At 33.0% G+C, this 72,089-nt stretch overlaps 4 protein-coding genes across 7 annotated transcripts in view; 3 read left to right on the plus strand and 1 right to left on the minus strand.

Moving 5' to 3' along the window:
• LOC106664143 overlaps nt 1-545 on the plus strand; it is a 94,270-nt gene extending 93,725 nt beyond the window's left edge. For both annotated transcript variants that reach the window (XM_014389593.2, XM_014389592.2), the window contains exon 6: nt 1-545. This exon is cut by the window's left edge and continues 464 nt beyond it. The gene's annotated coding sequence lies outside the window, so the exon portion shown is untranslated.
• A 23,586-nt stretch (nt 546-24,131) lies between these two features.
• LOC106664062 (copper transport protein ATOX1-like) lies at nt 24,132-27,522 on the plus strand. The gene is made up of 3 exons (XM_014389441.2): nt 24,132-24,299; nt 24,615-24,684; nt 27,231-27,522. Exons 1-3 carry the CDS (start codon nt 24,288-24,290, stop codon nt 27,371-27,373), a joined length of 225 nt encoding a protein of 74 aa, XP_014244927.1. The 5' UTR covers nt 24,132-24,287; the 3' UTR covers nt 27,374-27,522.
• A 4,161-nt stretch (nt 27,523-31,683) lies between these two features.
• Nucleotides 31,684-36,255, plus strand: LOC106664150 (neuroguidin-A). The gene is made up of 8 exons (XM_014389600.2): nt 31,684-31,836; nt 31,894-32,016; nt 35,103-35,217; nt 35,282-35,442; nt 35,520-35,616; nt 35,685-35,862; nt 35,932-36,125; nt 36,192-36,255. Exons 1-8 carry the CDS (start codon nt 31,804-31,806, stop codon nt 36,212-36,214), a joined length of 924 nt encoding a protein of 307 aa, XP_014245086.1. The 5' UTR covers nt 31,684-31,803; the 3' UTR covers nt 36,215-36,255.
• A 6,667-nt stretch (nt 36,256-42,922) lies between these two features.
• LOC106664119 (neuronal acetylcholine receptor subunit alpha-7-like) overlaps nt 42,923-72,089 on the minus strand; it is a 505,201-nt gene continuing 476,034 nt past the window's right edge. For 2 of the 3 annotated variants that reach the window (XM_024226018.1, XM_024226019.1), the window contains exons 6-11: nt 72,069-72,089; nt 71,370-71,564; nt 58,665-58,751; nt 48,495-48,604; nt 45,795-46,020; nt 42,923-43,630 (exon numbers count right to left, since the gene is read on the minus strand). The exon at nt 72,069-72,089 is cut by the window's right edge and continues 55 nt beyond it. In XM_024226018.1, the coding sequence (XP_024081786.1) occupies nt 43,365-43,630; nt 45,795-46,020; nt 48,495-48,604; nt 58,665-58,751; nt 71,370-71,564; nt 72,069-72,089 (905 nt within the window). In that variant the 3' untranslated portion in view covers nt 42,923-43,364. The remainder of the gene's footprint in view (nt 43,631-45,794; nt 46,021-48,494; nt 48,605-58,664; nt 58,752-71,369; nt 71,565-72,068) is intronic. The other variant, XM_024226020.1, reaches the window with a different exon arrangement.

The raw sequence follows: 72,089 nt of genomic DNA on the forward strand, positions 1-72,089 counted from the left end.
TCCACATCATCAAACACTTCAAAGATAAAACGTTTTGCTTTATTTATCTTTTCGTTTCGATATTAACCCCTAAAATACTGTTATTTTGTGAACGTTTATCGGTTTCTTTTGTTAACAGATTCCCTATACAAGATCGTATTAAACATATATAACACATATACACAACACAAAATCAAAAAATGGACAAAATATACACACATCAATAAATTAATTAACTTTAATCCATTTTTTTTTAAACAAATAGTATTCAACAAGCTGAAGTTTAATTTTCAGTCACAATCGTAGCTTTTAGATATAGATAGTTAGCGGACATTTTGGTCAGTAATGTAAATAATAGTTGATATAGAGAATTTGGGTAGTTTCAAAAGCTACTCCGTCCTTTACAGGTATCAGTCATCAGTGATCTAACTCTACCGATACCTGAAAAATTGAGCGTTATCATTTTCTCGAAACAGATATTTATAACCAGTTATTTTGATTGTTACTATTTTAGGGTATTTATTAATGAAAAGGAGTCATGTTTAATAAAAAAATTTAAAAAATTTGCTGGTTTTTTACTTGTATCCTTACTTCTTGTTTGTTTGTTGTTTTATTTCTGATTAGTTTATCAACTGCTGTTTTTTTTTTTTTTTACATAGGATATAGTAATATATAGTATATAGCACGATCGTATTAAATAATATGAACTTTGATAGCCAAAAAGCATATAAACTTGGGCTGAATTTTCAAGGAGCGATTTTTTCCTGTTTGTTCGTTTTTTTTTTCAAAAATACCGGCACCTTGAGGTTTTATATAACCTCTGCTGTTGCGAACACTCGTAAAAAAAATTAAGGAAAATAGTAAATTCTTTGCTCACGGTATTGAAAGAAAACGATCGTATTAAAGTTGTAAAAAGTTACAAATCAAAAAAGATTCTAGTAAACAAGAAATGTTTAGAAAAAAATCGGATTAGTTGTAAATACCAGTGCAAGCTTTTAAATACGAACTTTGATAACCAAAAAATATAAAATCTTGGGCTGAATTTTCAAGTAGCAATTTTTTTCCTGTTTTTTTTCCTATTTTTCAAAAACGCCGGCATCTTGAGGGTTTATATGAAATCTGCTGTTGCGAACCCTCGTAAAAAAATATAAGAAAAATAGTAAATTCCTTGCTCATGGTATTGAAAGAAAACGATCGTATTAAATATGTAAAAAGTTACAAATCAAAAAAGATTCTAGTAAACAAGATATATTTCTTGAGCTGAATTCTCAAGGAACGATTTTTTCCTATGTCCATTGTTCCATTTAAAAATTTATAACCCCTCTGAATTGTACTCAATGTCCACGATATTACAACTTTAGAAAGATTAATGTTTCTTCTTTTAGATAATATCAAAAATATTTAGATTTGATGTCAATATAAGTGAGAAAATAAGGTTGAAATAAAACAAAACCATTTATTTTTTGTAGTTTCTCATGAGCCAAAATGTATTCAACTAGCTCTCCTGAATAACGGGATACAAATAGAAATTTAACTATTTTAAATGACAAGATATTCTTCAAGGAACATTTTTAAAGGAATTTTGACATTAAGATCAATGGTGCAAACGGTTTTTAATTTGCAGGAACCGGTCTCAAGTTATTCGCAAAAAGCCTTTTCCAAACACAGTTTTTCCGATGAAAAAAACAACGAAATTTTCTACCGAACACCAATTAATTTATTTATAATTTTAATTAATAGTAAATTCCTGTTGTGGCGTCGGTGGCCGCAACGGTTTAGGCGGTGACACGGCGCTCATCACTGTAAGGTAAAGGTCCTGGGTTCGAATCCAGCGGCCCGGTAAACCTACATACTTACAAATGGGCTTTTATTCAAAAACACCGGCACCCCGAGGTAATATAACCTTAAATAACCTCTCCTGTTGCGAACCCTCGTAAAAACAAAAAAAATGGAATACTCTAGGGTAGTGTGAATGCAATAATTTATAATTACCCCGAGGAATAGAGAGTACTCTGGGATAGTGAGAATAGAATTTATAAGCGTGAATGGCAGGATTTCTAATTAATGAGAGGAATATCGAGTAGTACACTGGGATAGGGTGAATGTCATTTATTAGCGTGAATGGCAAGATTTATCCCCAATTACCTTGAGGAATATCGAGTTATATGACCTCTGCTGTTGCGGACCCTCGTTAAAAAAAATGTAAGAAAAATAGTCAATTCCTTGCTCATGGTATTGATAGAAAAATTTCGGAATAATTTCCTCAAATAAGATCGACTGGCAGGGCGTCCTGAATGTGCCACCGAGAAATTAAGCCTGGTGCGAATTTCAATCCACGTTTACCAACTGCAGACTATTTTTTGGGGATTGTTCAAAAGCCTCAACGGTTTATAAATAAATTTTTATTTGCGTTTTGTTTGACAAACGTTAATTTCTTAAAGTTTTTAATTGTGGACCGCCATCGCGCTTTAATGGACTACATCCCGTTAATTATTTGATGGCATTGTTTATTTGCCACCAGTTAAAATGTTGAAATAAATTTGTGATTGGTTTAAGGAGTTTGACGTGATTTCGTACAACCAAAAATAAATTGGCCGCAGAAATTTTTCCTCGGATGTCTGGTGTTCCGTTCGTTCAAAAATTCATAACAGCTTCAAAACTTAACCATCAACTAGTACTAGTACTGTGATCTTGCGTATGGGTCAACACTGTAAATAAGGTTTTTAAACGCCAGTTACTGATAATGACGTTGACTTCCATCAGGAAGTCAACGTCAATATCAGCATGCCATTTCAGTTATGGATATAGGTAATGATATTAGTTCAGGCCTTGCAAAGGCCTGTATTGCCGGTCGTGTTAATGGTGAGCTTGTTGATGCGGGTGATGTGATTAATCATGATGCTCAACTAGCAATTATTACTGGTAAAGATTTTGAAGGCTTAGAGATTATTCGTCACTCATGTGGGTATTTGCTTGGGCACGCAATTAAACTTACTAGTATCCATTAGTATACCTACTAAAAATTTTATAACAGACTAAAAATAGCCATGTTTAGGTTTGTTTAATCTGGAGGACATTTTTTTTCTCGCCGATGCTATGTCAAAAACGAATGTTAGTAGCCCAAAGCTGTATGTTTCTTGTTTTGTTAATAATTTTTATTTTTTATGTAATTATAAATTAAATAAATGATGAATTTAATAAAACCTTTCAAACCTGATGATCCTAATAAGCGAAGGAAACAAGATTTTAGAATGTATGTAATACACAAACTTTATTTTTCATGTCAAAACATAAGACATAGCGTTTCATTTACCTATAAAATACGTGCATACATAATCAATTCAAAATTTAAGATGATTAAAAGAAATTTGTTAGTTTTGTTTGTTTTTTGTTAGTTTCACTCATATCAATAATATACTTTTCATAATCGTAGTGGTTTTGAAAATTGGTCCCGTGGTGCTGCTGGCTTCGTTCATGGCACTGGCAGATTTGGTCCTTAGGATACGCTTTAGAGGTTTGATGATTCTGGTCGATATCCAACCAATCCTCGTAGTTCCTCACAGTAAGGTCTTCTGGCGTCTCAATCAATCAATTGATCAATTTTCTACCAAAACATTAAAAAAAATTTAATAAAAACTAATGAATTTTTGATCTCGGTTAATTTGGTTTATATTGAAATAAGTATGTTGTCATTAATATAACGATAATAATACATGTAGTTTGAATAAAAATACGAGTGTCCGGTTCTTTTGTCTTCGACTGTACTCGATGCGACCCTACGAAAATCTGGGCAGTGGGGATCGCAGAGCGTCGGGTAGCGTCGCATGGCGTAGCATCGGGTAAGTGTTTCTGGCTTTACCCGATGCGACGCTACCCGATGCTACCCGACGCCTTGCCACATTTTGGTGGGGTGTGCACATCTATGCGACATTCTTAATGCACTATTTTGAGCAAAACCATGTAATAAATTGTTTGTTAAATTTTATGAGCACAACCATCTAATAAATTGTTTGTTAAACTTAATTGTTTTAAATAAAGTTACTCCTAACCGTCATAATTAAACAATGTTTAATTTGGTTTACATTAAAATGACATGTAATTAATATAACGACAAAATTACATGTACTTAGTTTGAAATAAACTACAAACAATATAAGTGTCCTGTTCTGATGCTACCCGACATTACAAAATGGTGTAATTTTACGAGCAAAACTATGAAATAAATTGTTAATTAAATTTTATGAGCAAAACCGTGTAATAAATTGTTCCAATTTTAGTATATGTACCGCCGAAGCGAGTACAATAAATTGTTAGTTAAATTCATTATATCAAAAAATCGTATTCCGGTGTTTTGATTAATTTTCTACCAAACCATTAAAATTAATTTTTTAAATAAAAACTAATTAATTTTTAATCACAGTTAATTTGGTTAATATTAAAATAAGTATGTTGTAATTAATATAACGACAATAATACATGTAGTTTGAATAAAAATATGAGTGTCCGGTTCTGTTGTCTTTGACTGTACTCGATGCTTCTCGACGAAAATCTGGGCAGTGGGGATCGCAGAGCGTCGGGTAGTTAGCGTGGCATAGCATCGAGTAAGTGTGTTTCTGGATTAAGTGTGATCTTCATAGGCTTTATACGCGACTGAACCTTATATCCTTGAGTCTTATAAGCGACGTCCACTGTATTTCAATGCATATGAACCTCATACTACAGGTTGAATTTAATTTTGTTCTCTACTATATAATTTTTACATTTGTGCGTTTTTCAAAAACCCCCGAGCCATTAAAATTTTAATTTTTGCCGTTTCTCTTGTTATCAAAAACTTAGTGATTTAAAAAAAAACAGTCGGAACTGTTTGAATAGCAAAATATTTGAGAAAAAAGACAATAGTGTTTGGTTATCACAAACAGACATTTGTGCCCGATCAGCCAGGGGAATTATTTTCTTCAGATTTCCATTGTTCCATTTAAAAATTCATAATTCTACTGGATTTTATCCACATTCAAGGGTATTACAAACTTTGGAAAGCTGAATATTTCTTGTTTTAACCTACACTAATAATATTTAGACTTTATCCCTACATAATTGAGAGAAAAAAGATTGAAATCAACAAAAACTTCACAAACATTTATTATTATTAAATCTCCGGTTCTGATGTGTTTACATTAATCCAGGTTTATGGCATTACGAATTTTTAATAAAGTTCTAAACCCTTGTAAGTTTCATGTGGATCAATGGAGTTACTTCAATGTTATCACTAAATCCATTATATTGGGTTGTCCGGAAAATAATGCAGGATTTTAAGTTTTCATTAAAAAAAATCTATATAAAATATTCTGTTTACGTTTACAGGATTACTCATTNATTATTTTGATTAAAGAACATTGCTTTAAAGTAACTAGTTTCTTTTTTTTTGTTTAATACCAAAATCCTGCATTATTTTCCGGACAACCCAATATTTAGTGGACTATTGACCAATTTACTTCTTTCAATTAAATATTCTTTTTCATCTCAACCAAGACCTTACATAGAAATTGAAAATGAAAAAGTTAGTGACATGAGCAGGATTCGAACCCACGATCTTCGGCTTGATACGCCGCTGCTCTACCACTTGAGCTATCTTGACTTCGATCTACTCAGACACCAACTCCCCATCTCAACCTACAACCTTTGGAATTTTCCCTCCTATTTGCCATCAAATGTCGTGTAATAAGAAATCCCTCTCCATAGACCACTAAATATAATGGATTTAATAAGTAAAACGAAGTATAACTTTACTAACACTTCATATGTCGCCGAGAATCGAGTCCTAATTACACGACATTTGAAAAATGGCAAAAATGAGGGAAAATTCGAAAGGTGGGTTTCAGATGGAGAGTTGGTGTCCGAGAGGATCGAAGTAAAGATAGGTCAAGTGGTTAGAGCAGCAGATTATTGAGCCGAAGGCCGTGGGTTCGAATCCCGCTCGTGACACTGACTTTTTATCTCAACCAGAAACCTTACATAAAAACGAATAATTAATTGAAAGAAGTAACTTGGTCAATATACCACTAAATATAATGGGGTTACTAATTTCGTACAGGTTAAAATTTCGACGTAGGATAGTGGGTTAAAATATTATTTTAGAAAACACAGTTGATATTGGTTTATGCATCCTAAAATACTCATGAATACAAAATTTTAATAAGTTGAAAAAAATTCTCCTCGATTTTCATTGGAAGTCTTCGATTTTTTTAGGGGGAAATCACAAAAATAGCTATAAATTTGAAACAACTCTACCGCAGGAAACTTTACAACTGTTTAGATCAGTATAAACAGCTTTGGTTTATTACAAATAAATCATAAATTGAGATATCAAATATAAAATTTGAGGGTTTTTGTTCAGTTCAGCGTTATTTTTTTGATTTTTATTAGCATAATATCTAAATTTTGTTGACATAGGGCCATAGAAAAAACATCTAGCTTGTCAACTACTAAACTATTGTACAAAACACTAATCATACCGATTTCTATTTTCGGAATCAAGCAGAGAGGAAGGAGGTATGTAGAGGGTGAATAAATTTATTAGCGTGAAAAGTTCGGCCAAAATCTCAACGAGGCTGTTTAGTTAGTTGGATTCGTTGTGTGCTTGGCGATGGAGGAACATCGATCTCCAGTGATGAATGATATGGCACAACTTCCGTGCAAAATTAAATGACCTTTTTATAAGGTCAATCTTTGTAAAAATTAGAGTAAAACTGTACGGGGACAAAATTACACGGGGTATTCATTAATGCTCAGATTCATGAAAGATTTCCCCGTCTGACATTCAAGAACAAAACAAGTTCAAATCGGTGAGGTTTCGCCGCGGCAAAAAGGTCAAGGGAGAAAAAGGAAAAAATGCATTGTTGAAAACTTCGTGTTGACTGAACATAGATAAATAATCTGGGCACACGGAAGTCAAACATTGTTATGGAAATTTTGTGTAAAAAATATATTCAATTTTGATTCGATCCAATTAAAAACCATTCGTTCTGCTTTGAGAATACTTTTTTTAAATTTATTATTTATGCATTGTTATGCAGGTTCCTGCCAGATCTTTGTATTTAACATTCCTCATAAAGCCCAATTGTACATATTTTTTGTAAAAAACAAATATATAATTTAACTTCTAGACAAATATCCTTGTTCAAATAATACGTCCATTAATAATTATGTAATGTAACCAGTTAACCTCGTTAATTAAGGTAGAGTGATTTGAAATTTCCTTCTGTCTGTGGGTTGATATAATAAAGACTATTTATTTAAGCATGTACGTCTGTTTGATGGTTTAACACACATTTTTTAAAATAATTTTGTAAATCCCTTAAAAATATGCTAAAATTTATGGTTTAGACACTAACAAACAAAATATTCTAACAGAAGTTTAAATAAGAGAATTTAATTGAAAATTTTGAAGCAAACTAGTATAAACGGAAACTTAATCGTTATTGTTTCAAATTGGTCTGATGTAAGAGTCAAGAAATACCGTGGTAGAACGCCACGAACCTTGGGAGTATGTTACATATCACGGGATATCGGAGATATGATTCATATGTATTTAAATACAGTCGCCTCTAAAGCCTATAAAGATCACACTTACCCGACGCAAATCCAAAGTCCATTTTTCCATAAGATTGTGTTACTCCGTGCACTTTTGCCCGATACTATGCAACGCTACCCTACTCTACAGTCTGCGATCCCCACTGTCCAGATTTTCGTCGAGAAGCATCGAGTACAGTCGAAGACAAAAGAACAGGACACTCGTATTTTTATTCAAACTACATGTATTATTATCGTTATATTAATTACAACATACATATTTCAATATAAACTAAATTAACCGAGATCAAAAATTCATTAGTTTTTATTAAATTTTTTTAAAATGTTTTGGTAGAAAATTGATCAATTGATTGATTCAGACGCCAGAAGGCCTTACTGTGAGGGCCTACGAGGATATCGACCAGAATCTTCAAACCTCTAAAGCGTATCCTAAGGACCAAATCTGCCAGTCCGTCATGAACGAAGCCAGCAGCAGCACATCGGATGCTAGGAACGATGACGATGTAGACGTGGAGGAGACCGATGATGTCCGAGTTCCACCTTCAAACTCAGAGGTTCTAAGGGCTCAAGGAGTGTTGAGGAGAGCTGTCCAGCACCACGGGACCAATTTTCAGAAGCACTACGATTATGAAAAGTATATTATTGATATGAGTGGAAACTAACAAAAACAAACAAAACTAACAAATTTGTTGTATATCTTGTATCCAGCAGGTCGATAATCTATTTTCATCGTAACAAATTTCTTTAAATCATCTTAAATTTTGAATTGATTATGTATGCACGTATTTTAGAGGTGGATGAAACGCTATGTCTTATGTTTTGACATGAAAAATAAAGTTTGTGTATTACATACATTCTAAAATCTTGTTTCCTTCGCTTATAAGGTTCATCAAGTTTGAAAGGTTTTTATTAAATTCATCATTTATCTTATTTATAATTACATAAAAAATAAAAATTATTAGGCTATAGCTTTGGGCTACTAACATTCGTTTTTTTATGACATAACATCGGCGAGAAAAACAATGCTCTCCAGATTAAAGAAACCTAAAAATGGCTATTTTTAGTCTGTTATAAAATTTTTAGTAGGTAGACTAATGGATACTAGTAAGTAAGTTTAATTGCGTGCCCAAGCAAATACCCACATGAGTGACGAATAATCTCTAAGCCTTCAGTAATAATTGCTAGTTGAGCATCATGATTAATCACATCACCCGCATCAACAAATTAACTGTGATTAAAAATTAATTACGTTTTATTTAAAAAATTAATTTTAATGGTTTGGTAGAAAATTAATCAAAACACCGGAATACGGTTTTTTGATATAATGAATTTAACTAACAATTTATTGGCGTAATATACTAAAATTGGAACAATTTATTACACGGTTTTGCTCATAAAATTTAATTAACAATTTATTTCATAGTTTTGCTCGTAAAATTACACCATTTTGTAATGTCGGGTAGCATCAGAACAGGACACTCATATTTTTTGTAGTTTATTTCAAACTAAGTACATGTAATTTTGTCGTTATATTAATTACAACATGTTATTTTAATGTAAACCAAATTAAACGAGATCAAAAATGCATAAGTTTTTATAAACATTGTTTAATTATGATGGTTAGGAGTAACTTTATTTAAAACAATTAAGTTTAACAAACAATTTATTAGATGGTTGTGCTCATAAAATTTAACTAACAATTTATTACAAGGTTTTGCTCAAAATAGTGCATTAAGAACAAAAGATGCGTTGCGATTGTGATAGTGATTATTGTGATAAACGCTGTGGACTGTACGCGACGTGTGCTTACGTCGGATAGATGTGCACACCCCACCAAAACATGGCAAGGCGTCGGGTAGCGTCGCATGGCGAAGCATCGGATAAGTGTGTTCCTGGCTTTAGCCTATTTTGCTCTATGGAAATCTTCCTCTCACAATTAATGACCAGTTATGCTTCTTGTCTTATATTTCCTCCACTTGTTTTATTAACTTTTTATTAGGTTTAGTGGTCCGCTTGACCAAATGAATTCTTTTCAATTAATTAAGGTTCTGGTTGAGATAAAAAAGTCAGTGTCACGAGCGGGATTCGAACCCACGACCTTCGGCTTGATACGCCGCTACTCTACCACTTGAGCTATCGTGACTTCGATCCTCACGGACACTAACTTCCCATCTCAACCCCTCCTTTTGAATTTTCCCTACTTTTTGCCATGTTTTATTAACATTCGTCCAACTGTAAATGATTTTTTTTCAAATTAGGATTTTGAGATATTCTTCTTGCTAACACTTACGATCATGGTTATCAGATATTTATACGAATGTGTTGTGATTAGTGACCGTTAGTCGATAATTATTCAGATATCGTGAGATGCGTGTGATGTAGGTTTCAGAAAAACATTTTCTTTATCGTGCCAACGTTTCGATCTTATTGAAATCATCTTCAGGGCCTGGGATTTACAAACATTGTTTAAATTTAACAAATACATGTAGGATGTGGAAAAAAGTGAATTTATACAATGCAAAAATATATATTTTATATTCAACCGAATTGTTTCTACTCACTCAAAGTGTTTGTTTTCTGCGTACGTAAATATATTTTTTTGATGTAAACTACAAATTATTTTATTTTTATATCTGACAATATAAAAAAAAGTTATTGACTATATACACATATGAAGCAGTTGGCAACAAAAATTATTTGTTAAAATGTTTTAATTCGGACCGATTTTTTGCTGTCAAAGAGGTGGATTTTTATATCTTATAATCCTGTTATGATTGGGGGTTGTATAGAGGTGTTTTATTTCGAATCGAACTGCTTTGAGTTGAAAATTGCCGAGTTGTAAAAAAAGTCTTTCTGATTAGTGACATGGAAATAATGCCCATCAGATATCACATGATCACGGATGGTTGGACCTAATAGGCTGGTTTACCCTGTACAGGGCTCCAGGCTTTCCTTTGTATAGTGACCCGTGATAACACTTCCACGTTGAGAGGGTTGGTTCTTCTTCCAAGACATTTCAATCGGTGGTGATTGCTTCTTACCACACAAATATCTTCCCTTTTAATAATAATAAATAATACAGATGGCCAAACCTTGTTGACAATTACACAGTAAAAATATCAAAACCAGAATCTTGTTTATAAATTATATCCAATTATTCAAGACGATATTTAAACGAACCAATCAATAAATCAACTGCGTGTTTTTCTTCTCTGGTGTGAATACCGTTAATAACATCGATGCAAGTTTAAACAAGTTGAAATGTTAGAAACCGATTTTGTAAAAATTTGCGACTTACATAAAGTTTTTAACATGTTACAATTAATTAAGGTTTTTAGTTGAGATAAAAAAGTCAATGGCACGAGCGGGATTCGAACCCACGATCTTCGGCTTGATACGCCGCTGCTCTACCACTTGAGCTATCGTGACCTCGATCCACTCGGACACGAACTTCCCATCTGAACCGCACCTTTTGAATTTTCCCTCCTTTTTGCCAAAATTCAAAAGGTGCTCTACGATAGCTCAGGTGGTAGAGCAGCGGCGTATCAAGCCGAAGGTCGTGGGTTCGAATCCCGCTCGTGCCACTGACTTTTTTATCTCAACTAAAAACCTTAATTAATTGTAATATATTAATTGGTCAAGCGAACCACGAAATCAGTGAATTTTTAAACATGGTTTCTACATTTGTTGTCCATGTATTTCATAGTTTATATATATCATTCAATTTGTTTGTTGTTTTTTTTTTCCCGTAGGATCAGAAAATAATATTTTAAGTGAAATTGTGGAATTCGTTTTAAGCACCCATTAAAGTTTTTAAATACAAATATGTATAACAAACAAAAAATGGACTTTTTGGACTTGATTAACCAGGGGGAGTTTGTCTCAAGTTCGTCGTTCCACTTAAAAATTCTTAGCTCACCTGCACTTCATCCAAATTCGACAGTAGTACAATCATTGGAATGCTGAATATTTCGGTGTGCACCCCGTTACCCACCCCTTCAGAAGGGGCCTGTTGTGTCCGTTTGATTTGTCTGGGGATTTGCGGGCCTCTACACCGAACCTCACAGTCTTACAGCCAACTGTGCGCGGAGGTGAGTCCTAACTTGAGAATCTAAACGTGTGATAAGGCCTATGTGAAAGGTGCACACGCTAAAGAACCTCAATGTTATAGACATTGCGACCCCCAATGAGAAACATAAATTTGCGAAGGATTTTGAATTGGTGGGATTGAATTTGGAGATTGGAACGCTTGACTGTCCCGTATAGTTCAAGTCCGTAAGTCCAAGCTGGAACGATTAGGGTAGTGTATAATAGTTTTTTGTTAAGTAACGCCAGTTTAGATATTTTGTCAAGTGGCCTCTTCAGCAATTTAAATCTACAGTTACATTCAATTCGTTCTAGTCGGGTGAGTGGATTCTACGTAAGTCTTTTGTCCAAGTTATCATATACTACTCGCTGGAGGAATTTGGGTGCCGTTTAAACAGACCGGTGGGAGAGTTTTACGATTAAGATTGAAACCATGTTTTTTCATTGTTTACCTTGATTCTCCACTCGCCTAGGATTGGAGGTTGCGGATAGAAGTAATAAGATTGATATTTTGCGAGAGGATTGTCGTGTCATATGTGAAGGTTAAGGCGTCGGAATGGAACGAGATCAGCTATAAAGAAGGAGTAAAGCAAGGGAGCAAGTGTGCTTCCCTGAGGGACGCCGGCTAAAATGGGAAAAATACAAGAGCTTTGTTTACTTGGAAGTACGCCACGTACAGTCACACAGCTTGTATCACAAATCACTATCACAATCGCAACGCCTCTTTTATTAAGAACACTTAATGCACTATTTTGAGCAAAACCTGATAATAAATTGTTAATTAAATTTTATGAGTACAACCATGTAATAAATTGTTAGTTAAATTTAATTGTTTTAAATAAAGTTATTCTGGTGTTTTGATAAATTTTCTGCCTAACCATTATAATTAAATAATTTTTATAAAAACTCATGAATTTTTGATCTCGTTTAATTGGGTTTGTATTAAAATAAGAATGTTGAACAAAATCATGAAATAAATTGATAGTTAAATTTTATGAGCACAACCATGTAATAAATTGTTTGTTAAATTCATTATATCAAAAAATGTTATTCCGGTGTTTTGATCAATTTTCTACCAAACCATCATAATTAAATAATTTTTATAAAAACTCATTAATTTTTGTTCTCGTTTAATTTGGTTTGTATTAAAATAAGAATGTTGTAATTAACATAACAACAAAATTACATATACAAAGTTTAAAATAATCTACAAAAAAAGAGTGTTTCTTTCTGACGCTTGTCGACGAAAATGGTGTAATTTTATGGGCAAAACCATGAAATAAATTGTAAGTCAATTTTATAAGTAAAACCGTGTAATAAATTGTTAGTTAAATTCATTATATCATCCGGTGTTTTGTTCAATTTTCTACCAAACCATTAAAATTAAAAAATTTTAACTAAAAACTAATTTAATGGTTTATGTAAAAATAAGTTTTTTGTAATTAATATAAGGTCAATAATGCACGTAGTTTGCATAAAAATATGAGTGTCCGGTTCTTTTGTCTTCGGCTGTACTCGATGCTACCCGACGAAAATCTGAACATTGGGGATCGCAGAACGTAGAGTAAGGGTAGCGTAGCGTGGCATCGAAAAATGGATTTTGCATTTGAGTCGGGGAGCGTTACATGGCGTTGCATCGGGTAAGTGTGTTCCCGGCTTAAGGAATGTCAATGAGAGGACACCTTTTAGCTAGACACAACCAAAGCCCGGGGATATGTCAAGGAAAACACCACGACTGTATTGTTTAAGGTCGAGGGAGGTGGCAACGGTGACGACATCTCGGTGAGCTTGCTTAATTAATTACAAATTGATTCAAACACCCAAATTAAATTAATTCCAAATAAAGTAAAATAACGTTATAAAATGGCACTGCCAATGTACTATAATATGTATTAAATATTCAATAAATTAAATAAATCAATTGCAACTGTGTTGTCTACAGAAAATAGAAAATAAGTTGTTGACTTGCTAGGATGAAAATTCATATCATTCAAACGATATTAATTTATTGATTTTTACACCATTCTTATTATAATAAAAAAATTACATTTTAATATGCATACGGTTTTTTTTTTTTTTCAATTTATGTCAAAACCTGTGAGTAAGAACTATCTATTACGTCCTAAAAAGCAATTGATATTGTGCTTCTTCTTATTAAAACATTGTCAATTATATGGAAATCGTGTAAATCGCCAACAGAAACCCGATATTTTTCCATATGCGCTCTTTTTTTGTAGGCAGATGCATTTGGCCCAAAACCCGTGGGGCGTCGGGTTCACTACTGCAATATTTATGAGAGCTACAGTCGTACAACATTCCTATACAAGGCCCTTCGTTCATTCTAATTAGTATAAATTGATTAATGTATTGGGCTTGGGCTGTTTCATAAATTCAGCCAATTTTTTTCCCCCCAGTGCAACAAGAATGATTTGTCGGTACATGGTTTGGACGGATTTAGAAAAGAGACGTTTGACCTTTTAATAAACTAGAATAAAGATGAAAAAATACGTCCTGAACGTTTGATTGTGTGTGGTGTTTAGTGACCGTTAGTTAATGATCGTTTGGAGATCGTGAGATGAGGTCTGGTGTGACGGTTTAGAAAAATATTTTCTTTATCGTGCTACGTTTCGAGCTTTATTGAGATCATCTTCAGAGCTTGCGAATAATAAACATTGTTTAAATTATACAAATACATGCAGGATCTGAAAAAAGTGAATTTATACAATGATAGAAATGTTATACTCAATCAAACTATTTGTACTCACTCAAAGTGTTTGTTTTTGTGTAGATGTGACATTCATTCTTTGTTGTCGTGTTGAGAGTGGCAGTGAGATTTTGCTGTTTTATGTTTATATATGTTGTATTTTAAAGGGTGGGGAAGGAAGTCGGGATAGAAAGACATTTTTATATGAGGAGTCGGCTTGTTTGAATTTTCAATATCGATAACATATTACATATATCATCATAATATCACACAAAACAGGTAATACAACATATAAAACAATCATCACATTCCACACATGAAACATTTCTACATAGTCTAATTCTTCAACAATTTGCCTTTCCTTTCCCTAATTATCCCCGTTTATATAATCCTGAAAGGATAATCAGGCCGAATCATTACCCATGTTTTTTTCCCATTGTCGACTCCTTTCACCTCATAGAAGCCGACTCCTCATATAAAAATGTCTTTCTATCCCGACTTCCTTCCCCACCCCTTCAAAATGGTGGGTAGCCAGTGCTGTAGAATTTTTTGGGGTTTTTTTTTGCAATCATAGATATGTTGTTTTATCCTGTTATCCAGATATTGGGATGTATGTTGTAATTATTGGGTGTCGTGTTGAGAATGTCGATGAGATATATAAACATACGTATATAAACATAAAACATCAATATCTCACTGGCACTCTCAACACGTCACATCGTAATGACACATCTACCGCATCTCACGATCTCCAAATAATCGTTTGATTTATCGTTCGATTTTGTCGAAAATTAAATTTTCTATGTGTTTTACGATTTCAAACCTAAATTGAGCCGTTTTAGAACAGTGTAAGATCCGTTAGGATGACATTTGGCTAAAATATTTCTTTCTCCATTGATCCACAAGAAACTTACAAGAGTTTAGAACTTTATTAACAATTCGTAATGCCATAAACCTGGATTAATGTAAACACATCAGAACCGGAGATTTAAAAACTGTTTGTGAAGTTTTTGTTGATTTCATTCTTCTTTCTCTCAATTATATAGGGATAAAGTCGTAAGTAAATATTATTAGTGTATGTTAAAACAAGAAATATTCAGCTTTCCAAAGTTTGTAATACGCTTAAATGTGGATAAAATCCAGTAGAGTTACGAATTTTTAAATGGAACAATGGAAATCTGAAGAAAATAATTCCCCTGGCTGATCGGGCACAAATGTCTGTTTGTGATAACCAAACACTATTGTCTTTCTTCTCAAATATTTCGCCATTCAAATAGTTCCGATTTTTTTTTAAATCACAAAGCTTGTGATAACAAGAGAAACGACAAAAATTAAAATTTTACATGGCTCGCGGTTTTCGAAAAACGCACAAATGTAAAAAATATATAGTAGAGACAAAAATTAAATTCAATCTGTAGTATGAGGTTCAGATGTATTGAATACAGTCGCCTCTAAAGCCTATAAAGATCACACTTACCCGATGCAACGCCATGCGACGCTACCCGACGCAAATCCAAAGTACATTTTTCCCTAAGATTGTGTTACCCCGTGCACTTCTGCCCGATGCTATGCAACGCTACCCTACTCTACCCTCTGCGATCCCCACTGTCCAGATTTTCGTCGAGAAGCATCGAGTACAGTCAAAGACAACAGAACCGGACACTCATATTTTTATTCAAACTACATTTATTATTGTCGTTATATTAATTATAACATACTTATTTTAATATAAGCCAAATTAACCGAGATCAAAAATTCATTAGTTTTTATTTTAAAAAATTAATTTTAATGGTTTGGTAGAAAATTGATCAAAACACCGGAATACCATTTTTTGATATAATGAATTTAACTACTAACTTTTACTAACAATTTATTACACGGTTTTGCTCATAAAATTTAAGTCACTATTTATTTCATGGTTTTGCTTATAAAATTGCGCCGTTTTTTGCCGCCGCGTCGAGTAGCGTCAGAACAGGACACTCATATTTTTGTAGTTTATTTCAAACTGTGTATATGAAATTTTGTCGTTATATTAATTACAACTTTCTTATTTTAAAGAAAACCAAATTAAACGAGATCAAAAATTCATGAGTTTTTATAAAAATTATTTAATTATGATGGTTTGGTAGAAAATTGATCAAAACACCGGAATAACATTTTTTGATATAATTAATTTAACAAACAATTTATTACATGGTTGTGCTCATAAAATTTAACTATCAATTTATTTCATGATTTTGTTCATAAAATTACGCCATTTTCGTCGAGTAGCTTCAGAACAGGACACCCATATTTTTTGTAGTTTATTTCAAACTATGTGTATTTAATTTTGTCGTTATATTAATTACAACATTCTTATTTTAATACAAACCAAATTAAACGAGATCAAAAATTCATGAGTTTTTATAAAAATTATTTAATTATAATGGTTAGGCAGAAAGTTAATTATGATGGTTAGGAAGAGAATGTATCAAAACACAGGAATAACTTTATTTAAAACAATTAAGTTTAACAAACGATTTATTACATAGTTGTACTCATAAAATTTAACTAACAATTTATTACATGGATTTGCTCAAAATAATGCATTAAGAACAAAAGAGGCGTTGCGATTGTGATAGTGATTATTGTGACACACGCTGTGTGATTGTACGTGGTGTAAATAATTATAACAAACTTATTTTAATATCAACCAAATTAACGGAGATCAAAAATTCGTTATTTTTTATTTTAAATTTTTTTTAATGGTTTGGTAGAAAATTGATCAAAACATAGGAATACCATTTTTTGATATAATGAATTTAACAAACGATTTATTACACGGTTTTGCTCATAAAATTTAACTAACAATTTATTTCATTGCTTTGCTCATAATATTACACCATTTTCGTCGAGTAGCGTCAGAACAGAACACTCATTTTTTTTTTGTATTTTATTGCAAATTAAGTACATGTAATTTTGTCGTTATATTAATTACAACATGTTATTTTAATGTGATGACCAAATTAAACGAGATCAAAAATTCATGAGTTTTTATAAAAATTAATTATGATGGTTAGGAAGAAAATTTATCAGAACACCGGAATAACTTTATTTAAAACAATTAAGTTTAATAAACAATTTGTTACATGGTTTTGCTCAAAATAGTGCATTAAGAACAAAAGAGGCGTTGCGATTGTGATACTGATTTGTGATACACGCAGTTTGACTGTACTTGGCGTGCGCTTGGCGTCGCATAGATGTGCACACCCTACCAAAACGTGACAAGGCGTCGGGTAGCATCGCGTAGCGTAGCATAGCGTTGCATCGGGTGTGTTCCCCGCTTTACGGAGCTTTAGGTCCTTATAATCTCTACGTAATGGCACAAATGGTGTCCGTGCTTAAATCAAAAGCGGAGATTGAAAAAAATAAAATAAAAGGTTTGAAGGGTTTGAAGGGTTACAATAATATAAAATCTAAATTTAATTAATATAGCCAAAAACAGGAATATTCAGCTTTCCGAAGATTATATAATGTAGAATTTGGATGGAATCCAATGAGAGGAATTTTTACGTGGAACGACTGACACATATGAAAAAAATCCCCTACTCGAAAAATTTATATTTTTTGTTTGCTAGAAAATTTGTATTTAAGATCTTTAAAAAGGGCTTAAAATGAATCGGAATTGTTTTCGTCTCCGTACATAAACCATAACCTGAGATAAACACAATAATACTTTTGAAGTTTTTTTATATTTTTGTTTTCATCCTTATTTTTCTCACTTATAACAACATAATCTAAACCGTCTCGAGTTGATAGACTGCTAAAGGAAAAATTCTTTTTTTTTAATTGTTATAATAGCATTAAATCTACATAAAATCCAGAAGAGTTTTGAATTTTTATGTGGAACACTGGACATCTGAGAAAAGAAAACCATTTTCATTAACCAAAACAAAAAAAAAATATTTTATTGCTTAGTTTGGTGGAAGAATCTTTCGGACTTTTCCAAGCACCTAATCTGACAATACAATCTTATGTGCAATTCGTATTACAAATGTTGTAATATCATAAAATTCAAACCTTTTTTTACTTACTCTCTCTCTCTCTTTCTCTCTCCCTATCTATCTATCTATCTAGCTCTATCTCTATCTCTTTCTTTCTTTCCCTATATCTTATTCTTTTTTTGTAATTTATTTTCGTGTATTCTTTTTCTCTCTATATTTCTGTATCTTTATTTCACTGATTTCCGTCCTCCCTCTCTCATACACACTTTCTCTTCTTTCTATCACTCACCCCTCTCTTTATATCTATCTCTATCTCTGTCTGTGTGTGTCTGATTTTATTTCTCTCTCTCTCTCTCTCTCTCTCTCTCTCTCTCTCTCTCCCTCCCACCGAAGAAGCGAAAGGAAACGACTGCAATATGTTAGAACTTTTTTCATTTATTATTAAATTCAGTTGGAGAGATTTGCATAATCTTATTTCCTCTGATTAATGTTGCACAATTTTTCCATTTGCCACTTCCTCAGCTTAAATCTAAAGGTGAAAATGTTTTAACGGCGGATTACACCCGTCTGCGTCTATTAATAATTACACCACCAGAAAGTTATCGATTTTTTTTAATGGTTCAAACCGGGATGTGTAAAGACTTCAAGCATTTTACAACAGTAGGATTTTTTTCAAATGAATATCCGTTGTGTGAATTAAATGTAAAAAAAAATAAATAAATAAATAATCGGCGGTCTATTATACCCTAAATTTTGTGCCGTCATTAATAAATAATTTAAATATACTTTTGAATTGTAACTTTTTCTATATGTTTGTATAATATGATCTCATGAGATAGAGTGAACCGGCCCTGATATGATAGGACCGAATCACGCGAGCGTAGACGGACCCCACTAAGTGACCCTATGAGGTCAATCTTTCATTGTGCAAAATCCCAAAATCTGATACAGACGAGAAATTACAGAGAGGGGAAGAATTTTGACTTTTAAGTGTCGAGAAACGTACGGAAACTCTGAAAGTTCTGAAAAGGGAAATATCAATCAAAAGACTTTCCATGTATGAATATTTAGGTCATCTACAAATAAGAGAAGTGAGACCTTAAAGTGAGAGTTCGATATCATTAATAGAAAAAATAAAAAAAATGGTCCTAAACGAGATCCTTGCAGAACTCCCTAGTCACCAAAATTTTCTCTATTTGAGATCTACCATAAGATGTTCAACCGTTTTTGTAGTTTACGATGAGCACCATACGATTCAAATTTGGCTGACTAGAGACTATCAACGCCTTGGAAATGAATAGATGCAATTGAGGTCCTTAGCTTTTTTTTTTTTTTTTGCTTTGCCTTAAGACATACAGCAATCGTTTGAGTAAAAATATTAACCTTATAACTTATAAACGCAATTCAGAAATATCACAGATAAATTGCTTGAATATTGAATAAATATTCATATCAAATAAATATATAAACAAATAAACTTTTTTTATTATTAGTAGTAGTAACATCGCAGTCCTGGAAGAATGCATAAATCAATTTGTAGGCCTCGACCCTTTCTGACACAAGTAAACTCTCCCAGCTGAGAGGTTTGGTAACCTATCAGCCAAATTTGAATCGTATGGTGCTCAACGTAAACTACAAAACAGTTGAACATCTTATGGTAGATCTCAAATAGAGAAAATTTTGGTGACTAGGGAGTTCTGCAAGGATCTCGTTTAGGACCATTTTTTTTATTTTTTCTATTAATGATATCGAACTCTCACTTTAAGGTCTCACTTCTCTTATTTGTAGATGACCTAAATATTCATACATGGAAAGTCTTTTGATTGATATTTCCCTTTTCAGAACTTTCAGAGTTTCCGTACGTTTCTCGACACTTAAAAGTCAAAATTCTTCCCCTCTCTGTAATTTCTCGTCTGTATCAGATTTTGGGATTTTGCACAATGAAAGATTGACCTCATAGGGTCACTTAGTGGGGTCCGTCTACGCTCGCGTGATTCGGTCCTATCATATCAGGGCCGGTTCACTCTATCTCATGAGATCATATTATACAAACATAAAGAAAAAGTTACAATTCAAAAGTATATTGCAGCCCCAGCTCTCGCTTCGACACATATCCATCTTCGAACCTCTAAACCAGGCTGAGGGTTCTTTTGTGTAGCACCTCTGGAATTTGTATTTTTTGGATCCATTCTGAGATGGAGGGTTCTATGTTTGTTTTTGTCATCCAAAGAATAAGTTCAGGACCTTATGGACTTGCAGATCTTCCCATGGCCGGTATGTCTGTCTTTTCATAATCTAAAATTCCTTTGTATCTTGTTACGCGAAATATCATCAGGTTGTTGCGATTCCCCAGGTTTTGGAGATTTTTAATGCATTCAGTGATTGTTAAAGTGATTTTTTTTTTTTTTTACGTGCTTAGATATATAATTTTATGAGGATTATTTTGTCAGTGTAATCAATTTTAAGGTTTTTGTAAAGCATGTAGTTCAGGTTTAAAGACCGAAGTGTACTATTTTCCTAATGAGTTGAATTACTCATATTTTGGGCTTGTACAGAAAATTCTTGGTCTAGTTCCTTCATATGCTTTGTAGCCATGTGTATACATATAATTGTATTTTATTTGAGAAATATTGTAAAATTGTATTTATTTTTGAGATGTTGTAACCTACATGTATACATCAAACTAATTAATCAGCCATTTAGATAAGAAATTAGTTGTTTATATGAAATTTGAAGCAAAAATAAGAAGAAAATTTAAAGTTAAGGATTAATTCTAAATCAGGACACACGGTCATAAACAGGACTGAAAATTATTTGGGCTGAATCTTTAACTTTCTCTGTAGTCCATTTAAGTCCTTGCATTGACTTGAAATGCTTCCAGGTTTCCAGCTTACTTATTTTCTTTTGATGTTTGTTGTTCATTTTTGTAATTCCAATGAGAACTAGCAGTCTTTCGGTCTGCCTATCCTTGCTGGGTTGATCTGTCAGAACGAGTATCTATTTATTTCTTTGAAATAATCTTTTAGAAATTTGAACAAAAAAATCCTAAGACATTCTAGTGCTTTGTGAGGAAAGCTGAAGCTTTAGAATTAATCTGTAGCAATGTCAATAAGTCAATATTACAGTATTACTGACCAGTACCACATCAGAAAAGGTTTAAAAAAATCATACATCGCTTATGTAACCGCTATTAAGAATAAAATATTGTGTATGTGCATATCATGAATGTTCCAAAATTGATTGTTTCCATTTTTTTAAAGAAATAAAAATGACAGTTAAATTATATTGAAAAGATCAAGAAGGCAAATTAAAAAAAAAAAAAAAATGAAAAACACTCAGTTCAAGCTTTTGAGGAATATATCCTCTTCATCAGAACATTAAAACTTTTCTAATGATTTACACAATTAACAAATATAAATATTTATTATTTGAAATTGTGGCTTATTATAGAAATTATTGCAATCGTAATGTAGAATAGGCGGGTGATTAATCAACCCTATAAAGCACAGAGAATTGTTTTATGGTTGAAATCATAATTTCAAATAGTCTATATAGTTGTTTATATTTTTTAACTGTTTGATTCATTATAAAATAGTTTTAAAGTTCTGATGAATGGGTTCTTTGAAAGCTCGGCAAAGGAACTGTTGTTAGTGTTTCTTTGTTTCAGATTCACCTTACCTTGATCTTTTATGTACAATTATATCATTCAGTCTAATCTCATATCAAGATGGTGACAAATTGAAAGATATTTTTCGATTATACTGAGTAAAGCAATTTCAACGATAACAGATAGAAGTTCAATTATATTAAGCCCAAGATTTTTAAATTGTTATGAGTGTTCTTATGTGTATTATAGCTTGTTCAACGTGGAAAATTAAATTTGTTCCTGCTTCTGCATAAGTTTATGTTAATAAAATATACGTAATTTTAAAAAAAATATAGATGAAATTTGTTTTAAGTGGCCTAAAAGAAATGTGTCCATCAAAAAAGGATTGTGCTCCTTCTCATGTACGTTATAATTGTAAGCTATAACTCACTATCTACCTTCAGATAAGTTATTAGCATTGATAGCAGTTCAACCGTTCTATTTGCTGTAGCTTATCTTGAATCATAAGTAGAAACATTTTCCTTTTTAGGCCTTCACAGTTACAGATAATATATACTGTGGCTTCTTTTTCTTGGAAGAAACTAGTCAGGCTGTTTTCTGAGCTGACAGACCTGCAATTATTATGAGTTTTGTTCAGCTTTTATGCAGCCTCACGTAATGTTTGATTGGAGCAAAACTCACTTCTTTCCAATTTTATTTAGCTTCCGAAAAATAAAGTTAGTTCCACAACAGTTTTGTACCTACAATGTATTATCACAAAACAAAACTATGAAACTCATAAAACATAATCCTACAATTCATGTTGAGAAATGTGTTTAAATACTTCAGTCTGACGATGAGTATTTAACACCTGAAATCCAGATATTGTTTACGAGTAGAACTTTCTTTTCCAGAAACTTATGAAAAATATTAAAAAAATTTAAAAAATGGTGTGGCTGTCTGTTAAATAAATAAAAACCCTTTTTTCCTCCAAAAATTGGAACAGGGGATCCGGATATTTGATGCTCTATTATTGGATGGCATTCATATGTGGCATGTGGATAGCAGTCTATATAGAGCCAAGGAGTTGCACCCTTCCATTAGGTGGGACACATCGAGCAACCTTTTTGGCGTTGACCCAAAAAGTCCATGTGTCAACCTCGCATGGCTTATTCTTAGTCGAGAGGGGATGATTCCTCTCCTGCAAGTCAGATCCTTGGAGGGCCACCTATCAACATTGCTTTTGAAACGTGAGAGCTTTTTAGTTCATAGGGCTGACCTGGCCCTAAAGTATATTTTTTCTTCTTTTTTTTGACAGGGGCATCCGACAGCTTTGTCATTTTAGCACCGAAGCACTAACAAAATACTGCTATACACAATGACACCAATAACGAATAAATACATTCACACCAACATACATTGATCGCACTCATTCTGTTTGGTAGATGGAGTACTCGATATTCCTCCATCTATCTGTTCCCTGTAACAAGCTAGTCTAATTTGGGGTCGATGGGGTACTTTAAAAGTTTTCCGCCGTAGACCCAAGTCACGCACGCAACATGAGGGGCGATGGAGATGCTACTTCACCATCAGCCCCTCTCCATTCACACCAACATACATTGATCGCACTCATTCTGTTTGGTAGATGGTGTACTCAATATTCCTCCATATACCTGTTCCTTGTAATAAGCTAATCTAATTTGGGGTCGATGGGGTACTTTAAAAGTTTTCTGCCGTAGACCCAAGTCACACTCGTAAGATGAGGGGTGATGGAGATGCTACTTCGCCATCAGCCCCTCCCCATTCACACCAATAAATACATTCACACCAACATACATTGATCGCACTCATTATGTTTGGTAGATGGTGTACTCGATATTCCTCCATCTTACCTGTTCCCTGTAATAATCTAATCTAAATTGGGGTCGATGGGGTATTTTTATAAAATTTCCGCCATCAGCCCAAGTCCTATAGTTTATTATCATTATTATTAGTAAAAATGCTAATGGTTGTTGTTGCCGTGGTTCTTTTTATTTTATCAATTTTGTTTATCTCCTACTTAAATTGTTTACAATCTCGTGATTTATATTCTTTACAAAAGGATCTTTGATCCGTACGTATAAATAAATAGATAAATAGATAAGTTTGTAAAATGAATTTAACCATGGGATTAGTCATGCTGTGACGTTTATTCGAGATAGCCTGACAGCACATTTTCAGTCCCCACTCCTTGTCTGAAATTTGTTTATCGGCGGCGCATTCTATCAGTTTCAGTTCATTCAGTTGTCACTTGTCAGTCGGTATAGCTCGTCTTTCGTCTCTTGTTAATCTCGCCACAATTTTACCAGAGCCGGTCGTCATGCACACTTTCGTAAGTATTTCTTTTAGTTTTCTTTATTTATCTTAAATCCTTTTCTTTTTCATGTTTGAGTGTGTATATCTCACTTTTCCCATCTCCTTTTTCATATCGTAAGATAAAATGAAACAGATTTTTTTATACAATTTTTTATTAGAAGTCTTTTCAGAGGATCTTCGGAAGATCCTACCTCTTCCGAAGATCCTCTGAAAAGACTTCTTGTATCCAGCAGGTCGATAATCTAGTTCATCGTTAAATTTTTTATTAATTAAGTACACTTTCAGTGTTTTTTTCTAATCATGTATGATTTAAAATTATGTTCCTTTTTAGGTATTCAAGGTTGATATGACTTGTTCCAGTTGTGAAACAGCTGTCAAAAAAGTTCTTCAAAAGAACATAGGTAATAAAGTTAATTATTATTATTATTTTTGCCTGCCAGCAGCTAGGGACATTGTGGGCTCTTCACATTTTGTCATTCTCGCATTTGATTTTTTTAAATTTTATTAACCCTATCTTTGATTTCCAATCTTTGACCTTTTCACTTGTGATTAAAAGTCTTAAGTCAATTTAAAAAAAATACACATTCATGCTATTTATTATTATATATTAACGTATTTCACTTTTTGTTGATGTCAAAACTTCATTAATTCAAGTGCCAGATTTGTAAACATTTTTGTTACATTATTATTATTCTGTATTGATAGGCTGTTTATTCAATTTAGTAAATTACATGAATGTTTCGGGCTCGTGGCCCATCATCAGAAACTAAACATGGAGAAATCTCATGGTATAATTCCCAATCTTGCCTTCAGAATGGGAATTACACCATGAGATTTCTCTATGTTTAGTTTCTGATGGCCAGGAGCCCTAAACGCCATGTAATTTACTAAATTGAATAAAGGTTTTCAACCACGGAGAACTTGGAATTTTTCAACCTATCAATAGAGAAGATACAATCCGTTGAGTTGGTAATATATAAAATAAGATTATTATTATTATTATTATTATTATTCTTAGGGGACTGTAGTCCTGGAATAAAGTACTTTCTCTTTCAATTTAAAGGATTATGTTGCACAAGTTTATAGTAGTAATGAAAACAAGTCAATTGCACTAGAAACTGCTAAACCGGCTTCCATTGGAAATATACACACAAGCAGACAAAAAATTCCACCCACTCGTAATATAACTTGATTTGTATATATTTTAACAAACTAATCAAAGTCACGTTTTTTAATGTTTAATAATTGAGTCTTTGTCTAAAAAAGTAAACTGCTAAGGAAAATTTAAAAAAGTCAGTCGTATAAAATTTGTTTTAGATTTTTAATTAACATTTCAGTAGCATGTTACTTAAATCCTCTTGCCTTAATTACATCTCGAAGTCGCCTCGGCATACTTTCTACTAGTCTGGAAATGTCTCTTTGCTGAAGGTTAGCCCATTCTTCACAGAGTCCTTTCAAGATCATGGAGTGTATCAGGATGTGATGGATGTGCTCTTATTTGTTTTTTGAGGTTATCCCGTAAATGTTCGATGGGTTCAAGTCTGGAGAACGGGTTGGCCAGGCTAAGACCCTCATGAAAAGGTTGACTCTGGGGAAAATTACAGGCTTCGAGCCTTTCATTTCACCTTCTTCACACTCTTTCACACCCATCTGCGTAGAGCTAATCTACACTCATCTGTAAAAAGTACAGGAGACCAATCATCCAAAGACCAATGGTTGTGTTCTCGAGCAAATGCGAACCATGCAATTCCATGTGTTCTGGTCAATTCTGGTCCTCTTACTGAAAAGCCATCAGTCCATACTGATTTGATCTTCTTCGATCAGTGCGTTCAGAAATTTGGACAGCTTGAACTTCCTGGAGCTGATGAATCGCTTGAACAACAGTAAGGAGCCGGTTTCGCAAAATTCTAAAAGTCAAAAAACGGTCACCCTGTGGTACTGTCATCCTTGGGCGTCCAGAACTGTGCCTTCTATGGTAGGAACCAGTTTTTCGAAAACGTCTAACGGCGTCTCGCAGACTTTAATAGGAACCCCCGATGGCAATAGCATACCTGATGGAACGTCCATCATCAATAATTGCCACACCTTGTGCAACATCCTCAGCACTAAATGGCATTTTACATTTAAAAATTGAAATGAAGAAAACAAAAATGAAAGCTAAACAGTTTATAGCTTCAGAATTCAAATGAGGCTGAATAAATATTTTAAATTCCGTAAAAAGTAAACATTGAAAAATCCTTTGCTTGTTGGAAACAGTGAATTTGGAGGGGGCACTGTCATGCTCTGGCGCCTTGAATGCCCTAAGATACGCTTAATTGATTTTACAAGATTATGTAGTATCTTTTATGCTTTTTCTAGGCTCGTAATTATTGCTTATACATAAGGCCACGTATGTTTCTGAGTACCTGAACAGAACAGGTGACCCTTGAGTGGCCGGCAACAAGTCAACCTAATCGAACACATTTGGGACAGTCTGAAAAGAAAGGTTTAGTCATCGTATTAACCCTTTACAACCTTGAAATGCTAAAGGCAGTATTGGACGAGGGAGACAACATATCTCAGGATTTTGTACAATTTTTTTTTTTTTTGTGTTTGCCATAAAGGAAAGGAAGCACTTATAAAAGCAAGAGGGGCCTTGTTCAGTTTGTACTTCTAAGCTGAGATCTCTCGTTATTTTTCTGGAGACTGATTTTAATTTGTTTTGAGAAAATTCAGCATGAATAACCAGAGAAATATGATAAAAAAAATAAATAAAAAATTCCGAAAAATTTTCTACAACTTGCAAACCTTTCAAAACAAAATACTAAAATGATATCACTTGTTTATTTCTGTGAAATATTTTTTCCCTATTTGTAAACAGTTTGGTCCCGGATGTTTATACTTTCAGCATAAAATTTACACTTGCTCAAAGATAAAAGTTTAAAAAATCTCTTTGTTTATCTTTCAGACAAGGGAATAGTGGCCTACGATGTTGATCTAGATTCGAAAACGGTGATCATTAGAGGATCGGTTTCTGAAGAAGAAGCCAAAAGCATCTTAGAAAAGACTGGAAAAAAGGTGGAAATGATAAATGACGTCGATTTTTCATAATGTTTCAAATTATACAATTGCAAACAAATTAAATTAAATTTAAAAAAGAATTATATATGGCTGTCTTATTGTATTCCATTTTGTATAATGTGGTTATGAATTGTAATATTATTTTGGGCTTAAATAAATAAATTTAAATGTATTTCTAATTTATTGTTAATTTATTAAATATTTAATACATCTCTTGAACTATATTGTCAGTTAGTTTTATTTTTTTTTTAATCATCAACAACCGTCAGAAACCATGGATGACACAGGAAACAAAGTCCTAGGAATAAATCCAAAGACTGAACTGACTGCAAATCCTGGACCAATGCAGGTTTTTAAATTAGACATTTCCTTCTACAGATAATAAAAAAAGGCTTCGAATCCACTCTAAGAAGATAGAAATACTCTCATCAGTCCGACTTTTCACATTATAAAAAGTAAAGTAAAATTGTCTGGAGTTGCATGGAATCCTTGGTGGAAGTCATTGTAAAAATAACTGACAGTCACATTGGCTCCTGGGCACAAGTATGGACGTGTCAGTAGCAGGCTCCAAGAGTGGAAATATATGGATATTTTTTGCTCTGTACATACAGGCTTATCAATTTTCAAAACAAAAGTGACTGTGAACTGATATAAAACCATGATTCTGGTAAAGCCTCTGACCGGACAGTCATGTACGAGGGTATACGTACCTGATAAAAGTACTGGCAGGACAGTGGGCAGTTTCTTTGAAAAAGAGGAAGAGACCATGGAACACATTATGTGACTAAGAAAACCAGCAAGCAGTCTTCTACAGAGAAGAACCACTTGCTAAGCTGAATGTGATCAATAGCCTAAAGCTGACTGGTGAGCTAAAATAGAAGTAGAAGGGGTTAGTATGAATACTTTCAGCGCAAAACCTAGTGGCATTTTTCCAAAAAAGGAACCATTAAACAATGGATCCTTGTTGAATCCTTTAGGGTCAACAACCAAGGGGTGAGTGAATAGGAGTACTGTCAGAAGAAACATAATTCGTAATTAAAGCATAATGGGCTATGCTAGGATTGAACCACCCAGAGCTGCCAGTATGGTAAATACAAAGGTTCCAAGAAACAGTGCACCGAGCATTGAGACTGATCTAAAGAACCGTTGTGCAGATTTAAGAAAAGAGACCACACAACACATTCCTAAAGCTGGCTAGTGAACTCTTAACAGAAGTAGAGGAGAACAACAGATATATTTAGTTCAAGGTGCAAAAGTGTGACCTCCCTATATAGCTATCCTTATTTTACAGCACATATGTGATAACTTGAGCTCTTTTTTCATAAATTTTATTTGTACAATGGTGGTAGCAGTTGTATTTGTTTATACTGCTCAATAAAGACTTTTTGTTGAGGAGCTAGCAAGGCATACATTTCTACAGCTAGTTGAAGAAAAATATAAAATAGTATTGTACTCAAAAGAAAACACTAGCCAGGTTGTGGAACTTGAGCTATAGTCTAAATTTTTTTTTTTTTTACGAGGGTTTGTAACAGCAGAGGTTATATAACCCTCGGGGTGTTGGTGTTTTTGAAAAAAAAAGCCCATTTGTAAGTATGTGGGGTTTGAATGCAGGGCCGCTGGATTCGAACCCGGGACCTTTACCTTACAGTGATGAGCGCCGTGTCAACGCCTAAACCATTGAGGCCACCGACGCCCCCACCCCTTTCTTTATTTCACAGGACAGATGTGATAACTTGAGTTCTTCATGCATAAATTTTATTATTGTACAGTGGTGGTAGCAGTTATGTTTGCCTATATTACTCAATAAAGACTTTTCGTTGAGGATCTATCAAAGCATAAGTTTCTGCAGCTAGGTGAGAAAAAATTGCAGACTAATAAAAATAGAACCACTGGCGTATGCAACTGGGTCAATAGTGTAAAGCTGGCCAGGGAACTCAGAATTAGAGATGCAATAGATCTATTTAGCTCATGGTGCAAGAGTGACTGACCACCTTATATCCTTATCCTTATTTCACAGTATAGATGTAATAACTTGAGTTTTTCATACATAAATTTCATTCTTGCACAATGGTGAACAGTTTAAGATTCATAAGAAAAGAGAAGGAGAGCTAACATGGAGCCTTGTATTGACCAACCCCATTGTCTATTTTTGTACTCGTTCTCAGGCTACTTCCAATACAAACACATTGATTGCATTCAGAAAGATAGGACTGGAATCACCTCAATGCACCTGTAATTCCTGTATCATCCAACTTTTGAATTAAATTTCATGAACTAGCTTTTGTAATATCTAGAAATAGTCCAGCAACCTTTGTACCATTGTTCAAATCATTATAGACCATGGTCAAAAAATTAACAAGTGCACCCTCTGTGCTTTTTGATTTTTGAAAGCCAAATTGGCTCCATTGCGACCATTGTACTCAGTGAAAAATTATGTGTTAAGAATGAGTGGATCGACTTTGTTAGGTAAATAGGAACATTCAATTTGAAGATTAGTGTTTTATATTTGATTGAATTGAGGTAAACGCAAAAAGTGTAAGGAATTGTATAGAAACCCTGGCACAAGTCAGTGACACCAATGACTTGACCGCAGAGTTGGGCAAAATCTAACTAATTCAATCATGATAAAGAATTTTGATTGAAGTTTAATCATGATTGAATTAGTCATGAGTAAATTAATCATTATATGATTTAATCATAATTAATTCAATCATGAGGTATGACTAAATCATATAATGATTAATTTACTCATGACTAATTCAATCATGATTAAACTTCAATCAAAATTCTTAATCATGATTGAATTAGTTTGATTTTGCCCAACTCTGGCTACAATGACCAACTTACCAAAATCCAACCGACTCCGGATAAAAATTTTGAGATGACAGTCGTGCTCAAGGCCAACCTTCCAAAATTGTTATCAAAAACGAAAACCAAAGTTACATAATTATTCTACATGTCTATTTTATTACAATCAAGACCCCCTAGATGGTGTATTTTCCAAATAATGAAGAAATCTCTCCTTTTAAGTGGAATAAATTTTAATTCAAAGAAATATTTTTTCCATTGATCGGTTATGTAAACATATTTACTTTTCAAAGTGTAGCTTGTTATAGGATTTTTTTTATTTTATTTTATTATTATTATTATCATTATCATTATTTTTTGGCTTTTCATATCGACGGAGTTTTACTTATAATTGGAAGATTGATTTTTGTTAAATAAGGTTAACGGAAGGATTTTCGTTTTGATTAAATAAATTTCTGTTAGAAAATTTTTTAAAAGTGATGAAGTGTATTTTTCATTTTTTGAGCACCCATTTGAACATGATTTATCGAAATTTAGTGATGACTAACTATATATATAAAGTGGAAGGTTTATGGGCCGACTAACTATATTGTGACTAAATTAGTCATGCCTCGTATTTAATTAGTCACTTACTACCAATCATGACTAACAGTCTGAGTGATCAATCATTAATCATTAGACATGACTAATTTTTGCCCAACACTGCTTGACTGTGGTATGGGTTCTGGGCATTCAGCATATAGAGCTAATGAGAAAGTGGACATGTTGGCCAAAAAAAAGGAGTCAATATGAATTTTCTATGTCCTGAACCCTACTGTGACCTAAAACAAAAAAAAGGACACATCCAAAAATGGATCCTTAATGATTCCAAAACTAGGTGGAACAATACCCCAGGCATGAGACACGCGAACAAGACTTACAAAGGAATTACTGGAGGGCAACCAACACAGAACTAGGATTCTGGTTAGACTATTGACAGGGCACTGCCGCCTAAGAAGGCACATACAACTGGATATGAGTACAGAGAAGAAACACTGTGCAGATACTGCCAGGAAGAAGAGGACAGAGCGGAATATGTTTTATATTTTTGTGAGGGTCTATATAGGTGCAGATTCTTGCAACTAAGAGAGTAAAAGCCGCAAGGAAGACTACACCTAGGAGCTGCTGGCAAGGATATGGAGGTTGTTTAACAATCTGATGCTGGTCAGTGAGTTTTAAAAATAGAGGAGTACATAGATATACTCAAGTTGAGGTGCCTTGTGGCCGCCTCTTTTATCCTTATCTCTATCCCTTATTTAAAATTATTTAGTTAATCTCTGATACTCTCAGTTGAGCAGTGGTGGTTCATGAAGAATCCAAACTTTTCATTTTTTGTCTGTTAGCTTCTAAATTTCGATTCAACGTTGACAAAATCTTGACACTTTTTGATTTATCTTTCCCTGGTTTTGCGAGTAGAATTGTTTTTGTCTTTTCCCAAAAGTCGGGGAAGTGGGAAATATCGCAAGTTTAAGGTTGGCAACGCTAAGTTAAACTTTGCAGAACCTTTTAACAATTCAACTTCGTTGTTGTTGTCCTTTTCTCAACCACGTGTCGTGTCTAAAGGTTGTTCTTGTGGAATTGGTGCCGTTTTAAGTTAAAAAAAAGAAAGAAAAATGATTACTGCTGAAAACGACGTCCAGGAAAAGGTAATCGTATTGTGTTTCTTTTTGTTTAAAGAACGATTAGGAAAACTCTCATTGTAGGACGACGAGAAAGAAAAAGCTATGCTGTTTTTCAAAGAGATCTCGGATAACGCGAAGACTGTGACTGACCTTTTGCAAGAAATTCTGAAAAAGCTGAAGAACGGCGAGCTAAACTGTAATAATGTAAGTAAAAAAATACACTCCCCTCTGCTACTAGGCATTTCACCATCTTCAGTGGTATAGCTTAACTGATGTACTACTTCATAAACATTTCTTTTGTATTGAGTTTGTGGTCAGTTGAGTCGTTTAATAAGTTTCTTTTAAAGTTGTCTGTAATCGATCAGATTTTCAGAGACCGTTGATAGGTCAGAGCGAGGGCTTTGCTGTGCTGCTACCATCCCTGACCAATCTGGTTCTCATGAAACCCTGGGTGTGAGGACAAAGTGCATGCTTCCTGACAGAGACTAATAATAATAATATACTTTATTACTTGTATAGTACATAACAATTAAACACAATTTAATAAGTAAAACAAAGTATTATACAGCATGGCAAAAGAAAATCCATCTGCCGGAGGTCACTGGATAATATATAGAAGTGATAGTGGCTTTTTTGTACAAAGGGAAAAAGTAAGAACTACTTAATAAGGAAAAAAACAATGAAGATTAAAGAAAAACAAAGATTCATTAGAAATTAAATTCCACCACTAATTCGTGCCGATAGTGCCAGGCATGTCAAGCATATTTAATTAATTCCTAAACTTACACTTAAATAGAACAATAAGTTGGTCTTTTGCAATTACAGAATAATTCAAGTGTAAACAGTGGATCTCTGATAAAATGATGCATTCAGCCGAAGAATGATCCTCCCTAACACCTGAATTACATAGAGGACACCATTCATTTCCCCGAGTCGGAAGATGTATATGTAATATTTCAGGGTATGGTATACTGCGCCCTTTAAGAGCTATTGTATCCCCTGTGCTCTGCCTAAAGCACATCGGTGAGTCCTATTTCATCAAGAAACTTGATTAATAGGCCCGGTTTCAGTGGTTGTAGTTCTTCTATGGTCACATTGTACATCCCAAAACACTTCCTCCTGCGGGCTAATGTAGCTCCGCAGTTTGTTAGAAAGTGTGTTGGTGTCTCTTCTGCTTCCTTGCAGAATCTACATGTGCCATCTTGGATTATTCCAATTTTCTTTAGATGTCCATTTAATCTACAGTGTCCTGTCAGGAATCCTGTTAGGATTCGCAGTCTATTCCTGCTTCCTTTTACACATTCTGTGATTTCTTTCTTGCCAAAATTGGTTAGAAGATTCTTGGATTGTCTATGTCCAATAAGTGAATTCCAAAGTTAACTCATTTTCTTTTTGTCCTTCTGTCTGAGATATTCGTTAATAGTGTGGATTCCTATGCCACATAAGGGTTCAGGTCCTACCCCGAGTCGGAAAGGGGGCACCATTCAGATACAAAAGATCACCTCTGAGCTTGAAAAACCAGCGAAGTTCACCCAAAGACAAGCCTTGCGAATTATCCATAATTAAGCTAAACATACCTGAGCTGCTACCTAACTGTATAGCAGAAATAAGAAACGTAAAGTACATGAGACTCTTTCCTAGAGTGGAGAAACAAATTTTAATTTTAAATTAGCAAGTATTTCTTTAAAAATAGCGGGCCAATTGTTTACATTATGTGGCGAGAAGAATTCTCATGACAGCTCATTAGAGAGGTCGTCCCTGATAGAGACTATCGGTTAAAGTTAAGCAGTTGCCGTGGCTGTAGGCCTGTTGTGAGGACGTGTCGACGCCTTTTGCTGCCTCCTTATTTTCTTAAATCTTTTGAGATGGACATGGCCCAGGTAATTGATCGCCTTTAGACTAGTAAAATTAACCCTCAGTGCCACAGGTACATCTGTGAGTCGCATATGGTTTTGGCATAACTATTAGTTTCTATTAGCTTTTTAAATAAAAATGTTATATTTTTCTTAGTTAATAAAAATTGTTATGACATCCATGCCGAAGAATGCAGTAAGAAATTTTCTGTACAAGTTACAAACTAAATATTAAATTGGGGGAAAAGATACAGGTATCCAAAAAAGAACTTGAAACTCTACAAAAGTGAGGGAAAACATAAAAAAGAAAGACTTTTAACTTAACGTGTTAACTGAAAATTTAAAACAAAATATAATATAATTAATGGACAAAAGAAAACTTTCTTTTTCAAATATATATATAGTGTCGCTAGCGTTATATTATTTTCATTCATCAATACCGACCGGCTATAATATTGGAAGGTGTTACACACTATCATACACCCTTAGATGTTAAAAGAATGCATATTGCAGCTCAGGCATTGATCGGTGAGCAGGATTTTACCTCATTTAGAGCTAGCGATGTATTGAATAAACACTAGTTATTAAATCCTTATCACCTATGTAGCCATAAAAAATTTAAGGATTTCCCAAGTTTTCCTGATAAAACGTCTGCGGTAACTTGATTGATGATAAAATTACATTTATCTCACCAAGTCATGAATCTATTTTTCAGGTTGATTTCAAGATAATTATGAGTAGTAAAAAATTCATCAAGTGTTTCTTGCGAGCAAAATACTTTTTTTGTTCATTAAGCTTGACACCAGTCAAAACCCCATTTTCCAAGGCTAATTTTCCCCAATTTTGAACATGGAGCCAAAAAATGACAAACATCCTCCCCGCAACTCCGGAGTTACAGTGAGAACGTCGGCCAACAGGAGTAAAAATGGTTAATTTGAAGTTAAAAAAGTTAATTTGAAATAAAAATGGTTAATTTTAAGTCCAAAAGGGTTAATTTGAAGTTAGAAAAGATTAGTTTGAAATAAAATTAGTTAATTTGAAGTTTAAAAAATTGTTAATTTGGAATAAAAATGGTTAATTTGAAGTTAAAAAAGTTAATTTGAAATAAAAATGGTNAGTAAAAAAAGGTTAATTTGAAATAAAAAAGGGTTAATTTGAAGTTAAAAAGGTTTAATTTGAAGTAAAAACGTTAGTTTGGAGAAAAAAAGTTTAATTTGAAAATAAAAAAAGGTTAACTTGAAGTAAAAAAAGGTAATTTGAAATAAAAAATGGTTAATTTGTAGTTAAAAAAGTCAATTTGAAATAAAATGCTTAATTCGAAGTAAAATAAAAGTTAATTTAAAATGAAAATGGTTAATTTAAAGTTAAAATAGGGTTCATTTGTATGGGGAAAAAACTATATATATTTTCCCCACTTGCTAATATTTTCTGTTGTAGGGTATCAGCCTTTTAGATGTGAAAAACCAACTTCTAATGTTTTATTTGATGAACATGTTGCAAGTTATTATTATGAAAGCTACTGGAAAGTCCATAGTCAACAGTCCAGCTATAGGTGTGGTGTTTTTAGGCCCTTACTGTTGAATTGATTATAATTATAAATCGAATTATTATTTCAGAAATGCTCGTTGAACTAAGGGTCATATTGGAAAAGATTCGTCCGATCGAACAGAAACTTAAATATCAGATTGATAAGCTGGTCAAAATTGCAATAACCGGTACCCTGAATGAAAATGACCCAAGCCAGTTTAAAGCGAATCCTGCAAATATGAAAACTGAGGTAATTAATACTCATAATTGCAATAGAAAGTATATTTTTATGTATATTTCTCTCAAAATAATTTGATTTTGCTACAGCTTGAAGAAGAGTCTGAATCGGAAGATGATACGGAAGAGACTAAAAAGAAGAAAAGCGGAGTTTACGTACCACCTAAGCTATCTGCTGTCTATTACGGTATCACTTGATTATACGACTGTTTTATATTTTGCATTGTTTATTTATGTTGTAAAAAAATTATTCAGATGGGGATGAAAGTCGCACATCGAAGCGAGAGAAGATAATCAACCGGGCTCGTAAACATGCCCTTCAAAGTTCTGTAATGCAGGAATTGAAAGAAGAGTATTTAGAAACTCCTGTTGAAGTACGGATGACAAATTCGTTAAAGCAGAAGGAAGATAAATACCAAAAACGCAAACAAGAGTATGCATACATTTTTTTCAACAGTTTATATTTAAAAAAATAGATTTTTAAGCATTCGTTTATCTTTAGATTTGAGGAAGAATATATGACAAGGCTACCTGTAACCAAACAAGAGAAAAGACGAGCTAAAAATATTAGTGTTCTAAGCACAATCGGTGATGAAATAACCAGATTCGAAGACACCAGTATTTTAATGGGAGACGAAAGTTCCATTTCTAAGAGGAAAAAAGGATTAAAACGAAAAATGTCACAAACAAAAAAAGGTTTATAAAACAATCGCTCATTTAATATCAACCATACTTATTTAACATTCCATTCTTATTTTACAGGAAAAAAGAGAAGGAAAACATAAAAACCCATTAGTACAAATGCATGCTGTTATTTATTGTACAATGCAATTTATTAAAAGTGTAAATTTTTATTATTATAAAATAAATTTTCCTATCCTGGGACCTTGTTGATGTTTTTTCTTTAACACCTTAACTTTTCCTCTCCAATGTATAGGGGCTTTTCTTCTCGTACAAAAGCCGCACCAACAGAAAGTATGATTTGTTGTTTCTTCTTCATCCCATATCATTAAGCCTCTGGATCATGTATCAGTGAGCATCATTCCAATTAGGTCCTAACACATCCTAGGTTTAGTAGTTCTAACATTAATCTCAAATAGAAATACCCAATAGAACTGGCTAGGTAAAAGAAGACAGTTAATGCAGACTGTCTAGTATACAGTCCCCAAGACCGAATTTGGGTTAGCAGCTGGTACTTATGGAAAAAAACAAAAGACTAGAGGGTCATAACTACTAAAAGAGTAACCAAAAAGTAGTTGAAAAGGTCAAGTGATGGTATGTTTGCTGAATAGGGTAACGAGGATAAACGGCAGGAGAAGCTGTGACTCACTTTTAAGTTTTGGACGATATGCCACTGTCATTCAATTGGGCACTGTGTCAAGAAGACCAAAAGGCTGGGCATTACTAACAAAAGATTCACTCAGACCACCAGATGTCAACCTCGTCGATAGTAAAGTCTAGAGCCATTTAGGATTGCATTAAGCCTGTCAGACATTGGGAAAACAAAGTTTTGTTCAGGTAATGGGGCAGCTGATGATGATACCATGTTTTCACCATACCAAATTGCTAATACAGTGCATTTTGATTCTAGGCTTATGAAGGCTCCCGCTCACAAGTGGAAAAGCCTAGACCTGAATAATACACTTGGGAGTCCTTAATGCTTTACAATCTGATAAAAAGCCTTGATCTTAACAAAGATCTGTAGATAAAATCACGATTGACCAATATTGATTGCAGCGCGGAAGAAAGTAAAAAGACCGATTCCTGTTAACCTCAAACTTAACCTTAGCAGCCCAGGCCCTGTTAAGTCCACAGTTAGCATGAAATATCTTAAACTGTAAATAAAAGTAAAGGAGAAAACGAGCTTGCAGAAGTCCCAGATACTTCTATTGATTTACTTTTTATTGCTTATAAAACTATTTGTCAGAAGTGTCAAATTTGACAAATGGCTATTTTAGTTTTGGAGAGGTTAAGAAAACAAAGTATCTTACCTTTCTGTCACAATTGGTCAAGAATCACATTCCTGCTTTATCTAAACTTGTTATCTAAAACTGTTACTCAATTGTCTTTGTCTCCCAGGCAAAGAGTTTCGAGAAAAAACTTGGTTTTGATTTGTTTTTTTATTATGTCTACAGAATTATAAAAATATGAACAGCTTCCAAAATGTGACAATAAATTTAATGTTTTATTCTAATAGTCAAAGTAAATCCAATATTTTGTTCAGGAGGAGCATTGAATGCCATTATTATTAATATTTATTTAGAAATCGTGAGATGCGGTCACTAATCACCACACATTATTATTAATAGCAAACTCTCTAATTGTTTACGCAAGCATCTAAATTAATAAATTGAAATAATCTAAAATTAAAAAATCTGTAGTAAATCACCATAAGGGATATATTTTCTACATTAAATAATAAGTTTTGTTTTTCCTTTTAAATTTAATGGGCTAAGCTTAACCAAATTTGAAATAATCCACATCTAAGTTTGAAAATGTAAATTTTCAATCAATATGTTTGATTGCAGCGCGGAAGAATGTAAAAAGACCGATTCCTTTTAACCTCAAACTTAACCTTAGCCCAGGCCCTGTTAAGTCCACAGTTAGCATGAAATATCTTAAACTGTAAATAAAAGTAAAGGAGAAAACGAGCTTGCAGAAGTCCCAGATATTTCTATTGATTTACAACCTCAACTTTTTATTGCTTATAAAACTATTTGTCAGAAGTGTCAAATTTGACAAATGGCTATTTTAGTTTTGGAGAGGTTAAGTTCTATCCGTTGATGTCAATTTTAAATTTATTTTTAAAAAATGTGTGGCATTAATTACATTTAAAGTAGGAATATATTAATTTGAGCGGATTTTAAGTGTTATTTGTCAACAGGTAAAAAATGCGTAGATATTATGAGATGAAATCATTAAAGTGACACAGCTATTTCTTCATTTGTTTATTTTTATATAAATAAATTTCAACAACGATGTCTAAATCCTTACAAATCCTATAGAATTTTTAAACATTAATTTATTGAATGTATAAAGTAATTTTATTGAATGTATAATCTATAATCTCTCTTAGCATAATCCTACATTTTTTCACTCTAATACTTACGAACTTACCAGATGCTCAATTTTTTTTTAAAATTAAGATATAAAAGTAATGAGGAATGAATATAGTTTTTTTCTTTTTTCTTTTTTTTTATACAAAATTTAAGAAACTATATAAAAAATAGATACCCATGCAAGTTATTGTAACAGTACTTTATTAAAATTCTCATTCACATAAAACTTGTATTATATAACACAATATCTAGTACTATGAGCAACAATATTATGCCATTACAGTCGACACAGACTCAGTCGTAATATGTTGAGTAAATAGAATATTCGGTCTGACTATATAGGCTTTCATACCCACAAACAATGTACCACATCATTTATTGCCACAGGCTGGCAAAGAAACTGGAAAAACCCCTACTAATTGATCAAAATTTACCTACAATTGTTAAAAAAAAAAAAAATAAATAAAAACACAAAAAACAAACAGTGTTTTTAAAATAATTCCACTGTTTTTATACTTTTTAACGCCTGCAGCTATCCAATTTGATGCAATGTGGGAAGACTTTTCTTCTATTATTTATTAATTTAATTAATTATTATTATTAGTAAAATTGAAGCATGCAAAAACATTATTACAAAAATTTAAGAAGAAAAACCAAATAGATTTTTTTTTTATAAAAAGCAAGTAACATATCCAATAAAAGAGTACAGGTTTTGTAGCATGATTCAAATTGATTTAATATTGTATCATAAAGTATGTACACAGCAATAAATGTTTGGGATTAATGGAAACACTTGATTATTAGATTGTCAAATTTCAGCTTTTATCTATTTTTATTTTTTTAATAATTTTTATTTTGAAGTGTTTTTACCCTTCCGTTATACATTCTATCAAACCTACACTGATTCAGGATCCAAGTACCAGTAGATAAAATTTATTTTGCATTGAATGTTCTTCTTACTCTAAAAAATAGCTATTTTTACTTAATTCTAAAATAATAAATTTATATTTTTATTTATTTACTAATTGGGTTAATGGTTCATATATATAATAATAATTGATGGTTAAAAACTAATAAATTGTTTAAAATCAACACGTTGATTAATATGTATACTTTTCCTAACTATAATTTATTGTTTACATAAAAAATATAAAAGTGATTATTGTTTTTGGATTCATGATGACTTCTAAAATTAATCCAACAAATTTTTTTACCCACAATTTTACAAGTTTTATAAACTCACACCTTACAGAATGTCATGTTTAAAAGTATACATATTCACAGCAGAAAAAAAATTACACAGTCTAAAATGATGAAAAGAGTTCAACTGAATTTATAAGGTACTACGGACTCTGAAATCAGTGTAACGACAATGGGGCCGTCTATTTTAGAGCTATTTACAGTGAGTACATTATCAACTACAAAGCTTCAACATATAAGCATAATACTTTGTTCGCTAAAAATTAACAGCACCACTATGGGATATGGTGTTTCATGAACACTGCATTGCCTATGCAAAGTCAAGTTAATTTTTATCAAAAAGCAATCCTCTTACTAAAAAAATAGTAAATATATTCAAGCAGTATATTGTATTATATTGCTTCACTGCTACAGAAAACTCATCCTTTTGAAATTGAATTTTTTTCCAAATATTTTTCATTACAATTATGTAAATTTTGTAAAAAAAGGAAAAATTATAGTTAAGAGTTATTGTTTCCTGCAAAGGTATTGATTGTAAAAAATGAAATAGATGGTAAAGAAAACATTTATACAAAAACATCTTCCTAACAATTAAGTTGCACCGAGTCATTTATTGCTAGAGAGTAAGGAAGCAGCTGTTCAGTTAGCCTATCGATATTAATGAAACTAGACCAATCAATCTATACTTTCAAACTAGATCTCATTCAACTAATAGAAATGATTACAAAACGAATGAAAAATATATTTCATTCCAGTAATATATGTTATATTAGGCTAGTTTCCTTGAGGAAAATTTCATAATTAGGTTATAAAACGTTTTTACATCATAGTGCGTAATTCAAATAACACGTCGATTATTCCAATATTTGAGGCTAATTTCATTATTCAAATCTGAGTACTTTTTGTGTGAAATTTTATATAATCTTTCGAGCTTTATACCGTTTAGATGTTATTTACATTACAAATACTGCAATCTAGCGTGAATAATTTATTTTTGAAATGAAACTTAACAATTAAGACCACTCCTAGTTTGAGCAAATTATTTTTGAAAACGCTTCTCTATTTTATATGATATGTGAGACATCTCAACAATAACAAAATTGTTGCTCTTTGAAAATTGTACGAATAAGTTTTATTTTAAAACTCAATGTATTGCGTATAAATTTCTCGACTGGGTAGCTTACATTAACAATATCACTTCAGCTTTTATAATTTTGAAAACCGGTGGAAAACATGCTTGGATATTATTATAAGTTTAAAAATTTGGGAATCTTCTAATGCAGCTTTTTATTAGAATACGCAAACACTCAGAAAATGAAAATGTCAAAAAAAATTAAAATCAATTGTATAAATAGCTATCACGATTTTGTAGGCAATACAGTGCTTACAAATGGTGAGGTTCCCACTGTACCAGCTTGGGCTGATAATGAAATAATATTACAGATACATTCTATGTATTTTTTTTTTTTACCCACCTTATAAGAATAAAGTTTAACCATGTTCATAAATGTATATTATACGTATCTTTATAATTAATCATACATATAATATACAAATATATATTTTTTAAAATCTTAACCGCATGTCCAAGAGGACTGTTCGATAGAGTTAGAATCAGCCAGTTATTCCAATAATAACTGTCTTATCCTTATTCTAGGTTATAATTAATTACTATGACTATTCTCTTTAAAACTTCTCTAGTATTTATGTATTGTCTCTTTATTTTTTTTTTAATAATATAATTCTCTTTTTTACTGGCATGTAAGTAACCATATAATACTTAATAGCAATAATATTTATCAGATAATTATTTAGGTAATAAACTATTATTGTTTATACTCTGATTTAGAGTAATATTATTTATTTAAAAAATTATTTATTCGTACGTAGAGCTTAACAACCTTAGCAATAAAGACCCAAATCATTGGAGGAACTGGCTGTGAACTAGTTGGACTAATTAAATACTCGCTTACAGAAACTACCAACTGTGACTTATTGCCACCTTTTAACAGCGCTTCGATGAGCGATTTAACAATTTGTAGGCACGAGCAATAATTTTGCAAAGAGTTTTTAAAATATTTTTATCATATAAAAAAGAGACAATCATTTGAACATTACAACACTAGTTATAATAAATATTGTTTGTACAATCACATATATTTCTTTATATTATAGAATATCTTTATATGTGAATTAATGATTATATATTTTTTCTTTTTTTAGTGGCTTTGAATTTGAAATGCTTACAGAACGTCATAGTCACATCTTGAAGTATATTTTAAAATTTTAATATAGTAAAATTTGAGAGATGAATCGATAAACAATATGAGCTTTAAACCCACGATAAATCTAAATGGAAATGTTTATGAAAAAAGTAATACTTTCGTAAGTACGTTATAACACCGTGTTATGTCGTGTTGTCATGTTCAAACGAACAGTCACTAGCTTTAGTATTATCCATTAAAAGTCATAATCATTGTTGGTATAATTTTCATATTAAAACTACATTTTTAAAAGTGTAGCAACCAGTATGAATACTTGATTTTAATTGCAGCATAACGAATGGATTTAACCTTAAGAAATCATCACCTAAATAACTACCCTAATAGATGTCTAAGAATTTCTCCTGCCCAAAAATCATTCGTGACCACATCTTCGATGAATAACATATACGTAGAAATTTTCAACTCATTTAACTTATAAATATTGACCGTTTAAAACAGCATTTTACACTTAACACCGTTAGTAAATTTATATAAAACTTCAACGCAACAACATTTACAACAATAGCGTACAGGAGAAAATTCTTCAACATTTTACTTGCTAGGCATTATACGTTCATTATTGATATGAATATTGATAGTATTCAACCAACACGTTTTCATAAAAAACATACCTTCTTGTTTAAAAAAAAACAAATACAAACTCTTCGACACATTAATGTATCGTAAATTTATTATCAGTGAGAGGGAGGAATATCGGTGATGAACGTTATCTACTTAGGCTACTTGACTACTCATACGTATTAATATAAATACTTATGAAATTTTCGACGAATGTTTCACAATACTTGGAAGAAATGAACCATTACATAATTTGTGTTTGTATGTATGTATGTTTTTATATACACATATACATTCACATATACATAAATATATGTATGTATGTATATAAATACATATATACATATATTTATATATAAAATTTTTAAAATTTTATATTTAATTACCCGTTATATACAATAAGTCAACAATATTTATAACTAACTATATATAGGTAAACCTATATTAGTCAACTTAGTGTCCCAACGTCATGGAAGTGAAACTATCTTGGCTTATTGAATTATGATTAAATACTGGCAGTTAATGTTGCTATAAATTTAGATAATATACATTATTTGATCTATATACAGAAAGGTATTCAATCGGGTGTCAATTACGACAGTATGTTTAGTATAAAATATGAACAATAATTACAACTAAATTGACAACATTCTAAGAAAGAATGAGCAGTTTTCTTTTATGTTTGGTAATATAAAATAAGTTGTGATAGGAATGGGGGTTCGACTGCCGAAATGGACTGCATTGGAAGACTTAAGCAAATCAGGGACGAGTATCTCAACCGAGCCCCTACCAAGATAGCTTCCAAGATGTCCGAGGGACAGATAATTTTTAAGTTACGTAACAATGATATGGGGAGCTGAAAATAATACTGCGATAGTAGCTATGACAGTAAATAAAGTGAATATGATTAGGCACAATCTATCAACAACCATTGCAGCGAACTTCCAATCATTTGTGATTTCTGCCGCTTCATCTTCTTTCCGCAGTTTGTCTGTTATCATCCTTAATTCTTTAAGGATCTGACCCAGCTCTCTGTGTGGTCCTAAACAAGGTACCATTCCTTGCGAATGGATCACACTTCCAGGCATACCGGAGCTTTCTAAAACACATGTCACTGGATTAGTTCAGACAAGTGGGACATTGAATATCAAAGAAAAAAGAAGGATTAGTACATTTATAAGACAATAAATCTACGATTTGGGGTTAATTAAAAAATTGAGTTAAGTATTGTAAAAAATAATTTTTGTTGAAAAACATTAGACAGGTGTCCAAGCATTCTTTAGACGTAAGATCCATAATTTTTTTAAAAAAGTAATTTAAATAATTATTTTTTATTTATTTAGAAATCGTGAGATGCGGTCTGGTGTAATGTAGGTTTCAGAAAAACATTTTCTTTATCGTGCCAACGTTTCGATCTTTATTGAGATCATCTTCANTTTTGCATTGTATAAATTCACTTTTCCACATCCAAAATGTATTTGCTAAATGTAAACAATGTTTGTAAATCCCAGGCCCTGAAGATGATCTCAATAATGATCGAAACGTTGGCACGATAAAGAAAATGTTTTTCTGAAACCTACATCACACCAGACCGCAACTCACGATTTCTGAATAATTAGTTAATTAAAAACTTGTGAAAATTGAGTTAAGTACTGTAAAAAATAATTTATGTTGAAAAACATTAGACACGTGTCCAAGCATTCTTTAGACGTAAGATCCATAATTTTTTTAAAAAAAGTAATTTAAATAATTATTTTTTATAAGTTTGTGTCTTTGTTGTGAATGTATTTCAAGGTTTTTATACATCAGTCATTATATATTTTTATGTAGGGCAAGGAGAATAGTAAGTTATGTCAAATTATATGAGGTTAAATTAATAAAAAATTGCAAAATTCAAAAGACGCTCCACTAAAGTTGCCATAATTTTTTTTAAACAATACTGTTTTGTTTTAAGTATGATAAAATGCCTTTAAATATAATTTTTTTTAAGGATAAAAAATAAACGTTTTTGAGCTGGTTTAGTTCTCATAGTTGGATAGGGGGCAATTTTTTTCTGTTGTCTGGTGTTTCATGCTTAAAAGTTCATAACTCCCCTGAATTTTATCCAAATTCAGTGTTTTTACAATAGAACAGTGAAGTGACGATAGATTAAGTAGTAGAGTAGCGGCGTATCAAGCTGAAGGTCGTGGGTTCGAATCCCACTCGTGACATTGAATTTTTTATCTCAACTAAAAACCTTAATTAATTGAATGATATTAATTGGTCAAGCGGACGAAAAATAGTGACTGTTTTTACAATAGTTAGAAAACTGAATATTTCTCCTTAAAGCCTATTTCAACAAGATTTAGATTTTATGTTATTAGAAGTCATGATAAGGACGAAAACAACAAAATCTATCACAAACGTTTTACTTTTATTTCCCATTGTAATTTATGTGTGGTGATTAGTGACCGTTAATCGATATTTATTTAGAAATCGTGAGATGCGGTCTGGTGTGATGTAGGTTTCAGAAAAACATTTTCTTTNTAAATCCCAGGCCCTGAAGATGATCTCAATAAAGATCGAAACGTTGGCACGATAAAGAAAATGTTTTTCTGAAACCTACATCACACCAGACCGCAGCTCACGATTTTTCTAAATAAAAATTGTAATTTATTTTCAGAGACTAAGTTTGTACTATTATGTGCTAGTTTATAAGATTCTAAACCCCTGGAAGTTTCCTGCAGTTTAGTATAGTTATTTCATAGCTATCACAATTTTTGTTTTTGTAAATGGTTGATTTTGAAGAAAAAAATCTGAAGCAAAAGATTTAAATATTTTTTATTTTCCCAAAAATTTGTATTCAGAGGTTTTTTGGAGCACAGAAAATGAATTTGACTGTTTCTTGTTTAAAAAAATCTAAAGTAATTTTGCTGCATAGCTCAGGTACAAATTAGTATTTTTAAATATCTACAAACTGAGTGTAAATAGTTATAATTTTACCTTGTCGCGAAAATTCCATTGTAAAATGTGCTAGATAAAGTTACATGTTAAACAAGAATCCTGATTGCAAGGGGAAGGAGTAAAGTTTAAAGTCTAAAATTTTTTTAGAAATTTGGATTATACAAAAGGGCATAGTGATTTTTTAATTTAAAATTTTAGGCTTACTTATTTACAAAAATATACGCCAAACATGCATAATTTTAGAATGAATACATAGTAAAAGTGATTTGGTGATGAGGCAGTAAAGAAAATAATATATCATTTAAAAAAATCTCATTTACCTTCCTCATGAGCCCGAATGTATGTATGACTAGATGTTTGCAAAGGCCCATGTCTGAAGTCATCATCTATGTCTAAAACATTCGCTAGAAGACTCTTTGAAGACCTTTCTTTTAATTCTAACGTGTGCATCTGCAACGACTTTCTTGGAGCGTCTCCATTTTCATTATGGCCTGGTCGGCTCATCCGCAGCAGGCATGGAAGCCAATGAAGGAACAACGATTTGACCTGAAAATTTAAATTATTAAATTGTATATAAATTGTTTTTGTGTGAAATTGAAGAATTTCAATTTGATGTAATCAGGTTGTAAGAAATTTTAGGTCTGTTTTGGCATCTTATGTTGTAATAAGAACATTACATAAATTAGCATCAGACAAAGCAAATTCCTTTCCTAAGGCTATTCGTATAGAGTTGGTACCTGAACAAACAACCAAAAAAATTCTGAAACATCTTGCAAAGAGTTATAGCCCTAGAAGAATAAGCCATATTTTCTCCAACAATACAACATTTGTGGGCAGTAAAACCGAGCTGGTAGAACTTCAATTGTTTAGATCAGATGACAACATCACGGAATTGGGTAACTTCTGCACTTCTTCAGGCGTCACATGGTCCTTCGTTCCTCCTCGATTGCCACATTTCAGAGGTTTCTAGAAGGCTGCAGTTAAGTCTTCTACAAGAACGCGATCATTACATTGGACAGTGAACATCTGGCTCAGGAATAAGTGCTGTACTCCGATGGAAAGCTGAAGACCATTGGGTTCCTCTCAGATTCTTCTCATGCTCACTGATCGACTCAACTGAAAAGAATTAATCGACCTAGGACCGGGAACTCATCATGGTATACAGAGCTATCAAGCACTTCTGCCCCCTCAAGAACACCATAACGGGACACAAAGATGAGCACTGGACATGAAACCTGTCTACTTTTCTAAACTATCTTAGGTCTATGCTGCACAGAGATACTGAAGAAGGACCGGCAGAGCTAACTTCAGCAAGGTTTTACATCTACCCAGGGGATGTTTGTGCCACTTGGGTATCTAGGCACTCAGGAGTTGCCAGTACTTCCAGACCCAAACCCTACTGTGACCTAGTAATTAGCCACAAAAAATGATCACATTAAAAATCCTTAATGAGACTAAAAAAAATCCTGGTGGATCGACAAGTGAAGAGATCCCCATAAAGGAAGTGGAAATAAAACTTGGATTCTGGCAAGTCTCCTGATTGGACCTGCCTAAGAAGGCATATGCTGGATAGGAATACTGGCAGTGAAGGATAATATAATGTAATTTCTAAAAGGGGGTCAGAACCACTTTAAATTTACTTTTTTCCCAACTTAGTCAGTGAATGCATCCAAAATCTCCAAAACCTGGGAAAACACATCAACCTGATGATATCTTGGGTGCCAGGGCATAGGGGAATTTTGGGTAACGAGGAAGCAGACAAACTGGCCAGAGGAGGATCTGCAAGACCATACATAGGCCCCGAACCTATCCCTGGGATAACAAAAACAAACATAGAATCCTCCATCGCAGAATGGATCCAAGCAAAACAAAAAGAGAAGAGGATAAACTCTAGCGGTGCTAGACTTAGTAAACTTATGATGAAACAACCCTCACCGAGACTGGCAAAAACTCTGCTGCAATTGGAGAGGGCCAAACTCAGAGGAGTGGTAGGACTACCAACCAGTCGCTGGTATCTGAGAAAACATCTACACAACATAGACATATACAGCGATGATCCCATCTGCAGATTATGTAATGAGGAGGAGGAATGCGAAGCAACAGCTCAATGGAGATTTAACCTAACGTACGGAAAAGACTTAGGGAATGAAATTGCAGCAATAACAGTCAATGACCTGATACTTCTAAGAAGAAGGATTGAGTCTATTGACTGAACTAAGGAACTAGGAAGGTACAATAAGCCAGAAGGCTGAAGTGCCTGGGGAATACAAACCCCGCTTCCTAGTATCCTTTTCCACCATACCATACCATACCATTTCTCAAGTTAACCTAAAAAGTCCAGATTTTGCTGGGATTCAAACTCAGAACTGCTAGTGTGGCAAAAAAAATCAGCAAAAAAAAGAAGCCAAAATCATTACATATGGCTACTGAAAATATGTGGCAATGAGTGAAATAGTGAAGATGTTCCAGCCCTGGCTCCAGTTTCCAGGCATTCATGACACAGAAGTTGACAGTACTTCTGTACCCAAACAAATAATTTGAAAAAAAAACAAAAACATAATAATAATAAATAAAAAAACAAAAAACAATGTAATTACTGTCCACTGGGTTTCTTTGGAAAATTGGACAAGAGGATCAGGACCAGTATACATGACTTTTTTCTCCAAATTATGTTTGTTTATGTTAATAATTCTAGTTCCGAACTTAAGAGTATTTAAGAGCTTGTTGTAGGTAACAATTTAAATGACCGAGAATGACCTCAGACTTAATTTTTACCCATTTCCAATCAAACAAATCATAATTGTACGTCATGGACAAGGCAAAATTCAAAAGAAAAGTCAGTTCCTTTGCCAAGCTTTAGAAGAAAATATCCGTTTCATCAAGTCTGAATTTATTTCTAATAAAATAAATCTAAACTCACGAATCTGTTAAGGTTGAAGCCATAATTTGTAAGATTGTAAAGTTTAATCGAGATAATAAATAAATATGTTGTATATAAAAAAAAGTTGGGGTCTACTTACGCAAGGCGACATTTCATGTGTGTCGGCATTGCGATGGTGATAGTTGAGGATTATTATTGTAGAAACAACGGATGAAGCCACCATGAACATGATACAGTTGAAGTATGTTCCTGTAATTGTGATTTTTGTTTTTTTAATAATTGGAATATATAGATAACGAAGTGTTTTTGTACATGCCATGCTAAATATTGTATCAACAAATTAAAAAAAAAAAAAATGAACCATTATTATTAATGTTAACAATAACCAAAAAATTTATTAACTCCAAAGTACAAAGGTTTATGGAAAATAACTATTACAATCTGTGCGAAATTAACAATTTAAATACAATTATGGAAATGAACATAATAAACATGTATATACTTTTTGCTTATATTTAAACATAAGAAAATAAGAATATTACAGTTGTAATTAGAAGCTTTGATATAAAAAAAATGTGTATTACAAGTTGAGTGAGCTGCTGCAAAAAAAGTAATAAAAAAAGCGCAGTGTATTTTTACTTAATTTAGCTGGAAAAATTCACTCAACATCAAACTATTACAATTATCTAGTAATAGTGAATTATTTAAAAAGAATGATGAGATGAAAAATAGATAATGTTGATGTTTATTAACTATAATTTGGCTTGTCAAACTTGATATTTTGTAATAACAATAATAATAAATAATTATAGCAACAATTTTTTTTTTCATGCATAGGCTTCATACAATTTAAACAGTGGAATTAGCTGTTTTTTTTTCGGTCATGCTTAAGAGTCATGCAAAAAGCTTATATTTGTTATGAATACAATTTTGTATTTACAAACTTTTATTTAGCTATTTCAATAGAAAACAATTTAAATAAATACCATATTTGGGATGGGTGATATCTTTTAACAAAAGATAGTCATATTTTGATTAAGATATTTATGGTAGTTATTAACTAAAAAAAGTGAAAAATGTGAAAAAAAAATAAAATTGACAAACAGAAAATAACTTAAAATATATTTAACACTATTAGCGGTGAGGATTTTTTTTGTTTTGTTTTTAGGAACATTGGTCGTTTAGATTCTTCTATTTAGCCAGTTTATTATTTAAATATCATGTTAGTTTATTTTAGTTTAATAAATTATTTTATATGCAATGGTGAATATATATGATATATATAAACACATACAATAAGATGCTAAAAATATTTATTAAACTAACACTATAAATAGAGGGGAATAATCAAGAAGGCCCATTTGTTATATTTATGCGGTTTTCTTCCTAGCAAGTGGGGGAAAAAGAGGTGCAGTTGTGCTAATCACATGCATAGTCCTAGTAGTATTTAAAAAAAACAACAATTTAAAAAAGTAACAAAAAACTATAGTTTCCAAAATCGTATCCATTCCAATGATTCATCACCTATAAGCATATAAAAATTAATAAATTGATGATGTATTCTATGATACTATTATCACCGAAATTTCACCGCAGAAAATGCATTTCACAGCAGAACGGCAAATAATCGGCAAATATAAATTTTTTTCTACATTAAAGAAAGAAAAAAAAGAAAGAAAAGTATATAAGAAACAAAATGTCCATAAAATAAGTAGATATCCCTCATCCCTGGAAAATGGCAACCTAAATAAACTGTTTGTTTTTTAAAATAAATTTAAATTAAAATTTATTGTGATTTTGAGGAACATGACGGGAATTTTAAGTGTGTCTTGTTTAGATTTGTTTTTGTTTCTTATTTTAATAATATAATTACTTAACACAAAATTGCATTCAATTCAAATGTTAAACATATAGAATAATATATTTTTAAACAGTGATGCCAATTTATGGATTTTCAATTGTTATTGGAACAACATTTATAAGTAAAATTCATTATAACATGCTTTTTAAATTTTAAATGCATTTTATTTAAACAGTTGGCGAGTTACGTGGAGGCAGAGAGGTTAGCGCTGTGTTAAAGTTAGAAATATTTATCTTGTGGGAAGGGTGGGTTTAGTTAGGCCAGGCCAGTCAGTAACCAAGTGGTTACAGAGTGGCAGGGCTACATTTACACATTTCCCGCTGTATCCTCTGCTTACATCTGTAAGAATTAGTCACAGTGTTAGTTAGAGGAATATCTTTTCCCCAGATCAAGCCTACTACACAACGTACCATGCACTCACATAATATATATGTACACTAGAATAAGAATTTATCTCAATATTTACAAAGTTATTTATAATTATTGATCGTTTAATATAGAGTAGAATAGTGAAGTTAAGCAGTATAACCATTTATGTTGATTGGTTTACGATTGCTTTAATGCTTTCAGTATTATAGAAGAAATAGGAGAGACACGCATGGAAAGAGTGATCCGCTAAGCATTCTACTACAAAACATGATTATTTCACACTTTTTTCTCTCTGTCTACGTTTTGTTCATTTTCCTTTTTGTTTTCTCATCGGTTTATTGTTTAAGGTTGTTTTTTATATCCTATCTTATTTAAGATTTAAAAAAAAATTGATGTATATGTATATACAGTGAGAATGCCGCTTTATTTATTTTGATGTCATCACATCACCCGTTTAATTTCTTTTTTTATTTAAATTTTTTATTCTTGTTGGTTTATATATTAAGTTTATTACAGTTTGACTGAAATAAAATAAAATGAGAAACCGTTTTTTTTTTTTTTTTGAAATTTGGGAAGGTGCGCATATACTACCATCAGCCAACACATTTACTTCCATATCAAATATTACGAACATTCATAAGCTTTTTATTGAAATCTTTTAGACCATAAATAAAAAACAAATTGTCATATTCAAATAATGTGAATGAAATAATCATGTGGATGGAGTTTGATGAAAGAAAGATTGCTATGTTGGAAAGAGGTTATGTGCAATGTGTGCTGACCTAGTAAGGGGATAGCTTCCGAAGTCTGTGGTAACGCATCGGCTATCATGAGTGAAAATACAGAGAGGGAGAGGAGGATTGTGACACCTGAAACAGGACGCCAAATTTGACTATTGTCTTGCCTTATCCCATTCATTTGTTGCTTTTTGTTTTATAATTTTTAAATTTAATTTTTTTTTTGTGTGCAATTCTTTCTCTCTTTTTAATCCAATCAGACAAGCAGCAGTTTAAAGGGAGCCCGGGACCCGTTTGCCTTTCTTGTTTTTTTGTGACTGTGTGGCGAGGCTGAACAAGTCTGAATGGATAACTTGGAGACGATGGCGCATGCCGTCCAAGTGCGTCCGTGCCAATTTCCATCACACTCACCTGCCTCAATTAGTATTACTGCAGAAAATATTGTGCAATATTAAAGCATATTATTTCATCGCTAAAATTAAAATTAAAAATTATAGCATTTTTATATATTCCGTTTTTATTCAAAATTCTCTGTGGTGTTTCCATTTCCAAATGCAATTTGTGTAAATATCTTAAAAACAGTGCTTACATTGAATCTTTGTATGATCAAAATTCACATACATAACAATTGAAACAAAAAAGTTGAAAGAAAGAAAAAAAACATTACAAGTCAAAGCTCATTCGTTTTTATTAAAACATTAGTTTCTTTTAAGTAGAATAATTCAAAATTTGTTTTTTGAGTAATTTTTATTGTAATAAAAAATGAACTTTTTGGTTTGTTGCATTGACAAATTAAAGTAAATAAAACTAGGATGAAAAGTTTGCATATTTGTCTGGCTGTGCTTTATTGGTGAATAATAGTGATTCTTTATTATTGCCACTGATGTTTTGGTTTATTGGGCGAACCTAAAACAGGCATTGCGTCTGAGACTTGGGGTAAGGTCTCCGCCACTAGATTATGGAACACTGTCAGCGACAGCAATACGGTCACTCCTGAAACATATCCCTGCTCTCACTATCCCCCTCGCTATTACACATTAATTGACTTATTTCTAATAACCACTATTAACATGCAATACAAATAGTTTTTGATTTTCACAATGGGTTTATGTTATTTGATATAGTGCAATATTTTGTGTGTATAGACTAACCAAGTCGTGTGCTGCGTGCATACGCGTGTGTCATACACACGCATACACGGGTGTATGTGTCTGAATGAGTTCGGGGTCGATACTGGAGGTACGGTTTATTAGTCAGTTTAGGCGGATAGGTGATACAATTACAAGCACATTTCACCCACTGAAGACCTATACAATATTCCGATAGAAACAAGCTAATAAATTTCCTAACACTTTTCTCGTAGTAATTCGTTAAACAAAGGAAAACAAAAACACAATTGATTGTTTTTCATGTTCTTTTTATCAAGTTTTCAAGAGAAACCGGAAAAGAATGTAAAGCGATTCGGTTAAAAAAAAAGAATTGAACTACTTACGCGCTGGAAAGACGTAGGACATCATTTACGATCTTCTCTGTCGCTCGGGACCAAGATGGTCGAAAATCTTCTGGATTTTTTGTTCATCCAAAGCCAGGCGAAGCGTAATGAAAAGTTATTTACGACAAACAGACACATCTCCAAAACGGGGAGAAAATTTCCATGGGTGGGTGAAATTTCCATGAGTCAGGGCGAGTCCCATCACGATCCTTTTTCCTCAAGTTTAAGTTATCGAGTCGTAAAATTAAGTCCGTAGCGTTTTTTTTTAAATGGTAATGTTGAAGTAATTGTGAACAAAATTTCGTCAAAAATATATAGCACAATTTTGTTCCATTGCCTGTTGCCATTTTACATGTAATTTTGTGAATCCTCCCAGAATCTATTCGGCTTTTGAGTTTTCTGCTGTCCTCAACTGAAGAAAAGTTTTCCCATTAACAAAGTCTTGCAGAATCCGGAATAATTGAAAATCTGAACGGGCGAGTCTGTAAAGACACGTGAGGGCGAGCGTTATCCCGATGGAATTTGTGATTATCCAATGTTGTTTTTGGCCAATTGTCTTTAATCGATCGAATTGTGCGTAGTATAAAGTATAACCATTTGGTTGGGCCGAAGATGATAATAAAAAAACCCTCTTCCGATTCCACAAAAAGCACAATATCACTAATATATTGGAGTTGTGAACGGTGTGTCGCTGCGTTTTGCCCAGAATTTTTGTCTTTGAGCATTGTTCTAAAAGATCTTTTCAACTGAACGTACTTTTTAAAACAAAAATTAGATTTCGTTTTAGGAGGGAATTGCAGATAGAGATGCATTTCAATAAGTTTCTCTCAGTAAACATATGGAGAATCTAATGCTTGTATGATATAGACTAAGAATCTGCGATGCCGATGCCTAGTGACATTGAGTTGGAGTTATTTGTTATAATAGCTTGAACCCGGTCGATGATTGAACCAGAGCGCCTTACATCTAACAAATAAAAATATTCCACTTCTGAATCGAACCAATGGTGTTTTCTCCTAAACTATCGTACACATCACAAATTTACCTATCAATATGAGCTGCGGTTTTTCCTTTGCGGGAATAAAAACAATTAAGAGATGAAACCTTTTGTAAAATTATGAGATCTGGTACGAAACTACCGAATAAAAACTTCTTAAAACCATTTTCAGAATGTGGTCATCGCAGGCCCTCTGCGTGTTTTTACTTATTTATCTAGACTTTCACGCATATTTTTTAAACTGCGGCTCTCTGCTTTTGTATGCATACAAGTCGGTATACTAAAATTCTTAAGCCGGAAACACACTTACCCGATGCTACGCCATGCGTCGCTACCCGATGCTACCCGACGCCTTGCCACGTTTTGGTGGGGTGTGCACATCTATCCGACGCAAGCACACGTCGCGTACAGTCCACAGCGTTTATCACAATAATCACTATCACAATCGCAACGCATCTTTTGTTCTTAATGCACTATTTTGAGCAAAACCTTGTAATAAATTGTTAGTTAAATTTTATGAGCACAACCATCTAATAAATTGTTTGTTAAACTTAATTGTTTTAAATAAAGTTACTCCTAACCATCATAATTAAACAATGTTTATAAAAACTTATGCATTTTTGATCTCGTTTAATTTGGTTTACATTAAAATAACATGTTGTAATTAATATAACGACAAAATTACATGTACTTAGTTTGAAATAAACTACAAAAAATATGAGTGTCCTGTTCTGATGCTACCCGACATTACAAAATGGTGTAATTTTACGAGCAAAACTATGAAATAAATTATTAATTAAATTTTATGAGCAAAACCGTGTAATAAATTGTTCCAATTTTAGTATATGTACCGCAGAAGCGAGTACAATAAATTGTTAGTTAAATTCATTATATCAAAAAATCGTTTTCCAGTGTTTTGATTAATTTTCTACCAAACCATTAAAATTAATTTTTTGAATAAAAACTAATTAATTTTTAATCACAGTTAATTTGGTTTATATTAAAATAAGTATGTTGTAATTAATATAACGATAGTTTGAATAAAAATATGAGTGTCCGGTTCTGTTGTCTTCGACTGTACTCGATGCTTCTCGACGAAAATCTGGGCAGTGGGGATCGCAGAGCGTCGGGGTAGGTTAGCGTGGCATAGCATCGGATGTGCACGGGGGTAATGTGCAACCTTATGGAAAATCGGAGTTTGGATTTGCGTCGGGTAGCATCGGGTAGCGTCGCATGGCGTAGCATCGGGTAAGTGTGTTTCTGGCTTTACGCCTCGTTTGTACCTCAGGTTGTCAACAATCAAATGGAAATAAATAAATAAAAGTATTTTTTTTTTCGATTTATCTAAGTTGAAGCTTCGGTTGAGTCGAGAGTTGCGAGTTAGTGACTTTGGCCTGTTGCTACTTCAAATTGATTTCTTGTATCAATCTTCTTAGAATTTGGTCAAAATATCCACAAAACCTTTATAAAACTAAAGAAATATCAAACGTCTAAAAAAACATTTAAAAAGATCTTTTTATTCGATTGATCCAAATTGAAGCCTCGGTTGAGTCGAGAGTTGTGTGTTAGCGACTTTGGTCTGTTGCTACTTCAAATTGAATTCTTGAATCAATCTTCTTACAATTTGGTCGAAATATCCACAAAACCTTTATAAAACTGTGCAAATATCAAAAGTTTAAAAAAACGCTATATATGTAGACAGATGTTTGCATCCGACGAACCTCCGAGCACCGCACTCGACAGGGACGCGAGCGGCACACCAAGTTCACTTCTATTTGTCAGTCCTGACGCTCCGCCCGGGAACCACCAAACCAGGGCACACAGAGCGGAAACCACGGTCGCCATCGAGGCCCCCGCCGAAGTCACCGCACCACGGCAAAATACTCGGAATCGCCCGGTGTCGGTAGTACTTGATATTCCTACGACACCGGTAACCAATCACTATTCGATACAAGTCTGGTTATATCCATTACCCCCGTACTTGATATTCTTTGGGGCGGGGTTGAACAACCCTTCCTTTCACGCTAATAAATTACATTCATTTCAATAAATTAACGTAAACACAACAGCCGATACATGGTCACATTTACTCCCCTATCCGGTGTTCCACGGATGTGGTCGAACTCACTCCATTCTCGCTAATAACTTACTACTACTTTCCAGATGTCACACACTCACCCCAGAGTATTCGTAATAATTCTAAATATGAGAGAAATAAAACCGAATTATTATTAAAAAAATAAAATAAATAAAAGGTAAAACGCTACGGACTTATTTTACAAGCCAATATTCCATTTAATCGGCTTTTAACAAAAAGAGGAAATCTATTTAAAATAAATCCGATTTGATTATTATAAGAAGCTTGAAATAAATTTCTCATAAAAAAAATAATATGCCACGGCCTACTCTTTATTTCACATTTCAGGCTGACTTTGTTTTTCAGATATGTTTTGGTGCTTAATTTTGATTATATTCCGTCCTTTTTGCGAACAGTTTAATATTTCCCTGCTCCAGTGTTAATTTAGGAAAGCTTAGTGTCTAAAAAAAACCTTATCTACTTCAAGCTAACAAAAATAAATAAAATAAAAAAAATAAAAAATAACAAAATAAAAAACAAATTGTATTTCAAGCTATCTAAAAAAGTTTAAAATCGCATATCAATCGAAGATCTCTATAATTTTTGCGTTCATTTTATTTTCCGATTCCACGGTTATTTCAAATTAACTGAATATTGAAAAATATCAAATTACAAGCTGTAGGACGTTCCAGTTGGTATCAAAAATTCAAATATACAGTGACTTAAGGAAAACAGTCGAAGTTTTATAGTCGTCCAGAAAGTCCACGACTAAACCACAAACCCAAAAAACAAAAAACAAAAAAACAAACAAAAAATCCAATGAGATCACTGAACAACAACAGTTCGATTAGAATATTGAAAAACCCTATAGAAAACAAGAATTAGACAATTTGTGTGTGGTTTTTTTATATTAAAATTAAATTATAATATCTGAGGCTTTATCAGGAAATTTATCGCCGGCTCGTTTCAATAAGAAAAAAATATTGCACTGAATTCAGATGGGTGTTTTTACTTTTGGAGCACTAGCAAACTAAGGAGGGCGAGTGGGGCAACTACTAGTACATAATAATGTTCAAAGGTCCTATATTTGTACTTGTAAGGGTCTAGGAAAAAGTAAAACATATTTAAACAACTCAACTTTCAAGCATAACGAAAAAGGTAAAGGGCCTGTGGGGTGAAAAATTCAAAGAAATACGATGGATAATACGTTGTAAGCGGGATATGGCAATGCAATAAATTAAATCATCGTTAATTATGAGGAGACTGGGATGACATCCGTTTTCCCTTCAGATTCAGTGCTACTCTTTAAACCCGCAGTTTTACATTTTATGCATGTTTATTTTCTTTCAAAACAATAGAAACAGGTCAAAAAAAAGTTTAAAGAAAAATATTGAAAGGGCCGAATAAAATTTATAGTGTGGTGTACCGCTCTGCCTCCATTGTTGCACTCATTCGTGTGTTTACCTATTAGAGGTCTTTCTGAGGTCGGCGGCATAGTCTCGGCCACCATGTTAAGGAAAAATGTAAGAGACAGAAGAACTGTCACATCTATGAACAAAATTAAAACAAATCAACCATTCCGCCCAGTACAAAGATCATCAAAGTCATCCTTAAGTCTATCGGTCTATTAAATAACCGACTTCATCTTTAAAATCTACTACTAGTTTACACTACACAACTATTCTATGCTATTTACGAAAAAACACAAAAAAATATTATTTTGTTTATCATTAAAAAAAAAACAAATTTTTTTATAACAATTTGAGAAAAATGATTGGTTTCATATTTATTAATTAATTATTGCTGCTATTGTGACAAAACCACACTTATCCGTGTTGGAACTGGTCGACAGGATGCATTGGCAGTTTTGCTTAAGTCAGAAGCCAAGGAAATGAAAATTAAAAGAACAAAACAAAACCAAAACAAAACAATGTTATTGTCCGACAGAACCAAACGAAAGGAAGAGATACTGGATCCAGTCAAATCAGCTGGGTATTCAACTGAGAGTGAATTTAGCAAGAAACAGAAATGGGAAGCAGGTGATGCCCAGCCGAGCAGTGACCAGCAAACAAATATAAATTAACAATAGCAACATTAAGAAAAGGGTAACTTATTTTGAAATAAAATTTCTACAAAGGTAATATCTAACAAGCTAAAAAAAAGTGATTTTACTCTAAAGGATTTGAGTCGAGTTACTTTGTTGATAGGTTGTTTGTTAAAGGATGTTTCAAGCTGGAACGTCCTCGGTTCTGTCACAGTACTGTGATATCTATTTACATGGCTCAATTTTTACAATAATAATAACAGCATCTACTAATCTATGTATAATTATTTATCAGTACCCTCTATTAACGCTAGAGAAATGATTCAATATTAGCGACAATGAAAAATCTAGTAATACTTTGTCCATTGGTCACTGGTTAACTGCGCCTTGAACGACAAAATCGTGTACATATTAAACATTTTAAAACATAAACATGCTAAAGTAGTAGCACAGTGAAAAGGGAAGTAACATTTAAATTGCTCCATATCAAATGCAAATTGGATAAACTTCTAATGTTCGTTTGTACTTTTGATACGGTCATAGTATAAAAATGTGTAATTAAACTTTTTACAGGATGATCGGACGATTACATGGGCTCACGAAACATTTCATGTGTAAATCCAATGGACGCATATTTAAAGCAAACAAATCAATGAAAAACAGATACAACAATAAATTTGTATTGGGTCTCGCCGCTCTGCCTCCAGTAGATGAGCTGATGGCATTTTTTACCTAGAAGGGGAACGGCGTCCGAGGTGGCTGGCATCGTCTCAGCTACCATGTTAAGAAACACAGTCAGCGACAACAGTATAGTCACCCCTAGACACACAACTCATTTCAGTACAGTACCATGCCAACAAATTGTAGACAACCGCGTTTAAATGGAAAAAAAAACTAAGAACAAAAGAAAAAGAACAAAAGAAGTCAAGATTCGAAGGCCTCAGCATATGTGGTCACCGCTCTCAGAGATTGTGTATGTTGTGTTTCATTTTTTTTTTGACAACATCCGTCTGTGTGCTTTGACTTAATCAGTACCTAGTGTTAGCTTTTCTCCACATTCGTGAGGAAGTGTAAATCCTAGTAGAGTCATAGAGGATATGATGATACAAGGCAGAATCAGGTTCACCGTATAGAAGAGCGTTCGCCTCGACAGTTGTATAGTGAATGTGATGTCGATATACGGTTGAGGGCAGCAAGAGTACTTCTTCAACTTTCTCGTCGCTGGCATACCTGTTAACATCTCATTACACAAAAACTGCCCCAGTTCTAACTCTACCGCCTTGTTCACAAATCACGCATATACATATACATTTTACATAAATTTTAACTGTCTTAGCCAACAATTTCTTGTGCTACGCCGAATTTGACAATACCAAAATACAACTGGACAAAGATCTCACGCATAACAAGCCTCGTCACCACGGGCAAACTATCACCTACATAGAATTAATAAAAAATATATTCTCATAAATAAACCAAAAAAAAAATTATATAAAATAAAAGTTCAAAGGCAACACCTTAAAAAAATAAAAATAAAAAATCACTCCTTCGTTCTACTCCAGACAATAACTCGTTCTTTCTCCAGCCATCCAGTGGCTGACCAGATCAACAAGCATGTTTTAAACTTGTATTCTTGTGTGTCATTCTCATGCCAAAACCCAACACCGCAATTGTCAAATCAGCAAATAAAACAATGAAAAATAATTAATGAGACAAATAACTAATAAAGAGAGGCTAAGGACGTGAGAAGTCCATTTGTAATGAAACATTTTTTGGTGAAACTTGGTCATAAAATTTTATAAACGTAATCGAGCGTTCTTGCCAATTCTAAGAGCCGAACAAAAATATTTTAAATAATCACAAATTATGTATTTAATTATCTACGATGACCCCTAGGCTGAGCTGCCTAATAAATTTGATGTAATAGCACGTAGTAGCAAAGTAGATGAAACTATTTTTTTAGTAAGAAACTTAATTGATATTAAATCCATTAGATTTCATGGTCCGATTGACTAAATAACTTCTTTCCATTAATTAATCTTTATGTAAGGTTCAAATAATTAAGATTTTAAGTTGAGACAAAAAGTCAGTGTCATGAGCGGGATTCGAACCCACGACCTTCGGCTTGATACGCCGGCACTCTACCACTTGAGCTATCGTGACTTCGATCCCCACGGGCACTAACTTCCCATCTCAACCCCATATTTTGAATTTTCCCTCCTTTTTGCCATTTTTCCAATGTCGTGTAATCTATTCGATCGACAAAATACCTTACATAAAGATTAATTAAGTGAAAGAGGTTATTTGGTCAATCGGACCACGAACTCTAATGAATTTAATAAGTAAAATGAAGTATGTCTTCACTAAAGCTCTCTGTGACTATTTCATTTGTGGACAAGAATCAAATAGATTACACGATATTTGAAAAATGACAAAAAGGAGGGAAAATTCTAAAGGTGGGTTGAGATGGAAAGTTGGTGCCCGAGGGGATCGAAGTCACGATAGCTCAAGTGCTAGAGTAGCGGCATATCAAGCCGAAGGTCGTGGGTTCGAATCCCGCTCGTGACACTGACTTTTTTGTCTCAACTTAAAACCTTAATTAATTGAATGTTATTAATTGGTCAGGCGGACCACGAAAAATAGTGAATTTATGTAAGGTATTGGTTGAAATAAAAAATAGCCAATTGAAAAATGGCAAAAAGGAGGGGAAATTCGAAAGGTGGGTTGAGATGGGAAGCTGGCGTCCGAGTGAATCGAAGTCACGATAGCTCTAGTGGTAGTGCAGGGTCGTGGGATAGCCGAAGGTCGTGGGTTCGAATCCCGCTCGTGACACTGACCTTTTTGTCTCAACTTAAAACCTTAATTAATTGAATGTTATTAATTGGTCAAGCGGACCACGAAAAATAGTGAATTTATGTAAGGTATTGGTTGAAATAAAAAATAGCCAATTGAAAAATGACAAAAAGGAGGGGAAATTCGAAAGGTGGGTTGAGATGGGAAGCTGGCGTCCGATTGGATCGAAGTCACGATAGCTCTAGTGGTAGTGCAGGGTCGTGGGGTAGCCGAAGGTCGTGGGTTCGAATCCCGCTCGTGACACTGGCTTTTTTATTTCGACCAATACCGTACATAAAGATTAAATTGGTTTTCTGCACCTCAAGAAACCCTTGAATACAATTTTTTGAGAAAGTACAATAAATATACTTCACCTTTCAAATACCGTCCGTTTTTCTTCTCTTTTTCATAAAAAAATCATATAGATATTGATAAATTTGAAACGACTCTCTACCCACTCAAAGGAAACTTTACAAGGTTTTAGGACTTAATTATACGAAATAGCGCAAATTTGGTTTCATTAAATAAATTACAATTTGAGACGTAAAATTAAATATTTGAAGAGTTTGTGTTATTTTAATCCTTACTTTTTTTTTTTTTACTTATAGTGACATAAAATCTAAACCTTCTTTCCTCTCATAGCAGGAGAAACATCCGTTTTCTAACAACTGTAAAAAACTTGAATTTGTAAAAAATCCAGAGGTGTTATGAATTGTTAAGTATGAAACATAAGACATCAGAAAAAAATTGCCCACTACAAGAATTAACCAGCACAAAAAAATCTCTATTTTTTATTCCTTTAATTAATACTTAAAACAAATCAGAATTGTTAAAAAATATGGCTAACTTTACAAGAAATGTTTTTTTCATTTTTGTTACTTTTTATAAATTTAATCTCATTTAATACGATACTACTTATTATTCTCCTTGTCCTACATAAAAGCATATATTGACTGATGTATAAAAACCTTGAAATACATTCACAACAAAGACAGAAAGTCATATTAAAAATATTTAAATTACTTTTTAAAAAATATGGATCCTAAGGCTAAAGAACGCTAGGACACGTGTCTCATATTTTTGAACAAAGTATTACACAATAAAAAGTTTCATTAAAATCTTTGATCCCACGTCTGTGATGGACAATAAAGTATAATTAAATAATAGATATTTTCATACACTTCAATTTTTTTGTGGTTCAAGTGAAACGTCATTGGCATAGGTTAACATTTTTAAGTATTTAACTTGATTTTCACAATTTGTTACTTAACCCGCAACCACAAATTTATTGTCTTATTTATTTAATAATCCTTCTTCTTTCTTTGATATTTAATTTCGTCTAATTGGGCTAACCAAGCACAAAATGATTTATTTTTTGATTACTATAAAAATTTAAAGGCTTTAAACGAATCCGTCTTTTTTTTTCAAAAATATATATTTTTTTGGCCTACTTTACTGGTAACATCTTTAGGTTTTTATAACGTTTTATAAATAGAATCTCATTTCATACCGTCTTCCTCATATTGTTATTCAACACAAAAAACAAAGCAATTTGTCGTACATAATAATTTTGGAATACCCAAAAAACGCAGAAATAAATTAGAATCGGAGATATGAAATAAAACGTTTATGAGCTGTTGTGATTTTATTTTTATTTTTATCCCTTTTAGTGTAATAAAATCTGAACGTTGTTGCCATAAACGGAAAGTAGATACATTCAGCTTTCAATTGTAATGCCATTGGATTTGGATAAAATCCAAAGGAGCTAAGAATTTTTATGTCTGGAGATGCCGGACATCGGATAGAACAAAATTAGCCCCAGCTCAATCCAAATAATTTTTTTTCGAAAATCACAAAATTAGTCATAAACGACTAAACCGACATTTCATCATTATTTTTCTAAATTATATCGACATAAAATGTAAACCTTATCCTATAGTCTAAAAACACGTACATTCCACTTTTTAACGGCTTTAATAGTATTGAATTTGGTTAAAATTCAAAGAGTTATTAAGTTTTATGTCTGGAACAGCAAAGCAACAGAAATAAAAATTGCGCCCTGCTGGCTAATTCGTATTTTTTTAACTTACAATGACTTAAACATAAACCTTTCTAAACCGTTATAGTAACATTAAGTCCGGATGGATAAGCCCGTCCAAAATTTTCTAGATTTATTGTGGTTATAAAAATTCGTATTTAAGAGCTTTAATAACATTATTTATACAACCCTGCATATAATTTTCTTATATCAACTGATATACAATAACCTTGAAATATACACTCAGCAAAGTCAGAAGGGGCGTCGGTGGCCGCAACGGTTTAGGCGTTGACACGGCGCTCATCACTGTAAGGTAAAGGTCCCGGGTTCGAATCCAGCGGCCCTGCATTCGAACCCGGCGTACTTACAAATGGGCTTTTTTCAAAAACACCGACACCCCGAGGCATATGACCTCTGCTGTTCCAGACCCTCGTTAAAAAAAGAAAAAAAAAAGCAGAAATCCGTATTAAAAAATAGATATGTATGGGGCACTTGCAAAGAAAGCTCGGACGCGTGTCTAATACGTTTCAAACCAAGTATTCAAAAAAATTACCTCATCGTTACAACGAAAAAAATTCTAAAAAGCAGGTGAAGTTCGTTGGTGCAGGATGTGTTATTGGTTTTTAATAACGCTTTTTGTAGTTTCTCATTCAATTGATCGTGTTTATTTAAATGAGAACGATTTTGTTGAAACATGGCGTTGAAAAAGAGTGATTTTTTATGTTTAACAAAAGAAAAATTTCTGAGGAGTAGTAGGCCCGCGGAATGTTACAACATAAATATATGATATTGAGGGGCATCGGTGGCCGCAACGGTTTAGGCGTTGACACGGCGCTCATCACTGAAAGGTAAAGGTCCCGGGTTCGAATCCACCGGCCCTGCATTCGAACCTGACATATTTACACCGGCAGCCCCGAGGGTTGATATAACCATATATATATGTGTATACATCTTCAGGTTGCGCCAGGGGAAAATTTATTTAAAATAAACTTTCAAAATAAAATAAAAAAGATTGAACATATTACGAATTCCGATTAAGTTCGAAGTCTAACTTAAACGTATTTACTAATTCAGGCCATGTCCACCCCCGACAGCAGTACGCGTGAAAATTTACTTTATAAAAAAACAAATTCCTAGACTATAAACTTGGTATTTTTTCCGTTGGTTCAGGGTAAAAGAAAATGGCAAGCAGGGGAGTAATAAAGATTCGTCGATTAAGCTAAAAAGGAAGGTAAAAATTTGTCTTTTGGGCTGATTCACATTGTAAAAGATCAATCGTGTTTTGATCCGCAGAGCTTTCAAAAGAGCCGAAGAAAATTCCGGTTTGATTCAAAATAACGGGAAGTCCTTTCGATTAACGAGACCTTTTTAACATTTGGTGCATTTTTCCAGTCAAAACACCTACCAGACATCACTTTTGAAAATTCAAAATTTTATATATACACTGACAGGCAAAAAATTCCACCCATCAGATTTTTTTCATTTTCTCGATAAAAGAAAATTTTGCCATTAATCTGTCTCATTGTTTTTATCAATAAATATTTGTTTATGCTATGTTTTAAATTGGGAATATCAATTGGAGGTAAACACACTTAATCCTTAATCCAAAACAAGGACAAAGGATTTTTCAACGTTTAATTTTTACGGAATTTAAAATGTTTATTCAGTCTCATTTGAATTCTGAAGCAGTAAACTGTTTAGTTTTCATCTTTGTTTTCTTAATTTCAATTTTTAAACTTAAAAATGTCACTTAGTGCTGAGGATGTGTGCGAGGTGCGGCACTTATTGATGATGGACGTTCCATCAGGTATGCGTCTACTATTGTCATCGGAGTTCCCTACGAATCACTGCGAGGTTAGACGTTTTCGAGAAACTGGTTCCTACCATAGAAGGCTCGGCTCTGGACGCTCTAGGATAACAGAACCACAGGATGACCGTTTTTTGACTTTGACAATTTCCGAAACCGGCACCTCACTGTTCAAGCGATTCATCAGCTCTAGGAAGTTTGAGATGTCCAAATTTCTAAACACACTGATCGAAGAAGATTAAGAACACAGGGAGTTGCACGGCTCGCATTTGATCGAGAACACAGCCATTGGTCTTCGGACGATTGGTCTTCTGTACTTTTTACAGATGAGTGGACAGTTGTTCTACGATCTCCAGACGAGTGTGAAAGAGTGTGGAGAAGGCGAAATGAAAACGACGCCAGTTATTTTTCCCAGAGCCAACCTTTTCAACGTAACTCAGTGATGGTGTGAGCGAGAATTTCAATGGAGAGTCGCACAGAGCTGGCTGTTGTTCGTGGAGGGTCTTCGACGGCCACTCGCTATGTGGATGAAATTTTAGAACATCATGCATTGCTCTTCCTCGATGAAATCATCACTATTTTAATGCACGATGATGCCCGTCCACATAGTACAAACGTACCTTCAACAGCGTCAAATCAGGGTTTTAGCCTGGCCAGCCCGTTCTCCAGATTTGAACTCATTTATGAGATAACCTCAAAAGACGAAAGAGAGCACTTCCTGATTCACTCCACGATCTTGAAAGGACACTTCGTGAAGTCTGGCTTGTCTAACCTCCAGCAAAGAGACATTTCCAGACAGGTAGAAAGTATGCCGAGGCGTCTTTGAGATGTAATGAATTTGAAAATTTGAGATGCACGAGGAGGAAATACGCGTTATTGAAATGTTAATTAAAAATCTAAAAGAAAACTAAAACAAATGTTATTTGTCCGTCTTTTTGAATATTTTATTTTCCTTAGCAATTTACATTTTTTTAAACTTTTTTAGACCAAGACTCAATTATTAAAGTTAAAAAAATGAAACTTCGATTAATATATAAAAGTATATACAAATCAAGTTATATTACAAGTGGAATTTTTTGCCTGTCAGTGTATAAGAAAGAACGTCTCGCTTTTTGCCTGGGCTGTTATTGACTTTCAAAAAGCGCCTACGGGGATCTGTGATTTTAATTTTTTTGGTGATTCAATGCCCAAAATTATTAAACGGGTGTCCGAGCGTTCTTGTCAATCATGTATATTTCTATTGTGTATTTCTATAAATAGATTATGTAATTTTGATCCAAGCAAGATTGACACTCACGTGAATTAAATCTAATTAATTTAAGCCACAGAATATGTATTTCAGTACAGAAATTTTAATAAAAAAGAAACAAAAATAAATGTTTTTGCCAACTTTAATTTTTTTCTCAAATTTTACAAAAGCAATTATATATATGAAAGGACTCGACTGATATACATGAAATTTGACAGGACAAAGAATCACATAAAATACAAACATTAGCACAAATCTGACATTTGCAAATAAATAAAATACAACTGACGATATAAAATAAACCGTTTAAAGTTTTCTTTGTTGAATTCATCTGTTTTTCTCACTCACAACTACATACAATCTAAACCTTGTCATAGTCTGGAAGAAAAAATATCTGTCTTTCTAACCGTTGTAAAAATGTTGAATTTGAATTCGGTGGTGTTATAAATTTTAAAGTGAAACACCGGATTTCGGAGAAAAAAATAACCCCCGGCTGGTTGAAATCCATCCCGAAAGTTATTATTATTTGTTATAAAAATTCGTATTTTGCAAAAAATTTAACGAGGGTATTTCAACTATCAGGTTATATGAACCCTCGGGGTGCCGGTGTATTTGAAGAAAGCCCGTTTGTAAGTCTGTCAGAATGTAGGGCCGCTGGATTCGAACCCGGGACCTATACCTTACATAATGAGCGTCTTTTCAAGGCCTAAACCGTTGCGGCCACCGACGCCCCCTTTTATATATTTAAAGGGTGGTTAAAACCAATTTGAATCAATTGTTCAAAAATAATGTTTGTATGTGGTGCAACATCTTTTGGTTTTTATACCTTTCTATATATAAAATCTCGTTTAATGTAAATCTGTATTTTATCTTTTTTATCTTACACAAAATGACAAAAATCTACTGATATATAATAACCTTGAAATACACGGACAAAAAGGCAGAAATAAATTAGGACCGGAGATATCAAATGAAACGTTGTTTCTCACTTATAATATGAAAAAATCTAATCCATGTTGAAATATGCTTGAATGAGAATGGTTCAGCTTTGTAACTGTTGTAAAATCGTCAATTTGGATAAAATCCGGAGGGATTATGAATTTTTAAGTCCCGAACACCGGACATCTGCGTAAAAACAATGTCTATTAATATAACAATGTCTGGCTAATGTAGCCTAAAAATGTCTATTTTTAGTTTTTCGTAAACGTTTTTATTTAAAGTTTCCTTAAAACTGAATTTTTTTTGATAAAAAAATCTTTTTGGCCTACTTTACTAGACGCGTCCTTTGGTTGTTGAAACCTTGTATGTACCTATTCTTATTGAAGTAACCTTACATATTATTAAATTCGTGGTCCGCTTGACCAATTAATATCTTTCAGTTAATTAAGGTTTTTAATTGAGATAAAAAGTCAGTGTCACGAGCGGGATTCGAACCCACGACCTTCGGGTAGATAAGCCGCTGCTCTACCACTTGAGCTATCGTGAATTTGTCTTTTTTATCTCAACTAAAAACCTTAATTAATTGAAACATAATATTCGGTCAATCGGACCACGAACTTTAATGGATTTAATAATTAAACAGAAGTATATCTTCATGAAAGCTCTCCGTGGCCATTTCATTTGTCGCCGAGAATCAAATAGATTACACATTTGAAAAATGTCAAAAGAGGGAAAATTCGGAAGGTGAGGTTGAGATGGGGAGTTGGTGCCCGAGTGGATCGAAGACCACGATAGCTCAAGTGGTAGAGCAGCGGCATATTTAGCCGACGGTCGTGGGTTCGAATCCCCTCGTGACACTGACTTTTTTATCTCAACTAAAAACCTTACATATTATGTTTTTAATCTGGGTAAAGAAATAAATCGAATAATACATAACCTTGAACAGCAAAGGCAGAACACCATATATAAAAGTTTTCCTTTATACTACGTAAATTTAAGAACGTTTGTTAATAAAACCTTTAAAAATTTTATCTCGATTTCAATCTTATTTTTCACAATAATATTGAGAAAATCTAAACGTTGTCATAAGCTGCATCTGGTATCGTTTAGCTTTCCAGCGATTAAAGCAATTAAAATTCTAGTGAATTTGGATAAAACGCAGAAGAGTATGAATTTTTATGTCGAGATTACCGGACGTCGTATAAAACGAAATTGGCCCCAAAAAACTTAAAAAATGTATATTATTAGTTGTCTTTTTTAAAAGAAAATTTGTATTTAACAGTTGTTTTCTAGGTTGCTTAAAACGAATTCGAATTGCTTTGTTGACCTACTATACTGAAAGCTGGTTTTTCCAAACTTTTTCATTTATATCTTATTTTATGCGATCATATATTATTTGTGTGTTCTACATTAAAAAAACCGACTGATTTCTAATAACTCTAACGTTAAATAAATGCAAAAAAGGCAGAAATGCATGAGAACCGGAGATACAAAGTAAGATATTTTAGCTGTTGTGATTTTATTTTTATCACTTATAATAACATAAAGTTTAAATAGTGTTGGCGTAATCTCAAAGTAGGGTAATTCAGCTTTTGAACTGCTAAAACGTTGAATTTGGATTAAATGCACAGGGGTTATTATTTTTTATGTCCGGGAATGGGATATCGGACAGAGCAAAGCTCCTCTTAATAGAAACCCAAAAATGCATATTTTTAGTTTTATATAAAAATTAACACATAAAGGGTCTTGAAAGGTGCTTACAACGAATATGAATTGGTTTCTTTTTTGCATAAATTTTTTTTAGTTAATCAAGCAGCTATATCGAATTTCATAAAAAAAATATGATGAAATATTTTTTGATTGGTATAAAAATTCGTTTTTGTAATTTTAAGGAATGTTTAAAACGGATTTGAATTAATTTTTTTTTCAAAATAATTTTTTTCTGTGATACAGCTTCTTTAGCTGATTTTAATTTTTTCCATATCAATCTGATTTAATTTTATCTTCTTCTTATTATCATTATTTTTGATGGTTTATGTTAGAAACATTTCCATCCGGTTTTTTAAAATAAAAAAGTAAATACGCTACTTATTTACGTCTATTTCTGTTTTGCACTACTTATTTTGACTTTTTTGGAATATACGCCCATCATCAGATATACAATTTTCTATAAAAAGAGTTAATCATATTGATACACATTGATATTCATATTTTACATTTTTTTGAAAGCTTATCTCGTATTGAATAAAATTTCTAATTTATCAATGCACATATTGTATTTTAAACGTATGACCCACTTTGCATCTATAATTTAAGTTTATTTATATACATTTTTGTGTTATTTATTTTTTTGAGAAAGAGCTGCGTTATTTTTTTATACTTTATATCATTGCTATCGTTTTTTAACCGGGTACCCAGAAGGTTTGTATGACCGATATATAATTTACGCATTGATCCAATTAATTGAGTAAGTTACATTTTTTTATCATTATCTATCATCTTATTAATATTATGCAGGATGTCCTTTTTAGATGGTCCGGCATTTGAAAAATGGCAAAAAGGAGGGAAAATTCAAAAGGTGGGGTTGAGATGTGAAGTTTCCGAGAGGATCGAAGCCACAGTAGCTCAAGTGGTAGAGCAGCGGCGTATCTAGCCGAAGGTCGTGGGTTCGAATCCCGCTCGTGACACTGACTTTCTTATCTCAACCGAAGCCTCAATTAACTGAAAAGAATTTATTTGGTCAAACGTTGAATATGTACGACCGGGAAACCGGACATCGGGAAGAGCAAAGTTCCTTCTAAATCCAAACCTGTTGTTTTGTGTTTACAGAAAAGGTCTTACAGAAAAAATACGTTTTTTGCCTACTTTACTGGAAGCGTTTTTCGTTTATGGTAACTTTGTTAATGATGGAATGCACTGTAATTTTTCAATTAATGATAATGATTTTTTGTTGATTTAATATTTATTTTTATCACTTACAATGACATAAAGTCTAATTATTGTTGACACAATTTAAAAGTAGGGAAATTTACCTGTTGAACTGTAACTATGACCCCATTATATTTAGTTGTCTATTGAGCAAATAACCTCTTTCAATTAAGTAATCTTTTTACGTTAAGTTTTGGTTGAAATGGAAAAGTCACGAACGGGATTCGAACCCACGACCTTCGGCTCAATACGCCGCTATTCTAACCACTTGAGCTGTCGTTACTTCGATCCACTCGGATACCAACTCCCCATCTCAACCTAAAACCCCACGAATTTTCCCTCCTTTTTGCCATTTTTCAAATGTCTTGTAGTCAGGATTCGATTTTCGGCGACATACGAAGTGGCCACGTTACAAGCGTTACAATAACATAGAAAGAACAATTAATTGAAAAAAGTAACTTGCTCAATTGACCCCGAAAACGTAAATGGATTCAAAAAGTAAAAGAAGTATCACTTGACGAAACTGCTCCCCGTGGCCACTTCATAAGTCGCTGAGAATCGAATCCGATTACAGGACATTTGAAAATGGCGAAAAGAGGGAAAATTTTAATGGTTGTAGGTTCAGATGAAGAGTTGGTGTCCGAGAGGATCGAAGTCACGATAGCTCAAGTGGTAGAGAAGCTGCGTATTCAGCCGAAGATCGTGGGTTCGAATCCCACTCCTGACACTGACTTTTCTATCTCAACCAAGACCTTACATAGAAAGAATAATTAATTGATCGAAAGAAGTAACTTGGTCAATTGACCACGAAAACGTAAATGACGTTACAATAGCGTTGAATTGCCGGTCATCAGAGAATAAAAAATTCCTATTGTCATGGCTAGCCCAAAAATTTTTTTGTTTGATGTCCATATAAGAGAACTTTCTACACTGCTAAAACCTGTCCGATTTTTTTTTGTTCAGAAACATATATATTTTTAGGCCTAATTTACTTGAAGATTCTTTCGTTTTTGTTCTAACATCGTTTAATAAAATTTTGCGTAATATTTCTTTATCCTAAATTATGGAAAAAACGACTAATATATATATAAATCTTGAAATATATACACAAGGGCAGAGGGCCGAACAAAAATTAGGTAAATTATTTAAAAAAATCTTGTATGCCTTTAGGCAAGAACGCTCGGACACGTGTCTAATATTTTTCTACCTAGTGTGATAATTGAAATTGGTTTTTGACATGCCTTCTTTTTGACAAATGTAATTCAATAAATAGTGAAATTCTTGGAAATATTTCAAGTGATAAAGTAACTTTAAGCTCTTTAAGATATCAGAAGGAAACGCAAACATATAAAAAAATGTGTTCTCGGCTTGTGAGATCTTTGTGAAAGTATGAGAAATAATGATCAACCAAGGAATAAAACCTTCGGTGTTTTACGCACAAAGAAATGTCAGCAGTGACGATAAAAATATTCGAAAAACTTTACGTTTTGTTTTGAACAAGGGCTTTTGAGATAGGCAGTTTAGAAGAAAAAACGCCAGCTGTTTTCGTTTGTATCGAAAGCGTACAATCGCAAACATCTGTGACAATCGAGTTAAACATAGAAGAATAATTAAAAAGGGGAAAAAAATGTGCAAAAGAATTACCTAACGAAAGTTTTTCGCCCGAATCCGGTGGCAGGGTGAATCCGAGTACTGCCATTGAGGCGATCAACACACACGGAACGATCAGATTGAAAAAGTAGTAGAGCGTCCTTCGACGGATAATAATAACGAATGTGATATCTATATAGGGTTCAGGACAGCAATTGTAGTAGATTTCGTTCCGTTTCCCAGGTACACCTGGAAGTACAGGGAGAAGGGTCTTATAGAAGGAATCATTCTGGTTAATAACGCTTTAGAAAATGTTATTATTTAAATAATATCTTTTATAGGTTTTCGTTCAGCCGCACAAAATGAATTTTTATCCTTTCAGTTCTTTATCAAAGCTTTTAGGAAAGCAGGTTTTTAAATACTGGCGCTGAGATTATATAGGGAAGTTAAAAGGAGATGAAAAGGATGGGAAGGAAGGATGAAGTGATATCGATTACTGCTCCTGCCACCGGCCAGTCCTGCTCCCTAACGTGCTTTCCTAAAAACTAGAAAACCCATCCAAACTTTTCTCAATCTTTAAAAAACAAAAATAAAGATAAAGAAAAATACATGAAAAAAGGTGTCTTTCCTAAAAAATGAAAGACTGCGCAAAAAATTAAAAAAATCTCGCCACAGCAAATTGAGTTTTCTACCTGTTGAGCCGAACTTGTGCACCTGGTAAAGATGAGAAATAGAATCGGGTGGCAGACTTACCTAACAATTCCCACTCTCCAT

This window comes from Cimex lectularius, unplaced genomic scaffold, assembly GCF_000648675.2.
Source record: "Cimex lectularius strain Harlan isolate CLEC.00 unplaced genomic scaffold, Clec_2.1 scaffold82, whole genome shotgun sequence".
Lineage (NCBI taxonomy): Eukaryota > Metazoa > Arthropoda > Insecta > Hemiptera > Cimicidae > Cimex > Cimex lectularius.

Excerpts from the sequence above, each read along its gene's own strand:
- LOC106664062 (XM_014389441.2), top strand. Across the intron at positions 24,685-27,230 it reads AGTTCTTCAAAAGAACATAG|ACAAGGGAATAGTGGCCTAC; the intron begins GTAATAAAGTTA and ends TTTATCTTTCAG.
- LOC106664150 (XM_014389600.2), top strand. The coding sequence starts at position 31,804 with ATGATTACTGCTGAAAACGACGTCCAGGAAAAG. Across the intron at positions 35,443-35,519 it reads CTGCAAATATGAAAACTGAG|CTTGAAGAAGAGTCTGAATC; the intron begins GTAATTAATACT and ends ATTTTGCTACAG. Across the intron at positions 35,863-35,931 it reads TACCAAAAACGCAAACAAGA|ATTTGAGGAAGAATATATGA; the intron begins GTATGCATACAT and ends GTTTATCTTTAG.